This window comes from Phascolarctos cinereus, unplaced genomic scaffold, assembly GCF_003287225.1.
Source record: "Phascolarctos cinereus isolate Bilbo 61053 unplaced genomic scaffold, phaCin_HiC Scaffold_4;HRSCAF=312, whole genome shotgun sequence".
NCBI classification, from domain to species: domain Eukaryota; kingdom Metazoa; phylum Chordata; class Mammalia; order Diprotodontia; family Phascolarctidae; genus Phascolarctos; species Phascolarctos cinereus.
In genome coordinates, this window is record NW_027555847.1 from 269,875,841 (window position 1) to 269,947,929 (window position 72,089).

Genomic DNA, 72,089 nt, shown 5'->3' on the forward strand with positions numbered 1-72,089 from the left:
TATGTTGTTGTTCAGTCATTTTTCAGTTGTGTCTTACTCTCTGTGACCGCTTTTAGGGTTTCTTGGTTGGTTGGGTTTTTTTTGTTTTGGGGTTTTTTTTGGCAAAGATACTAGAGTGGTCTGCCATTTCCTTTTCTACTTCATTTTACAGATGAGAAAACTGAGGCAAACAAGGTTAAGCAACTTGCCCAGGGTCAAATAGCTAATAAGTATCTGAGGCTGAATTTGAACTCAAGTCCTCCTGACTCCAGGGCCAGTGCTCTATCCATTGCAAAACCTAGCTGCCCTGTTTTCTTAGTGTTTCTTAAATGTACAAGTCTCACCATTTGCCTCTGCCCATGCCACCTTTTGTTTTGTTTTGGTTTGGTTTTGTTTGTTTTAGGCAATTGAGGTTACGTGACTTGCCCAGGGTCACACAGCTAGCAAGTGTCAAGCCGGATTTGAACTCAAGTCCTCCTGACTTCAGGGCCCGTGCTCTATCCACTGTGCCACCTAGCTGCCCCCCCCATACCTACTTCCAATCAACAAAATTACAAAAATTTAAAAGAGGGACCCCTTTACAAATACATTTATATACATATATGTATGTATGTGTGTTTTTACACACACACACACACACACACACACACATACACACACACACACACACACACACACACCCCTCTACATGGCACAGTGGGAAGACTGCTGAACTTGAAGTCGGTAAGACCTGAGTTCAAATCCTACCTCAGACGTTTATTTGGTTGTGTGATGCTGGGCAAGCTACCTAACCTGTCTCAGTCAGTAAGCAGTCATTAAGTGCCTGCTCTGTGCCAGGCCTGTGCTATGCACTGGGGATACAAAGAAAGAAAGACAAAAGGCAGTCCCTGCTCTCAAAGAACTCAGAGTCTGATGGAGAGATAGCATGAAAATAACCATATACAAATAAGCAAATAAGATATATACAGGATAAACTGCAGATAATCAATAGAAGAAAGGTATTAGCTTTAGAGGGAATCAGGAAACCATTTCTTGTAGAAGATGGGTATGCAGCTAGGACTTGAAGAAGCCAAGGGAGCCAGAAGATGGAGATGAGAAGAGAGAGCATTCCAGAAATAGGAGACAACCAGCAGTCAGGAGATGGTGTGTCTTGTTTGAGGAACAGCAAGCAGGCCGGTGGTCCTAGATCACAGAATGTGTGAAGGGGAGTAAGGTATAAAAAGACTGGAAAGTTAGGAAGATGCCAGGTTGTAAAGGGCTTTGAAGGCTAAACAGAGGATTTTATATTTGCTCCTTGTAGGGACAGATAGTCACTGGAGTTTGTTTCCTCAGCTGTTAAATGGAGATAATTATAGTACCTGTGTCACAGGGTTCTTGTAAGGATTAAATGAGATTACGTATAGACAAAGTCCTTCACCTATTTTAAAATGCTATACGTTGTTATTTAATCATTCCAGTAATGCCTGACTCTTCATGACCCCATTTGGGGTTTTCTTGGCAAAGATACTAGAATGGTTTGCCATTTCCTTCTCTAGCTCATTTTATAAGTAAGGAAACTGAGACAAACAGAGTTAAGTGACTTGCGTAGGGTCACACTGCGAGTAAGTGTCTAAGGCTGGATTTGAACTCAGGTCTTCCTGATTCCAAGCCTGACACTCTATTCATTTCACCCTCTAGCTGCCCAAAATGCTATATAAGCACTAACTATTGTCGTCGTCATCATTGTTGCTGTTATTATTTCATTTAATTGTCAATCGAATTTATCAAAATAAAACCCGGTATGGTGAGAACTACAAGAATTATTATCCTCATTTGAGAGACTAGGAAACAGAATCTTAGCGAGATTCAGTGATTTGTCCAAGGTTACACATTAGGATTTGAAACTAAGTCTTCTAGACTCCAGGTTACCACTCTATCTACTCCTTGAGATGTTGTCTCTCAACCACACTCCACGAATGGCCAGGATTCTTTGGTACTCCATCTTGATGCCCATGGACTCTAAACAAATCCTCTGCCTACACTGTAATCACCTTTCAAGTGAGCACTTAGTGCCCACTAAAAGAAGAAACAAAAGGTGTTATTAGTTTGTGCTCTTTTTTCCCCCTCTAAAAGACAAAGTTCCCTGTCATTTGTAAAATTACCCTGGGATTTACTAATCAACATTGAGTATGACAACTTCATGAAGTAGATGAGGAGAAGTAAATTGTGGGGTCAGAATGGGGAAAGGGGAAAGCTGATGCCCACCCACATGCCTGGAGTATAAAACCAATGAAAGAGGAAAGAGAATGATGAAAAGAATTGATGGGCATTATCTTCCCTGTGTTACTTTTATCTCACCATTTAATCAAAGCCTATAAATAACATAAGTATTTACCCTCTTATACACACTTCAGAAATTTTCATTAGTGTTGGTTTATGAGAAATTTTTTAAGCAACATTATCTCTAACTGGATGATGAAATCCACTTGACATTACATGTAAGCTGATGGATGGTTTTGTTAGCAGCAAGCATGGGGGGAAGGAGCTCAGCTCCTCCTCTGAACTAGATATAAATTACAGGGTGTTAGCAGAGAGTGAAATGTCAGAAAGCCTCAGCACTACAGTAAAGCATGAAGGACTCTATGAAAGCCCATCTTTTCACTGCAGTATTAAGCAGCTATACTACCTGTCAAAGTAATAAGACAGGACGGCAAACATCTATCATATACAAACCCTGGCCACCCTCCGGCACCACTGCTCCCATCCGTCGTGTCCCTTTTACCCAATAACATCATTGGCCCCACTCTAAAATTTGTCCATCATGTGATGTCACAGAAGCTCCCCTCCAGATCCTGTCCAATTAGGTGACATCATTCTATTGTTGCCACTTCCCTCAAGGCCTGTTCGCTCCATATTTTTAAACCAGTTCCCCCACACCCTACAGGTTTTTTGCCTCAGCTGAGTACTGAGTTAAGTTTCAACAAGGTAGGCCTGGTGTCAGTTTTCCTCTTACCCAGGTCAGCACCAGAGGTCAAGGAATGTTTGAGACCAATGGAAAAGATGCTAAGCCTCTCAAAGCAGTTTTAGATTCTCTCCCTGTGTCTTCCGGCAAACTTCAATAAATCTACACATCCATGCCCTGTCCTTTACCTCTATTGGCAGACTACTTTTCTAACACCCCTTCTGGCCTACCTACCCAACTCAGTTTGGTCTCCCAAGAGAAACTTCCATAGGTTCAAGATATTCTATCTGCCCCATACTCTTACAACTAGAGCTCATGGGTTCCCATCATGTGTTCTCCTGCACTTTAGTTAACCAGAGTTAACAAAAGATTAAGGCATTTCTTGAAATAACATATAAAAAAGTAACATTACAAAATATCTCTCCTATTTACCTAGGATGTGCCCTCTCACAAATACACGCAACGGCAGGAAGTGATCAAACACGTTAAGAACACTAGTAAATATAGGAGGCACAAACCTGGTGAAGGTACATGGCCAACCAAGACAAACTGGTACTTCTCTGGTACTTCTAGGCCTTCGTGGCTTTTCTTCTTCTCATGCTGCTCCCTCCGGATCCAGCATCCCTAGCAGGAAGGTCATCCACTTGAAACCTCCGTTCCTATTCCTCTCCACAAATCAACTTGACTCTACAGCTGGACTTTGAGGGCCCGCTGTTTGTCAGGTGCCCTGTCTCCTATGAATGGTTCCATTGGGTGACATCATTGCTAATCAGGGATCAGAGATAGACACCACCCCTCACCCCCAGCACTTTGGAAAAGGGACAAGGGAAAAGGCCTTAAAGAACAATTCTTTCTCAAGTGCTGGGCTCTTCCTCCTGAATCCCAACTGTGAAAGATAACTGACTCCTCAGAGCTTGCTCTTTTAAGACCACCAGGGGCATGATTAATACTTCAGCCAGCCAGTGACTAGCTACCCTATCATTCAATCAAGTTGATTGAGGACCTTCTTACACACCTGAAAAGAGCAAAGAACGGTATACACTTCTTTATAATGCCTTTGTGCTGGTCAAAGTCTAAAAGAGTAAACTCATTACAAGGCAAATGGGCTGATTCAAAGTTTGAGAGAAGTGAACCTTTACATTCATTGTCACTTTCACCATTCCTTTATATCACAGCTGTCAAACACCAGGTCTGCAATACTCCTGAGTATAGCCTGCACTAAATAAAATATTATTAAGGGGCAGCTAGGTGGCACAGAGCATCGGCCCTGGAGTTAGGAGGATGTGAGTTCAAATCTGGCCTCAGACACTTACTAGCTCTGTGGCTCTGGGCAAGTCGCTTAACTCTGCCTCAAAAAAAAAAAAAAGAAAGAAAGAAAGAAAAGAAAATGTAATTGGAAAATATTTAACTAAATAAATAAAAACGCAATTAAATATAGATAATGATACGTTTTAAAACTTGGTCCATATACAGCCCAAAGAGAGTCTTACATACAGATTAGTTAGCCCAATTCCATTTGAATCTGACACCATGCCTTACACCCTGCAGTTTCATTCTATGGGTTGAGGAAATTCAATTGACCAGGGGTTCTATGATCAACACCCCAGTGAAGATAGATTCAATCTCTCTTCAGAAAACCTTCATTTCCGCCATCCCTTCAGTTGAACTACTCAGCATCTGGACTCTTCCTGACCTTTCCTCCCAATGTATCTCAAAATAAGGCTGAAGCTGAAATGACAAGATTTGTTTAAACAAAGCAGTGATTTAAGAGGAAGTTTGAGCTCATAAAATTAACTTTGCATCTGATATGACCAGAGCTAAGGAATGAAAACTATACCCAATACAGGTAAACTACAAAGAAATTATTTCTTTTGGGAGGTTTTTTGTTATTAAAATTTTCTGCTAATAAAAATCTTTCATATAACCACACAGACATAGAATTGTAGATTTGGAGTTGGAAGGGACCTACTTCAGAGGTCATCTAGCTCAAACCCTCTTATTTTAGAGGCAAAGAAGCCAAAGTCTAGAAACAGCAAATGTCTCATCTAGAGTCACAAGGGAGGTAAGGGGCAGAGCAAGAATGCAAACTGAGGTCCTTTGATACCAAATCCATCTCTTTATAAGCACCATCATGCTCCTTTGGAGCTGTTTCCTTCAGTTGAATAAAGAATCAAAAAATTTACAATAACTTAAAAACTAAGTGTGAACATTCTACATATTGAAGTGGTGTTTAAGTTATGATCATCATTGGTCAATAGAGTGAAGAATAAAAGATTTGATTTGAGTTGGAATGGTGACTTTAAAACAAAGTATGGAAGATGGTCAAAATGAAGTGGTGTTTGTTATGGTAGAGAAAGGGTTGTTAACAGAAACCATTACAGCTGCAAGCAAATCTAGAAATAATAATTTGGGTCAGCCACACTCCTCATGCATCTAAACACAACTATAGGAAGTAAACTTCACCTGAACCTCAGGAAATTCTAATAACACCCCTTAAGGCTGAAGAAACCTACAAAAGACCTCAGAAGATGGAGCATTTACAATATTCATCTGACTGAAATACTATGTCCTGATCAAGACATAAATGTTATAAATGGAATTAAGAATCAGATCATTGTACAGACTGTTTACTGGATCATGTTCAGTCATTTCTGTCATGCCTGACTCTTTATGGCCCCATTTGGTGTTTTTTTGGCAAAGATACTGAAGTGGTTTGCCATGTCCTTCTCCAGCTCATTTTGTAGATAAGGAAACTGAGGCAAACAGGGTGAAGTGAATTGCCTAGGGTCACACAACTTGTAGGTGTCTGAAGCCAGATTTGAACTTGGGAAGAAGAGTCTTCCTGACTCCAGGCCTGGCACTGTATCCACTGTGCCACCTAGCTGCCCCATAAGGGATCATAAAGAATCCCCGAACAGGCCCTGTCTTCAAGGGCTCAATGTATTGGTTCTGGAGGTCCACATGATTCAGAAACTTAGTCACGTTAGGCTCTCTAGAAGAGACTGTGGAAGAGAATGAGTCTACAGAAGAAATTTTTTTAAATCTTTGCTCTGTGAGTTAGCCAAGGCTGTGAATGATTTACATGTATAAGCAGCTTTTCTCAAACCCTGTTGACTAATTCCACAACCACCTATGCAGGTGTGAGAGGTCTAGAATGACTTTTGGAATAGGCTACACACAGTTACAAGAAAGGATTTAACAACACATCTGATTTCCAGCATGCACTGTTGGCACTCACCAACTATACTGATTATTGGAGCTCTCCCTTTATAAATAATATTTTTAAAAGGTTTGTTTTAATATCCCTATCTTGATATATAGTGATCCTGACAATTCACAGATATGAAAGAATGGGAAATTTGACCTCCCTTTTCCCCCACTCCCCAGGCTCAAGTTGTAATCACAAGTTGATGAGATTTTAACACCTCAGGATTTAATCGGAGGTAAGGAGGAGTTAATTCTTTAACAAGTTATTAACACTTTAGAAAGTGTTAAGCTCTTTATTGAATTAGAAGGGTAGTTTCCCATTGGCTGGCAGAAAATGGGCTTACCCCAGGTAACCCTTAAAAGTTAGTGCATTTGAGAGTTGGAAAAATTGAGCTAGTTAAAAAAAGAACCAGAAGTTAAGGGAAAACTTGCACCACACTCCTCTGTGGGGGTTAAGGGGATTTTCTCGCCTCCTCTCTCACTCATCAGCCATGGCATAATTCATCTGCTTGCCCAGAAGACAAGACTCTATCTAATAAATGAAGTTTGAGAGAAAGTAAGGCACAGTTGAGGGAGTTTACACATACATACATACATACATACATACATACATACATACATACTCTGAGGTGACATGGATATACAAAAGCGATTATCCAAGGGCAGAAGCAGTTCCAAAGAGTGTACCCTCTTGTAGATAAGAAGAGAGACAGTAATCTACTCAAAACAGATTTAGCCCTGATAATAGAGAGTAGAAGAGCAAAACTGGGGGAATCCTGGTGAGCAACCCACTTAGCAGAGACACTACACAAGGGTCTTACTCTTTGTAAGAGAAAGGACATCAAAGTGCTGCTAATTCCAGAGTTGAGAATTACAATAGCCATATATGTTCCCTATATGAGTGTCTTTCTTCTATTATACTTTAAATTCTTGCCCACAATTCCCAGAGACATCGTATATTTTTGTGATAAGGTACTTCTCAGGATTATGGAGGAAATGTTTTATCACTGCTGTTCATACTATGCTTTCTTAGAAAATGACTTTATTAAAAGCTAACTATAACTACTGTCTAACTGTTTAAGGGGCAGTCCACCAGAGGGGCTTGTGAGCTCTAGTATTAGGAGTGGCCACACAGAGGTTACTCCTAACCTGAAGAATAGAAGCCATCCTCCTGGGTAGCCAACCTGTGAAAACTTGCTGGAGGGGGTGCTACAAAGTAGTTATGTCTGGGACAGATGCTCTGTTGAAGGAGATATATTATTCTCTGGGGATAGAAGATAAGCATGGTTATTTATCAATTACCCCTTTTTCAAAAGACCTTAAAGTGGGGTGAGGTGAAAGTGACCAGGGCAGGTTTTAGATTGACTGAGTGAAGAAGATGTTTACATTCAGAATTAGTTTCCAGAGGGACTAAAGAATATCATTCCAAATGTATATACTCAATAACAGCAGACCTATTGGGGATGAGTCAGTTTTCTGAGCATGATGGGACCCTGAGCTTCTGATTGATAAGATTTCACCATTTGAAGTCCAACCCAGACCATTTTCATGCCCAACTCCCACCCGAGCATCAACCTCCACCTAAAATCCAACATTCCTACTCCTACTCTGGGCTCCTGATTAGTGAAATTCTACCATATTGAGCCTGACCCTGACCCAGACCCACCACACTTCTGCTCCCTGGATTCATGCCATGTTGCTTTGCTTAATACCCTGGCCTCTCCTGAATTTCTGGATATGAGTCTTGAAACAGTAATCAAATCAACAGTGGAAATCCTAAAAAGAACATGCCAATCAGTTGTTCTGTTACTCCACTTAAGATCCCTTTGTTTCTTGATGAAAATACAGTTTCCTATTCACCATTGCCTATATGTTTTGTCTTTTCCTATGAGAATATAAGTTTCTTGAAGTCAAGGGCTGTATTTTTTTTTGTATTTGTGTCCCCAGGGCTTGGCACGGTTCCAGGCACAAAATAAGTTTCTAATATTTTTTTACTCATTTTTCTTTCTTTATAAGTTTATAAGTTAATATCAGTTGAAGTCATTTGAAAATATCATTTGATAAATCAGATCAGGAGGTATATTGTGCCTTTGAGTCAATGTTTTACTTAGGCAGTATATGTCAAAAGGTCCAGACAAACCATGGAAAATAATTTTTGAACATTTGCCAGGAAACTTTGAGAACTGGCCAATCATGGCCCCAAAGAAGAGATGGGAGAATGCACCTCCTTCCCATCTTCACAAAAGTAGGGGACTATAAGAATGGAACACTGAATATAATGTTGGATTTAGTTGATGTTTTAGTAAGTTTTGCTGAACTGATTTTTTTTCTTTTATTCTTTGTTGTAAGGGATAGCCTGTGTAAGGAAAAAGAGGATATGTTGGGAAAAGAAGGGAATATCAAAACAAATGTCAATAAAAATTTTAAGAGAAATTTTTTAAATGGCATAGCATTCACTATTTTCTTGTGGAGGTGGGGTAATTGAACATTTCAATTGTACATTGAAATAAAAAGGGGCATTGCTTTAGAGCTTGTAACACATTTCAACATATTAATATAATTAAGATCTTTTTAGGTAGTTAAACCTTTCCTACCTTTTGATGACACAAAAGCAACCTACAGGTTCCACTTCTGCACATTCTTCAGAGGTTTCAAAAACTACAGTGGAATTCTCAAAAGAAAAATCAGTAATTCTGTCTATGCAAAAGGTGACCACATGAGGGTGTCTAAGATAAAGGGGAAATTTGGACAGGGATATAAGCAGACTTTCACAAGTGAGATTTTTATAGTGCCAGATGTGATGACTAGCGGATAACTGCCTGTTTATAAGTTGACAGGCTATGATAGGGAACAGATCATACATACTTTTTAAACAGAGGAATTACAGAAAATAAATCCAGGTAAAGACACTATTTACAGAATAGAAAAAAATTCTCCAGATCAAGGGTCAGGGTAGAACAAGAGAGTTTGTTTTCTTGGTCAGGAGGGAAGGGGCCTGAAAAATTTAATAGCTAGATGAAAACATCAAATCTCTAGGATTTCTAGTGATGGGGTCATTCTATTCTGAGATGAATAAATGAACATTTTTATCTGTGTATATATGAAGATATATCTATATATAGGCACACATATATATATATATATATATATATATATAGGGAGAGAGAGAGAGAGAGAGAGAGAGAGAAATCTTTTTATCTTCCCTAATCAACTCACTATTCCACTCGCTATAATGGCATTCGATCCCTCCTCAAATTCCCCAAGGCTCCTTATCTCCCCACCCTCTCAGCTGAAGACCTCACCTCATACTTCCCTGAAATATCAAAGTCATTCGCCAGGAGCTCCTTCTTCATCTGACCTCTTCATATCACATCACTCAGATATCTTCCCTACTACCTCCTTCACCATAAAGAGGTGGCCCTTCTTGCCAAGGTAAACTGCTCTACTTGTACCCTTGATCCTATTCCATCCTGTTTCCAACAGACTGCTTTCTGTATCATACCCACTCACCAATCTTCACCCTTTCAGCTGCTTCCTTGATGCCTACAAGCATACCTATGTAAATTTCCTCCATTCAAAAAAAATCTCTCTTGATCTGACCATCCCTGCTAGCTATCATCCCATGTCTCTCCTCCGTTTCATGGCTAAACTTCTTAAAGAAAGCTTTCTATGATCAGTGCCCACACTTCATCTCTTCTTACTTTCTTCTAAATTCTCTGCAATATGGCTTCATTATTCAATTGAAACTATTCTCTCTGAAGTTATCAATGATCTCTTACTTCTCAAATCTAATGGCCTTTTCTCAATCATCCTTCTTGACTTCTCTGCAGCTTTTGACACTAATAATCACCCTCTCCTCCCTGACACTCTTTTTTCTCTAGGGTTTTTTTTACTCTGCTCTCTCTCAATTCTTCTATCCGTCTGACCACTCTTTCTCAGTCACCTTTGCTGAATTTTCATCCAGGTCATGCTCACTAAACATAGGTGTCCCTTAACAATCTATAATGTCCTCTCTCCTCTCCTCTCCTGAACACTCATTACTAAATGATATACTGGTGATAGTTTTTGCCTGGGTTGGGGAGGGATGTTTTACTAGGACATGCCAGGATATCATAAAGTAATAAAAATAGAGGGAGATAATGAGGCTTTTTGTAAGCCAAGAATGTCTGACAGAAGGTAGCAAAAGAAAATGTATCTGTATGATGACTCGTCTTTTCAAGAAAAGTTACCGCTAAATGGAATGGACATAGAAATCAAGTTAAAAAGCAAGAAGAACACCTTCTGTCTAATGATTGTTGAAGCAACCCAATGGTCTAAGTTGTATATGTGGTCTAAATTGTATATCCTTTAGCAGCTTTTCTTAAACTTTTTCTTAAACTTGACCCCATATGGGGTCAAGAAAATTTTGGCATCAGTAAAAGGTTTCTGAACACACAATGACCAAAAATTAATTCAAAATCAAATACATAATGAATCTGAGGTGTTTGTGGCAGGATTTGCCCATGTTGCATTGCACAACTTCACTGGGGCCTTGGCTCTGAACACACAGCATGTGCACTTTGCACTGTGCATGCCCCCAGGCCACAGCTAAGGTTGCCAAAAGGGGAAAAGGGGTCAGAAGTGGAGACGGTTTAAGAAGCCCTGCTTTAGAGCACTGGAGATAGTGTGAGTTTCTGGAGATGCAGTATTGAAGGACAGCGATGTTTCCCTGTTACCCCAGGAGAGGCTATATATTAAGACCGATACACGAACTGGGACAAATCGTTGGAAAAAGACAAAAAATGTGTAATTTGATTGGGATCTGGATAGGTAAGAGTGGGCTTAGAACAGGACTGGAGACAGGGGCTGGGGTGAGAGAGGTAGTTGTGGTAGCTAGTATGTATGGTGTTGAGAGCAACAGGGCTTTGTCATTGCCACTGCCTTCACTCATTATGTTCAGATGGAATAGTTGAGGCAAGTGTGAGAGGCATATTTTATCTTTCCATTGGAGAGAACTGTTACAGCAGTGAATGATTTTTTCTTTTGCTTGCCCGTACATCACTTTCTTGCACTTGGAGAATATAGTAAATACAAAGGTGATCTTTTCTTAACAAGTTGCTTAATTAATTCGAACACCTGAAAGTTTTGGTGTGTGTCCTTCATTATTCATGAATGGAGATTTGCAAAATAAAGAGGGACAATAGTAGTAAGAAGATAAAGGATAAAAAGGATGAAGGTTTGAACCCATTTTTTGCTTAAGAAATCATCAGGACTCTTCTGAATAGAGTCTCCTGAGCTAAACAAGAAAGAATCTTATTGATGCTTTTATCTTTTCTATTATTTTGTGTAAATGTCTCAAAGCAGGGTACAAGGTGTATCCAGGTTTGTTTTCCTCTTTGGGTGAAAAGTGAACCTGTTGGCATTGCTGTCTGCTGGGAAGGTATGGAGTCACGCTGCCTTTTCCATTGCTATCTCCGTCCTGGCCTCATGCACAGAGGGCTTGTGGGGGTGGGGCTAAAAGCAATGGCTTCAGAGCTGTTGTTGTGCACTAGTTCCAGTCCAGTCTGTTTCTTTGTGATGCCATTTAGGGTTTTCTTGGCAGAGATACTAGAGTGGTTTGCTATTTCCTTCTCCAGTTGATGGGATGAGGAAACTGAGGCCTACAAGGTTAGGTGACTTGCCCAGGGTCACAAACTTCTATTTTAAGAAGTATCCAAGGTCAGATTTGAACCCAGGAAGATGAGTCTCCCTGACCCCAGACCCAGCACTGTATCTACTAAGCCATCTAGTAGGTTCTGTCTAATTGGAGGGGAAAGGGCATGGTTAGAAAAGTGTAATGATATCCACATTCCAAGAGTGTGGGCCATCAAAAAGAGAGTAATCTTCTTCCTTTTACACAGACATCTGGATAAACTCTCATCTTCTGTCTTTTTCAAGAGTCTGAACATCTCTGGGGTATGATGAAGCCTTGCTTATATCCAATTCTAAGTATCCTGTGGACTACATGTGGATTAAAGTACTCAGCATCCTGAAGGGCAGCCAGATCTGTAATCAAGAGCATCTTTTCCCAGGGCAGCTACCAAGAAGGGCATTCTAAGGTTTATGGATAATGATGTCTTTAGTGGGAATGGCGTTCCTGAAAAGCCTATCCAACTTCAAACATTATGACGTTAATTACATGGCTCTGTATGTCAGTAGTCAATGGGCTCCCAATAAGCCTTTACTCTTGATTTTGAGGCCAGAAACTATTTTAGAAAGTATATAAACCTGGTACAGACCTCTGGGAAGCACATGAATGATTGAGAATTCCTAGTGAACCATGCAGAATCCTGCCAATGTTATATTTTTTCTCCCTTTCAATTTGTTTTCTGGACAAGGATGCTTAAGCCTGAAGGCAGAGACACACTTTGCCAAAGCCCTCACTTAACAGTGTTAGCATGATTATATAGGGAGTATTTGACAGTGTTGTAGAGATTAATCTAAGATGCACCATGCACCTAACCATGGACATGTAACAACTTCTAATCTTTTTATTGAAGCAATCCTACACATGAAGCAGGTTCTTGTATGTTTCTCTCTGTGACCATATCCATCTGGCTCTGGGCATTTTTACTAACTATATACCTCCCATGTGAAATGCTCTCCCTTTTCATCTCTGCCTCTTGGCTTCTTTCGAGTCCCAGCTAAGATCTGACCTTCTACAGGAAGCCTTTCTCAATCCCTCTTAATTGTGTTACCTTTATATCCTTAGTGCTAAGCACGGTGCCTGGTATATAGTAGGCACTTACTGCTTATTGACTGAATGACTTCTGTCTTCCTAGAAGACAGTTATTATGGAGACCCTTGGGGATAGTGATCAAAGCCTTTGTAATACCAAAACTAGAGAGCATTGGCTGACCATCTACCTAGTTGAAAACAGAAAGGGGGAGGTTCTTTTTTTACATCTATGAACATTCAGTAGAAAACCCATGCTTTCTTAAATCTCTCATGATCTTCTTGAGAAAAATTCTAAAATTATTGTGTTTCAGAATAGACGATTCTAAGAGTGTTTGACTTGTTACCTGTGATCACTATTATGTTTTACCTATTCCACTGTTTCACAGTTATCCTTTAACTGAGTTGTAAACATAAATCCTGAAGAGGTTGGTCAAAGTGGCAAGATGGATTTTGAGAATTGTAAAAGATGAATGTGTGCTAGACTAACAGGTCAGCAGCCTTAAGCCCTTTGTAAACCCATCTTTTGGCAAGAACCTCATTTGTAGTAATAATAAAGTACTTCCAACAACTAGAAATGAATTGTGTCTTGGCAAATTTTTTCTTTCTGGATGATATATGCTCTAAATCATTATTGATTAGAGAGATGCAGATTAGAACAATCTTGAGGTATCATTTTATGCCTACTAGGTTATTGGCTAAAATGATAAAAGGGGAAAGTGCTAAATGTTAGAGGGGGATATGGAAAAATTCATTGTTGGTGGAATTGTGAACTGATCCAGCTGTTTTGGAAAGCAATACAGAATTATGCGCAAAGAACTATCAAACTACCTACATCCTTTGACCTAGCAATACCACTACTTGGTCTATTTCTGAAGACAATTAGGGGAAAAGGGAAAGAACCTATATATTCTAAAGTGTTTCTAGCAACTCTCTTTGTGGTGGCAAAGAACTAGAAATTACAGGGATGCCCATTGATTGGGGAATGGCTGAACAAGTTGTGGTATACGATTGTGATGGAATCCTACCATGCTATAAGAAATGATGATTTTGTTGATTTTTGAAAAAAAGCATGGATAGACTGCATGAAATAATAAAGAGTGAAATGAGCAAAACCAAGAAAAGGCTGTATAGAGTAACAGCAATATTGTTTTAAGAATGACTTTGAGCAACTAAGCTTTTTTGTCTATTATAAATACCCAAATTAACTATAAAGAATAGATGAAGAAAGATGCTAGCTGCATCCAGAGAAAGAACAGATAAATAGAAGTATGTCTAGAAAAATTTTACGTATATGTATACCTATTTGTGTCTGGTGGTAGCCATCTTTGGGGAGGGGAGAGGGAAGAAAAAAAGAAAATTACCTGATAATTTTGTAGTATATTTGAAAGGAATAGCAAGCCGTGCACAAAAATTTGCAGTTTCATGTGGAATCATCTTTTATTGTACTATGCTGTGGAAATGCTTGTTTTATTCCATAAATTAAAAATAATTTTAATGAAATCCAAAATCATACTGTCACCCTCATCCTATACCTCCTGCATCCATTCTCCCAACACCCAGATCATGAGCTTTACATGAAGAAAAGGAATTTATAGTGTGAGCCAATATTTTCTCTCAAATTTTGTTCAGAGGTTAGCCGTAGTCACCACCTACCTTCTCTTCAGGGATGCTGTGAAAGACACTTGGTGATAATGATTTACCACAATTATAACTTTGGATATGACTTAAATGTGTCCTATGAGTAGGGCTCCCAAGAACAACAACAACAACAAAAAAGACACAAGTGCAGCTCTACTAGCATCCTCATAAAAACTAGCCAGGCTTTACCAATCTATGCAGCAAGTTACACAAGGTAAACTATGTTAGAACCCTATATAACAATCACCTGTATACCAATGTCTCCTAATATGCTCGTGATGATATACTATTGGACTGTCACAGTTTGCTCAAAAGCAATTTTGTGGGGCGGGGGGGGAGGTTCTATAGTAGTGGTTCACGCTATCCAAGACTTTCTGGCTAACAGTGTCCCATCCAGGGCATCTTTCTACATACAGCAAGCCGGTTTGGTGATGCCAGCATTCCACACTCGGGTAGAAACCATTTTGTAGCATCTCTTTCTTCTTTACCTTTGCAGGCATAAGACTAGCATCTGTGAAATATAGAGGCTTATCTTCTCAGCATCACCCAGATCTAACCATAGTATTATATCTTTAATGCCAACAACCATATTTTCCTTACCAGTAATAGGTTCATTCCTAAGTTGCTCCATTTGGAGGTATGACACCTGGTACAGTCTCACTGAATATTTCATTAGAGTTGATTGAAATTTAGCAACCAGAAGGAGAGCTACACTTAGCAGAGGTCCCAGAGAACCGTATCATTTTTCAATGAGTTTTAAGGGTGATACACTTATTACCCAAACTTTTTATAAGCCTCAGCCTACTTTGAAAACAATTTCTACAGCAGTGATGGTAGGTTGAAAGCAATGGCTGAAAGTAACTCATCAGAATTACTGGGCAAGATGGCTTTTTTTGGTTGAGGGGGCAATTACACCAGGAGTTCAGCTTTCATCGTATTCACTGAGATAAGTTTACCGCAATGCTGACTTGTGTGAGAACAATGAAATAGACCTAGCTCTTGGACCTTGAGAGGTCGACTTGACATTCCCTGGAAACTGACACAGCTGGTCAGTTTGGTGCAAATGTGCCAGTTCCTAAACAGTGTTCCTCAATTATGGATGAATTTAAATGTACCAACAGCTATAGAGTTTCTTTGTGGCATTTTGGAAACCTTCCAGAAAGAAATGTGACCAAATGGAATACATTTGTTGGACCAGTGTCTCAATTTGTCATTTGTCATGGAAATCTTTAAAAAGAACCAAGTGTCTGATGTTCAGGATAAGGCTTCAGCTCCTCTTACTCTGGAAGAATATGAGATGATGATGATGATGATATGATGATAATGAGGAAACTAGATAGATGATAAATGAAAACATTGATTGATTATAGATAGATAGATATCTTTTTTCAGAGTAGAATTATTCAATTTATTAACAAAATTCATAATAATTATAAAGTTCACATGCAAATAAAACTCCTTCAGTTACTATCATTTTTACATGATGTCACAAAGAATTATTTTAAATTGGTTCTGATAAACATATTGCAGCTCTGCATCCAAACTGAATAGCACCTTTCAAGGTGGCATATGGTGGTGCCAATTCTGCATCATGGTCAAGCCCCGTGTCATGGTGTTCCAGCTCCTCACCCCAAAATTTTTTAATTATCTGAAGGAGCTCTTCATACTTTTCTGGATCTTCTTCCATTAATGTCCTAGTCTGGTTGTTATAATGGTGTGCTATTGACTCTTCTATTGCCACAGTGCAAGCCATTGCCCCTTCCTTCCCAAGTAAGGCTGTTCCAGCACCCAATACAAATCCCATTACATTCCAAAAGGGCATCAGAATAGTTGGTCGGACTCTAAATGTAACCATCAGCTCATTAAACTTTTTCAAATAGGCCTTTTCTTGATCCCGCATTTTCTGAATAACTGGTCCAACATTCATTCTACCTAGTACAGCCTTTTGTCTAGCATATATGCAGTTTGCTCCTTATTCCCCTGAATGATCCACCCGGATGATACTATCTATAGTGGCATAGTTGATCTTTTCATAGGTCTTTCCTGTACTGCAAAATCTGATACTGGCACCTCTTGCATAACCTGGTGGGAACCTCCAAGCTCCAGAACACAGCCTCCAGAACAGAGAAGCTTCAGTGCCCCTGTGCAGCCCACCATCGTCCTGACCCCAGCCAGCTCTCTACTGAGAAACAGAGGAAAGTTGGATAGATAGATATCTTAATGCCTCCTTTTGCTCTGGCAAAATAGGAGATAGATAGATAGATAGATAGATGATAGATAGATAGATAGATAGATAGATAGATAGATAGATAGATAGATAGATAGAGATAGAGATAGATATTCTATATGATAAATATTACATATGAGATATATGGTTGATTTATAAACAATGCTGAGATTTGAAATTCTGGTGGTACATATATTTGGTGAAAACTTTTCTTGAGGTTATCATTATTACAGGCCTCATACATTACATCATCTACAATCATCACAGTGATGTGATTGATGGGGGGGAAAGCTCATTGTCCTTAAATGTCAAGACCATAAAAATTATGTTTGGAAATTAGCAATGCAGGCCAAATTTTGGCACACAGTGTCTGCCAACAGCTATAGCACCAAATAATGTTTTCAGGAACCCAGGACTCAGGAGCATCATTGCCAAATTCTAACGATTTTCTTCCAAAAGAAAATGGCATTGCTCCTAATCAGATACATGCCAATAGGCAAATGAAAAACGGATGTTGCCACTCCTTGCCCATCCAAAGGGTTCAGCAGCCATAAAGGAATGCTTTGAAAGTCACAGTGATGATCCATTTTCCATAGATCACATGTTGAATCTTTTTCAACAGCTTTTTTCTGTCAGGCAATGTCTCTTATCATTCACATTGCCATTCTGCTATGTGATTATTTGTACAAGCTCACTCTGTCTGTATAATAGTAAAGCATATTTGCAAAATTCACTTTAATCTCCCTGACCTTCAGAACAGTCTTTCCATCCCAAGTCTTAAAACTATATGAGTTGGAGCCAGCTAATGCCATCCATGTTCTCTTGCTGGTAATTAACTGGTCAGCTAGCTCATTTAGTTAATAATCCCTACCTAATGAAAATCACAGAATTGATACTGTAGTGCTCCTGTAAATGATCAAAGAGCCTATTAAAAAAAAAAGCTTCACTCATGAGTAGGCAGTAGTTAAGCAAGCTATGAAGATGTTCAGGGTCCTCTATATCATGTATTGATCCTTATTCTATTTCCATCAACACCCAGCTCTGTCACCTTCTACAAAATCATGATACGAGACCTTATAGGAAGGTGAAAAGACATTCTCGAAAGGTGCTAAAAGTTTCCTCTTGATGATGGTATTGAGGGGTGGATGGATGGATGATCTATTAACTAAACTTATTCCATGATGAATTCAAACTTTTCAGTCCTCTTCCTGGCAGGGTTTGCACAGCTGCATTTGAGGCCAAGCTGTATATGTTCTTTGCTATGGTCATCCTCTTTATATGGTGCTTCCTAGCTGGCTGTCTTACACAATGGGGAAACCTGGCATTTTCTTGATTCTAGTGAAAGCATATATAGATAAAGTCAATGGATATTTGTGCAAATTTGTAGGAAATGTCCAGCTTCACACATTTTGGTAATTCTATGCCCCCTTTTCAGAGTTACAGTCAATTCCCCAGTGCACTAGGTCCCTATTACAGCTTGCTCCTCACCACCATGACTGCAGTGTTCATGCTAACGTCTCTCCCCATATTTTCTCGAGCAACAGCTGCCAAAGCATAAAAGTATACATCATAAGATTTTAAATTATGTGCAATGAATGTGAACTTTTAAAATCTGGCAGTTATGAATTTTTTCACAAACTGTTCTATGCAGCCCACACTCTTAAATTCTCACTGCTAGTGATACTTATGTATGTGTACTGCATAAATATCATTTGTGATATGCACTCTTTTCTCTTGAATGCACTCAGAGTAGCTACATAATATACTTTTCAGTGGGATCGGATTCTTTGATGGGACCCAGATAACATAAATGTCTGCCGTCTTTTTCAACATGCATGGGACAGGTTCCACACCAGACATTCCTTACACTTGAAGGGTTTAGAAGACACATCCATTTAACAGCTGTCCCAAAGTTTCTCATTTTTGCACCCGGTCTTTCTCCTGTAGCTGCCATAGCCACATGCTATGTGGATGAGGGTAAGGCATCAGGATGAAAAAAGATTCTATAGTGAGGGAGCTTTACCTTTAGGCAAGTGGGTGACAGATAACTCTGGAAGAAATCTGGACAGCCGTGGCTGTACTTATGCCCCTGTGCTATGTGCACCAATCACAGAGGTAGTTTGTACCAATAAATGCCTTTCTATTTAACAGTCCATTATAATAGTCATCCACATCAGTCAGCAAGTGTTTATTAAGTGCCTACTATGTCCCAGATGTTGTGATAAGCGCTGAGGATACAAAGAAAGGCAAAAGACAGTCCCTGTCCTTAAGAAGTTTACAGTCTAATAATCCAAACTTCCCAGAACAAATCCCCTTAATAAAAGGATTTGTTCTGTTAAACTTGGACTCAGTCAAAAGGCCATACTCAAGGACCTAGAAGGCCACATGTGGCCTCGAGACAACAGGTTCCCCACCCTTGAAGAGTGTCTTATTCAAGGAACAGCAAGGAGGCCATTGTCACTGGATCACAAAGTGTGTATGTGTGTGTGTGTGTGTGTGTGTGTGTGTGTGTGTGTGTGTGTGTGTGTTGGGGCAAGAGTGCTTAGGTGGACAGAGAGGGAGGGATAAGAAAGAGTAAGGGGTAAGAAGACTGGTAAGGTATGAAAAGGTCAAAAAATACAGGACTGTAAAAGCTAAGGGGGCACCTAGGTGGTACAGTAGATGGAGGCATGGAGGCAGGAAGACCTAAGTTCAAATCTGACTTCTGACACTTACTAGCTGCATGACCCTGATCAAGTCACTTAATCCTGTTGGCCTCAGTTTCCTCACCTGTAAAATGATCTAGAGAAGGAAATGGCAAAGCACTCCAGTATCTCTGCCAAGAAAACAATAAATGGAGTCACAAGGAGTTGGATACAACTAAAAACGCCCAAACAACAACATCATAAAAGCCAAATAGAGGATTTTTTATTTGATTCTGGTGGCAATAAGTAGCCACTGTAGTGGGTTTGAATGGTGGTAAGGAAGAGGGAAGGAGGGAAGGGTTGAGTGGGATATGGTTGAACTAACACTTTAGGAAGAACTTTTTGAAATCTGAATGAATGCCTGGGTCCAAAGCCTGCTTCAGATATGTTCTAGTTGTGTGATCATGGAGAAGTCAAATTTGGCCTCAGACCCTTCCTAACTGTGTCCTTGGGCAAACCTCTGTTTGTCTTAATCCACTAGAGGAAGAAATGGCAAACCACTATAGTATCTTTGCCAAGAAAACCCCATGGACAGTGTTGTCCACAGGGTCACAAAGAGTCAGATACAACTGAACAATTTAACAATGGCTTAGCTTTACAGTTATTCGTGTGTGTGTGTGTGTGTGTGTGTGTGTGTGTTATTAAATGTGTGCATACTTATTTATGTAATACAGATGTTAGTATGTTAGTACTATCCTTTAGAGAAGAAGTTCTCATTGTAGTTGTGTATAGGGTGTGCAGGAGGCCTAGCACCTGTGGTATGAGGGCTTACTGAGCCCTTTTCAGGGCTGTTCATACACTTCTGATAATCTACCTGGTACTCAACTCTCACCTATGGCTCCAAGAAGCTGTAGCATATACAGCAGCCATATCCAGTAAACCATCTCTGCAGATGGGCTAAACCAGATTAAAGGCAACCAAAAGGCCTCAAACCCATTGGTGAGTGTCTACCCCAAGCATGTGAAGACTTACCCCAGCAGAATAGGTGGATGAGAACAATTTGTTCCAACAGCCATGCAGGAGCATTTAGAGCTTGGTCAGAAATGGAAGACACCAAAGAACCACTGCATTCTGGGCCATTACAAGTTGTCTTGACTTTTTTTTTACCAATGGACTTTGATGACTCTGGAAGAGAGAGTGAGCCTGATGACTTTGTGCAACTCTGTCTCACTTCACTCCAATTCATGCACAACTCAAGATATCACCCCATGATATCATTGGTCCTCTCCAAAAGTCAAGTCCAAACAATTCTACACCATTCATAGAATGATGCTTCACTTACTTAAAGTAGGAAAAGTTAGTACCACACAATGCACACTCAGTTAACATCATGTTACTACAAAGCTCGAGAGTTCTGGGACTTGGCAATAGACCAAGTTCGTCTCATAGAGTCATAGCATCTTAAGAGTTGAAAGAGATTCCAGCTCAGCCAACACCAGTGCCTGAAGAAAAATCTCCTGCAGAAACCTCCTTTTGAAGACCCTTAGTAATCAGAAACTCACTACTTAACAAGGCACTATTTTTTAAACAGTTTTGGTTGATAGGAAATTTTTCCTAACATTAAACCTAAATTGGCTTCTCCTCCATCATTGCTCCTTGTCCTTCTCCCTGGGACCACACAGAACTAGTCTAATTGCTCTTCCATGTGACTGAACCTTCAAATATTTAAAGATTGGTCTCATGTCTTCACTTCTTTTCTCTCCTTCGAACTAAACAGCCCCAGCTCCTTCAACTAATTCACCCATGGAATGGTTTCAAGTCTCCTCACCACCTTGGTCATTAATGCCTATGAATTTTCCAGCTTGTCAAGGCTTCCTAAAATGTGGCCCTTAGAAATGAACCAAAATTCTCCAGGTGTGGTCTGCCCAGAGAAAAGCATTGCACGACTATAATCTCTCTCCTGCAAGATTCTATGCTGCTATAAATGAAGCCTTTTATGGTTTTTTTTAAAAAATCTCATAAAATTCTAGATGCAAAGTTAATAGAGGATCATCTACATCAGATTTTATACAGTATTGCACCTTTCCAAGTAGGTAAGAGTCAGCTCATTTTAGAGAGGTGCCCTGGCATAATGGAATGACTGGTGCACTTCTAGCTTCATGTATAAGTAAGTCAGTATTATTCTTTACTCAAAAATAAGGAACATGAGAACCAGAGAGGTAAACCAACTTTCCTAGGCTCATTAGAACACAGGTCTCATTAGTGTGTTGTTCACTCTATTACACAAAGCAGATAGAAACCTATTGAAAACAGAGTTCCTTGATTTCTTCATAGACTCAGGGAGGGCTAAACATTTATAGCTACTTAGTTACTGATAGAAACAGAGACAAATTCCTCATCACTTGAGATAACAATTCAGGTCTGGTTGCTAAGGGTTCAATGTACGTTGAAGACCTCCAAAGTTCTCATGAAAAAGTATAACTATTCATGTTTATAAATTCAAAAAGTGCTTTCCTCACAAATTCTTCAAGGTAGGCACAACAAGTATTCAGTCCATCCTTCACTCAGCTATCAAATTAATCTTCAGAAAAGCACAGATCCAGACATGTCACCCCTCCCCATTCCATAAACTCCAATCCTGGAGTCACCTCTACAATCAAATATGAAAGCCTCTGTTGGGCCTTTGAAACCTGGACCTCTCTTAACTTTCCATTCTTCTCATACCTCCTTCTTCCTTCTACTGCCCCATCCCCACACTCTGCAATTCAATGACAATGACTTCGTTGCTGTTCCTTGAATAAGATACTCCATCTCCAGACTCAGCGCCTTTTTACCAGCTGTCCCCTGTGCCTGGAATATTCTCCCTCCTCTTGCCTGCCTCCTGGTTTCCCTGGTTTCCTTTGAATCCCAATAAAATCCCACCTTCTACAAGAAGCCTTTACTGATTCTCCCTTAAGGCTTTTCTCCTACTGATTATTTCCGATTTATCTTGCATATATCTCTTTGTACTTAGCTATCTCTACGCTGTCTCTCGCTTTAGACTATGAGCTTCTCAAGATCACTGTCTTCTGCTTTTCTCTATATCTTCAGTGCTTAGCACAATTCCTGGCACATAGTGCTTAATAAATGTTTATTGACTGACTATTTTACAGATGAGGAAACTAAGGCTCAGAACAACTAAGTAACATACCTAAAGTTACAGAGGTGGTTTCAGAGCTGAGATTTTAACTTAACATCTACTGAATCAAAGTGTACCAGTCTTTCTGTTACCCTAGGATACCTGTCTAAAATGGGCTGATTTTTACTCACTTGGAAGGGTTCAATACTCTATAAAAACTGTCGTTCACCTATTGCTGTTTACAAAATATATTTACAGGTGAGTAAACAGACTGAGTCTGGAGTCAGGAAGACACTTACTTAGCTGTGTGATCTTGGTCAGGTCACTTAATGTGGTTTGCCTCAGTTTCCTCATTTGTAAAATGTGTTGGAGAAGGAAATGGCAAACCACTCCAGTGGTTTACCAAGAAAACCCCAAAAGGGCTCACAAAGAATCAGATAAGACCAAAAAATGACTAAACAACAAACAGACTAAGAAGGGAAAGTGACTTTGGAGTTAGGAAGTGGAAGTTAGTAAAAGGCAGAACTGGAACTTGAACCCAGATGTCCCGATTCCAATTCTAGTGCTTTTTGTACTAAGATAGTAGCAGCAAGTATGGCTCACTTCCCTATGCTTTATTTGCTATAGACATTAACAAAGAAAGGATAGTTGGGATTGGCTGAGAAATATTCATTCCAATTTCAAAATATCATGGGATTTAGAACTGAGAGAAATTTAGAGCTCATTTCATTCAACACCCTTATTTTACAGATGAGGAAACTGAGGTACAGAAGGGTTAAGTGACACGCCTATAGTCACACAGTTAATACATAGAAGAGCCAGAATTCAAACCACCTAGCCAAAATGGTTCATCAGAAAGACCACTGGATCTGGAGTCAGAGGACTTGTGTTTTAATTCTGTCTTTGCCACCTACTACTTCTGTGACTTTGGCCAAGTGACTACACTTCTTTGGGCATTCATTTGCTCATCTGCATAATGAGAGCATTGGACAATTGCCTCTAAGGTACCTTTCTATCCCACTCAAGGATACTGTGATCCCATGATTAGAATGCTCTCTCTCTCTCTACATCAGGATTACTTCACCTTCTTTTGGGTCATGGACCCCACTGACAATGTGGTGAAGCCGACAGAACCCTTCCCAGAATATGTTTTAACATGCATAAAACAAAATGCTTAGGATTATAAAGGAAACACATTTTATTGAAATACAGTTACCCAAAAAGAAAATTTTTAAACACGTTCATGAGACCCAGGTTAGGAACCCCTGCCATTCACCAAAGTGGTTGACTCCAGATGTTGTAGCCCTAGGTAGGAATGCCCAGGACCAGATGTGATACTCTGGAGAGAATGGGGCATCTTGAAGCAAACAACTGTAGATTATGAGGTCATCGGCACAAAATAGTGAGATGGAAGCATTCACTGGGGGAGCATGAGGGGAAAATATTGTCACTTTTTCTTTTTTCTTGTTTGAAGTCACTAAGCTTCAGGGTTAAGCGGGAATTTTATTTGCTTTGATTTTATTCTTTTTGGAGGCAAGTGGCTGCTTGCCAGTGGCAGCTGCATATGGGATCATTTGCATTGTGTGCAGTCTCTGGTTTTCAAGGGAACCTCTTCCTTTCCTTAGATCATGTGCTTCTTTGGACTCAGGGCCATTGCTTCACACCGATTATATTCCTCCTTTAATCTTCCCCCTCCACCCACCGCTTTCTATGATAACTTATTCCATACAGTTTAACAAGCAACCCAGGAACAGGGCCAAAGGACTCATCCTGATAGCTAGGAAAGCCAGCCCATGGACAAAAGAGGAATTATTCGATATTCTCACGGCTGGATGCTCAGAAAGAAGCTTTTGGGGATAACACATACACTGTCTCTCAGATTTCTTTATCTTGCCTCCATCGCCTAGGTATTAACTCCTCTTGCCCAGGAACCCAACAGGCATTGATACTTTCCTGAATATGATGAACATTGGCCTTTCAAACAAATCTCAGAGCACTGAAGGAGTAGAAAGCCTCTCCTAGGATGGCATAAATTCACTTTGTGTGGCACATTATAGACATAAAGGGGGAATTTTCTTATATTAATATGAAGGAATATAACAATTCAATCAAGTTACAAGCATTTATTAAGTGCCAACTATATGCTGGGCACTGTGCTGGGCACTGGGAATAGAAACAAAATACAAAACCAAAAGCTATTCTGCCCTCAAGGAGTATAAGTTCTGTTTGTGGAAACAACAGGTACACATGCAAATGAACACATAATCATTTCAGGGGGCCATTAGTATCTGAGATGGGGAGAAAATGTGGAAGGGGTCAGGAAAGGCCTCATGTAGATGGTGGCACTTGAGCTGAACTAAGGAGTTAGGGATTCTTCAAGACAGAGAAGAGAGTGTGTACTCCAGACATGGGAGACAGCCAATGAAAAGGCAAGAGATGAAATGTTATATACCAGAACCAAGTAGTCCAGTTCAGTTCAAATGCAGAGTCCGTGAAGAGGAACAATGTATAATTAGTCTGGAAGGGTAGGTAGAAAACAGAATGTCAGAGAAAGGCTTTAAAAGCCAAATCAAAGCATTTATATATGGTCCTGCAGAGTACAGGGAGCCATGTGGAGTTTAATAAGTAGGGGAGTGATACTGTCATACCTATGCTTTAGGAAAATCACTTTGGCAGCTGTGTGGAAGAAAAATTGTATTGAGGAGAGGATTAAGGAAGAGAGAACAATTAGCTGGCTATGGTAATAGTCCAGATGAAAGGTGATGATGACCTAGACTAGGGTAGTCCTCATAGGAGTGGAAAGGAATCCGATGTAAGAGACATGAAGGTAGAACTGATGAGGCCTGGCCACTAATTGGGTGTGTGGAGTGAGTAAGAGTCAAGACTCAGGGATTAGAACTTGGGTAGCTTGAAGGATGGCAGTGCCCTCAAAAGAAAGAGGGAAGTTGGGAAAAGGAATGGGTTCAGAGGCAACGCTAACAAGTTCTGTTTTGACATGCTGAGTTTCATATGCCTAAAAGAAATATAATTGGAAATGATCAAGGGGCACTTGGTAATGTGACACTGGAGCTCCAGAGAGAAACAAGAAAATGAGGGAATAAGCATTTATATCACACCTATAAATATTATCTCATTTCATCCTCACAACAACTCTGGGAGGTCGGTGCTGTTATTATCACCATTCCACAGTTGAGGAAACTGAGGCAAACAGAGGTTAAGTGACTTGCCCAGGGTCATACAGCTAGTTAAAAAGCATCTAATCCATATTTATATATTCAGTTCCAGAGGCAGCTAGGTGGTACAGTGGATAGAGCGGTAGGCCTGGAGGCAGAAAGTTGTTGTTCAGTGGTTCAGTCATGTTCTTCAGTCACGTTCAACTTTTTGTGACCCAATATGGAGTTTTCTTGGCAAAGAGACTGGGGCGGTTTGCCATTTCCTTCTCCAGCTCATTTCACAGATAAGGACACTGAGGCAAACAGGGTTAAATGACAGCTAGTAAGTATGTGTGAGGCCGGATTTGAACCCTTCTAACTCCAGGCCCAGCACTATATCCACTGAGCCTCAAAATGGATAGACATACACACAGATCGATATAGACGCATATATAGATATGTGTGTATACATACTTATGTGTGTATGTATGTATGTGTATGTATATATATATATATATATACATATAAAAATAAAATATGTAATCATTTTTACTACTGATAATGATTAACTGTTAACCAAGTTTCTCCATTCCCTGAGAAGTTTAAAGAGCTGTGCTCGGCTTTAGTCACATAACCCAAGAGCTGGGAAAATTATTTTACCCTTTTGTATATAATCAGATGAACAAGCCCTCCACTAATATTCACAAAGCACCTACATACGTATAAGATGCTATGGTAGAAGCCATAGCCACTCCCCTCAGGGTGTTGAGCCTACTTGGAGAGACAAGACTTATTATACATGTAAAAATATAAACAATAGTACAAATGAGCTTTGAGAAAAAAAGTAAACAATAAATGCAATAAAAATTCAGAGGAGGGAGAAATTACTATGAATTGATGTCATTCAGAGAAAGCCTCTTGGAAATAGTGGATTAAGTGAGATAAAGTACTTTGCAAATCTTAAAGGGATTTATAAATACTAACTACTATTTTTGCTGTTCTTATCATTATTAATGGATAGAAATATATTTTGCATGATTTTACATGTAAAATTGATATATTACTTGCCTTCTTAATGGGTGGGGGGAGGAGATGAAGGGAGGGAGAGAATTTAGAAACTCAAAATTTTTAAAAATTAATGTTAAAAATAAATGACTTTTTAAAAGTATGATTATTAGTGGGATTTGGGTGACTGATAAAATTAACTAAGGTCATTCTCTACTTAGAGTCATCAAGTAAGGTCATTCCAGACATGAATAATGTAAGTAGTTCTGTTATGCTGGAATGGAAAGTTCACATTGAAACAAGCAATGAGATGGGACTTGAGAAATCAGTTGGGAGGAGACTAAGAGTGTGTATTTTCTGGTGTAGGCATAGGAAGCATTAAAGGTTTGAGCAGGGAAGTAAAGCTGTCTAGCAACAGGCTGCTGCCAGGTTGCACTACAGTTGCTGACAGCCAGGGTGAGAAGGGTATGATTCAACGGTTTTAAGACAGCTTTTTCAAACAGAATGTGTACGTCCAATTTTTTAAAATCATCTTAGGTGACTATACAGTTATTCTTGACATTTTTAAATTTCCTTTTTAGCAATTGCCTGCAGAGCCCCTCTCACATTCTGTTGGATATCTTTGGTGCTCATAAATCTCCATCTTTAAAAGTTGGATTTAATTTGGGGGAATGATGAGATGTCATTCTGACAAATAAGGTAAATGATCCATTCCAAAGAAGGAAGCCTTACTTAAAAGTCACACAATCTTACATTTATTCTTCCTCCTGACCACAACCTCCAGACCCCCTCCATCTTCTTGTTCTTAATTGGTCACCCCTTCTTTGGCCTCTTTCCCCACTTCCTTCATAGCCTTGACCCTATATTTAAGAGCTTCAACAGTTCACTGTTCTCTAATCTTGACTCCCTTGCCTCGTCATCCTTGCATCATTCATGCTCTGTCTATCCTCAGGCCTGGGTTATCTCCCGCCTCCCAATAATTTCCTTCTATGCTCCTTCCACTCCTATAGCACTGAGGGCCATTGGAGGAAGTTATGTAGCTATGCTACCTGAGTCCACTACAAATTCGTGTCATCCAACTTAACTAGGCCCTCACTGTTGCACAGAAATCTTTTTTTCCCTCTTTTCTGATTGACTATCTAACATATTCCTGCAAGTAGCTATTTCAAACTTTCCTTTCAAGCCCTTGATGCCACTTTTTATCCTCTCTGTCTGAAAAAAGACCTTATTTCCTACTTAACTGTGAAAATCAAGGTCATTCATCTGTTTTACTGCACACATCAAAGCATTTCTACATCTCCATCCATCCTCTCATCCTTTGCTCTAATCTTAGAAAATGAAGTAGTCCATCTCTTTGCCTCTCTAGCCATCCCTTCCAGAAGCTTTTCTCATTGAAAATGAAAAGAAAAAAAAGGAAAGAAAGGAAGAAAGGGAAGAAGGAAGAAAAGAGAAAGAGAAAAGAAGGGAGGAAAGAAAAGAAAGGAAACAAAGAAGGAATGAAACAAATATAGAAGAGGATACAAACAAGTTAGACACTTTTTTTACTATACAAAATTTAATAAACTATGTGTAATAGAAGTTCACAGTTCTTTTCCTATTCTTTTTACGCCAAAATGTTCATGCTTGTTGATATTTGCTAAGTACATAGTAATTTTTTTTAAATGAAAGGATTACAATCTGCACTGATGAAGGGAAAATCCATGCTGATTAAATAAATTATGAATCATTTGAAGTAAAAAAAAAAATTGTTTCTTGAGCTGAATACTGGTAAAATTAGCTCAAGGAATCATGAATAAATAATCCATAACAAATTGGGTTGATCTAAAAAGAAAGAAATAATCTGGGAATCAAATTTCTTAGATTCATTTCTTGGGACATATTCTATGTGACTGGCCAAATTACTTCAATTTCTCTGTGTCCCACTTGGAAAATGTATGTGAACTAGTGGTTTTGGCAGGTTCCTTTACTATTTCTTCCCCTATTACTCCCTAAGACTTTTCTCAGATGTTGGATTCTAGATACTCTGTTTGGCTCAGTTCCTACTCCCTGGAAACTATCCCTATGCATATGTACCCATTAAAATTCACTTAGAGTACATAGAATAACCAAAGGGAAATGATTTAATTAGATTAGGGTAAAGTATGACAATATGAAAAAGTATCAGACTTAGGCAGCATGAAATATAGTAAATCAGTCACCATCCCAATCATCATCAATCCCCCAAGTCTTGAAGGATCTAGGGATTTTGCTTCTTGCTCCCCAACTTTTCAAAGCAAAGACAATTCACATTGGCATAGTTAGTTGTCGTTGTTGTCTGTCCTTCGTCCAGGATGGAGACTTCAGGGAGGTGATGCCATGACGTGCAAATTAATCGGATTTAAGTGAGGGAGAGCTGTGCAGTTACTAGCCTCACTTTCTCCTCTGGAGCCGTCTGGGTCCAGTAGCGAGATATAGATCAGACCAACTGGGGATGACCCTGGATGCAGTGGGAGACCTTGGCCTTTTTAAGGTAAGGTCTTTAACAGTCTCAGTTTGACTGAGGCAGTGATTAAGGATAGGTATGAAAAGAGACAGAGAATGGCCTCTTTACCTAGTCAAAAAAAAAAAAAAGAATCAATCTGGGAGGGGAAGACCCTCAGGGTTTCTGGCCAAAACAGAAACAATTGCTATTTACACTGACTCTGAGCCAATCAGGGCCCAAACAAGTGGGACTTGGCCTGCACCCTATTGTTGGCCAATCAATAAGAGCCAGCGTGATTTAGGTTTAAGGGTTTATAGTCCTTAAGAAAAAAAGAAAAGGTTTCAGAGATCAAAATTTACATTACTTTGGACAAAGCACTGGCCAATTAGGGTTTGATATCCTATGTGTACAAAGAGAAGAGAAGGGAAGGGGGAGGGGAAGAGGGAAGGGAAGGGAAGGGAAAGGAAAGGAAGGGAAGTCCTACCTCAGAAATACTTACTGCCTCTATGATCCTGGACAAGTCATTCAACTACTTCTGGTCTCATTTCCCTCATTTATAAATAGGGATAATAATAGCACCTATCTCACAGAGTTATTGTAAGGATCAAAATGAGATAATAAATGTAAAGTGCTTTGAAAACGTGAAGCATTATATAAATATCCACTGGTATTACCATTTTTACCCACTGCCCTTTTCCACGCCCTCAGGGCCACATCCTTGAGCCTGGAGGTTTTGATTATGTACTAATCTGAGGATTTGCTTTTCCAGTTTCTTTTTCCAACTTTCCTGCCCTTCTGTTTCCTTGGACCAATCCAACCTGAATATTCCATGATTCTAGCATTCTACTAATTTGTAAACAGTGAAGTTGAGGAAGCAGATTGCTACAAGTCACATGGTTTCAGCTCCAGGAAGTGGACCAGTAATTTCTGATGTCCAGCTGACTGTTCTCTGGGAGGCACTTCCTGTACTTGAAACACGGATACTATTGTTTTAATAAAATGCTTGGTATATGCTAAATTTGGAGGTGTTGAAAGCATCAGGGCTAGCATAGGGCCAAGAACTGGACCTTCTTGGCACATGGTAGATGCTTAACAAATGCTAGTTGACTAAAAGACTGACTGGCATAGGGAGTTCCCAGGGAGGAACTCCCTCTACCAATGCAAGTCAGAACCTTAGCCTGGAGAATGACAGAAGTTTTCCAGGTCTGTTCACTTGTCTGGGATCTGAAGCACCATTATATTCTTTTGGCCAAAAGCAAATCCACTAAGCCTGGGTTCTGCAAAAATTTTCCAGGCGTCTCCCTTGGCTGGGCTTTGAAGTTTCTACCTCTCAGGCAGCATAAGCGACAAGGGGAAAGAGAACAACATAAACTTTCTCACCACCAGCAAATCTTTCCCTCCAATCAGCTGTGACCATGAGTAAATGTTTTCTTCCAATATACTCTTCCAGGCAGCAAATCACAATTTAGGTTCCGAACTTGTTATAACCCAGCTCTGAGGTCATTTCTTCTACCTAAATTGGAAGACTGTCCTCAGACACATTTGGAGATCTGGTCTTGACCAATATGGCTGCTATAAAGGAAAGTCTTTTGTGTAAAGTGATACACTTCTAATGTGCTAGGAAATAATATATTTTCTTTGTCAACCACACCATAAATAGGCAATGTAAAGTAGTCTCACAGTCACAAAACAGTTCAACAGCTAGTAAGTATCTGAAGTAGGATTTAAATTCATGTCTTCTTGACATCATTCTGTCCACTGTGCCACTTAGTTTGATGATGGAGTGTGTTGTATTTATTATCTTAATCCCCAGCACCCAACACAATAGATGGTACATAGTAGATGGTAAGTAAATGCTTATTAATGAATTGATTTTTTCATAATTAAAAGATCTTTATGGATAGATAGGATACAGCTCAGTATTATATGAGCCTTATCTCACAGGGCCTGAAGGTTTACATTCAGCATAATAATCAGAAATAGTCTGAAAGTAAGGCATCTTCTTGCAACAACCTGGCTAAACACCAAATATTTATATTGTTGATTTTTTAGTTTTAAAGAAATAACAAATAACAGCACTCCAGATTAGAATAATCTCCTCTTTCCTTCCTATAGGTAATGGCAGTTTTTAAAAGACCTACCAAACTTCCATGGGGAATGGTATCATGATAAGACTCTTCCCACCCCAGGCCCTATTTTATTTTTTGCTTATAATGCTGAATGAAAATCATTTCCTTCAAGTATTTCTCTATGGGAAACCCAAATTTCCTCCTATTCCAGAAACATCTTTAGCAGGTTCTGGCTAGCAACCTATGGCCAAAACTCTAATGGATGTGCAGTAAAGAAATGGAAGGGGAAAGATATGGTTTGCACAATAGCTTGAGTGTAATGATGTTTTTCTTAGAGATTCCAATTTCTCCCACATTATTCAGAAGTATATCTCTTGATGCCCTTCCATGTACCTCAGAATATACCTTGCTGCATGATAAACTTGATTTTCTTCTCCTCAGGAAATACTACTCCTCCCTGCCCTACTAAGTTTATTTGTCTTCTATTAGTGTTTTCTTCTGTCAGATTTTTTTTCTCTTCTAGGTCATTTTTCTCCCCCAGCTCACTTCCCTTTCTAATTAATTTTCCAGTTTTTCTACTTCTTTGAAGCCTTGTATCTGGTGGCAGCAGAATTTCCAATGGGGGGGTGGGGGAGGGAGAACAATCTGCCTGCCCGTTCTCTTTGCCAGGTGCAGCCCGCTGGGACTCTTGAGTGTTTGTGTGTGAAAGAGCACACAAGCTCTGCATTCTTTAAAATTTGACCCTTAAAGAAAACCACATTAGGTATTCTATATCTTTTAATGTGGTAGTGTCTTCAAAAAATAATAACAATTAGATAACAACATTAGAAATCCTAGACAAGAAGCTACTCATGAGCTTCCTTAAATCCAATTGTCTATGGGCATTTGATATGTTTAAAATGCCTTCTCTTACATAGATGTATTGGGAAGTCCAGATAGAAGATACTGTAGGAAGACAAAGTGTAGTTGGCAGTACCTTGGCTATTTTATATATTGTTTTCCATAACCCAAGGCTCAAGCCCATTTTCACAAGAATCTGTTCAATGGTGGAGAATGATTACTCAGTGCCTCAGGGAAGTAAAATGGGCTTAAACCCTAGGTTACATTCTTAATTCCTATTGGCCCAAGCCTTGATAACATCATCATCATCATCAACATCATCATCATCACTGCTAGTGTTTATAGTGTGTTTTAAGGTTTACAAAGCCCTTTACGTATGTAATTTCACTTGCTCCTCATAACAACCCTATGAGTAGATGTTTATAGATAAAGAGAAAAAGCGTGGGCACTAAGAGCCCTTATTCCATTACAGATTTCATAGAGGCATTTTTCTTTGACCTATATATTTGACATGAAGAGGACTTACAGTAAAGAAATTCTCAGAAATTATTGTTACTGAGTTTAGAGTCAGAGAACTCTGTTTGAGTCATGGTTCTTCTACTTACTAACATTCTGACCTTGAACAAGTCATTTAGTTTTTCTGTGTATCAGTTTCCGCACATGTAAAATATGGAATTGGATGATATGTTCTTTTTAATTTTAAATCTATAATTCTGTAAAGTTATCTCATATCTTCTTCAATCTATGATTCTATAAAGTTATCTCATATCTTCTTCAATCTGAGAGATGGGTATGAGTGTGAAGCATAACTTCAATATGATGGTCAATGTTATGTCAGGAACTCTGCAAGAATATAAGCATGAATGGTGATAAATAGATCTGCTTTAATTGGATTATATATTATTATGATTTTAGTTATTAATAAAAGCATCATTACTGCTCATCATACTTATTTATAGATTTTATATGTTGTTGTTGAATCAATTCAATCATGTCTGACTCTTTGTGACCCCATGGATTTTACTGTTCATTATACATTGGAGTGGTTAGCCATTTCCTTCTCCAGGGGATTAAGGCAAACAGAGGTTAAGTGACTAGCCCAGGGTCACACAGCTTGTAAATGTCTGAGGCCAGATTTGAACTCGGGTCTTCTTGATTCCAGGCCCAACATTCTATACACTGAGGCACCTAGCTGTCCATATTTTATATAGTTATGTATACTATATTTATATAATAATTATTAATAATGATAATAATAATTGCTGTCATTTATATAGTGCTATAAAGCTTGCAAAATAATTTACATATACAGGATGTCCCAAAAGTCTTAGTGCAGTTTTAAGCTGTTGGGGCACCCTGTATAATCTCATTTGAAGTTCACAACAACACTCTAAGTTACTGACATTATCTACTAGACTATTTCTCTTTTTTTTTCTTCTGCCGTTTGGTTCTCAGTTCAGATTTAGTTCAACCAGCTGAGTCACTATTGGGCTACTGCCATTTGTTAATCCTCTGATGAGTTTCTGCTATTTGCTAGTTCTCCATTGAATTGCAACCACTACATGGACTTCTCCCAGAAAGGGAGTGCTTATACCTTTTATTGAGAAGCTAGTCTACAGCCTCAGGAATAGTCTAGCTCTTTTGTGAATCACACCAACAGTTGTACTCAGCTGGCAAAATTGTTAAGTCGATTATGTCTTTTGGGTTGCTTTGTTTCCCTCCAACTGAAACTCTCCTTCCTGGTTAGGATGAGAAAATTCCTTTAATCCGCTATGACTTGTCTGGCTGGCAGCACCGTAACCACACAAATCATCATGGTGCTTCACTTCATATAACTAGAAGACTGGGGAAGAACTCGTAAGACTTGCCCTATAATCCTCCTCTGAGCACCACAATTGCTGTTTTCCCTGGTATCTCAGAGTACAGTGTTAACAGTGTTGATGAGGTTGTGGGTTTAATTCTGTGTATTCCCTTCTGTCTCCAATGTCTTTAGTCATCTAATAAATGGTCATTCCCCATCTCAAATCTCTCCTTTCTTTTTTCCCTTTTCCTTTCTTTCTTTTTTTTTTTTTGTTTAGGCAATTGGGGTTAAGTGACTTGCCCAGGGTCACACAGCCAGTAAGTGTCAAGTGTTTGGTCTGAGGCCTGATTTGAACTCAGGTCCTCCTGACTTCAGGGCTGGTGTTCTATCCACTGCGCCACCTAGCTGCCCCAAATCTTTCCTTTCTATAATGTATCCTCCACACGGCTGCCAAAAATGATTTTGGTAAAGAAGAGGTTTGAGCCTGTCACTCCCGTCAGTCACTCAGTAAGCTCTAGTGGCTTCCTGTTACTAGAATGAAATCCTAACACCTCTTCCTGGCCTTTAAAGTCCTTCTCAACCAGGCTCCAACCTACCTTTCTAGAACAACTATATATTATTACCCTTCATGCACGCCTAAGGTCCAGCTTAACTGGACTTCTTGTGATTCCTTACACATGATACTCCCTTTCTGTGCTTTTGCATAGACTATTTTTCATGCCTGGGATATAATCCACCCCTATCTTCAATTAGTAGAAGCCGTAAGTCACTTCAAAGACCACCTTAAATTCTATCTTCCATACGAGGCCTTTCTTGAACCCTGATGCATCTTTCCTCCCCCCATGTCACCTGGCATTTATCCTATCTAAAGTTTTTATATTATGTCATGGGGAGAAGGGATACACATATATTAAATTCCTTCTATGTGCCGGGAACTGTGCTTGTGCTTTACAAATAGTATCTCATTGGATTCTCACAACATCCCTGACAGGTAGGTGTTATTATGATCCCCATTTTGTAGTTAAGAAAACTGAGGTAGATAGAGGTTAAATGACTTACCCAGGACCACACAGCTAGTGAGTTTCTGAAGCCAGATTTTAACTCGGATTTTCCAATTCCAGGTCAGTATATATTATAGAATATATGTATATATTTATTAAATATATGATATATATAATATATTTATTACATATATGTGATACACATATTTTCATATATAATATATTTAATATATGTGATATACACATACCTGCATATATAACATATTTATTAAATATGTGTGATATGCATATATTTATACATATAATATATTTATTAAATATATGTGATATGCACATGTTTACATATATGCATATATTTGTGTGTATGCATATATTTGCATTTGTGTACAATGAAATATTATATAATGTATTACATGTGTATTACATAATTTATGCGTGTTGTCTTGCCAAATACATTGTAAGCTTCTTAAAGGTAGTTACTATTTCTTTTTTGTCTTTGTATCTCTAGGGTATACTGTTTGCTTGTTGATTGACTGACCGAATCAGAGGGTTTCTCAAAAGGCCGAGATGAATACAAATCCATCTGCATAGATGGAAAATAAAGTGGCAGCCTTTATATAATCAGGATATTGGGCGCATTGTTGAACAATGCTTTCATTTTGCAGTCATGGCCAAAAGATCTCCTGGTTTGTTTTGTTTCCTTGTTTAATATTTCTTTTCCTGCTTCTTTGCCCTCACTGTCTATATACACCAATGCAGTGCTTGACTCAGAGGAATCTATGGCTTGAGAGATTAGATTCTCTTTCAGGGGTGGCACATTTCACCGAATCATCGAAATAGAAGTTGAAGGTGATGTGATCTTAGATATCATCTTATCTAACCCCTGTCCTTTTACATATATAGAATGTGAGACCAGGAGAGGCAAAGCACCTTTACTGAATCACACAGCTGGGATGTGGGAGAGGTGGGATTCAAGTCCTGGTCTTCTGACCTCAAGTCTAAAACACTATTATGCCTGCCACTCTATCTTGAAACCTTACCCAGAAATCTGGAGGGGAAAAAAATCTCCCTGGTAGATAGCCCCAAAGGGTGCCCAGACTTCCTTCAAGTCTACAGAGTATAAATGGGACATAACCTCAAAGGAAAGGTGGAGGCGGTAGGTAGTGTGGCAGCAGAGAGGAAACTGGGAAAGGCCTCTGCAGAAGGTGGGATATAAGCTGAGTCCAGGTGATGGGCAGAGGTGAAGAGGGAGGGTATTCTAGTCCTAGAGAATGTCCAGTGAAGAGAGAGCATTGTAGGATGGAGTGTCATGTTCAACAAACAAAAGAAGGCTGGTGTATCCGGATCGTGGAGTGAGGTGTAAAAAGACCAGAAGCATAGGCAAGGGCCAGGTTGTGAAGGGCTTTAAAAAACAAATGGGACATTTGATATTTGACACTAGAAGTAATAGAAAGAAACTGGAGCTTATTGAGTTGAGGGGAGAGGGAGTGATATGGTCAGACCTGAATTTTAGGAGGACCATTTTGGTAGCTGAGTGGAAGCTAGATTAGAGTGAGGAGAGAATTGCATCAAGAAGACCAAACAGAAAACTCTTGCGATAGTCCATGCTTGATTAGGGTCTGCAACGGAGGGGCAGTCATGTGAGTAGAAAGAAGGGGACTTGCATGAAAATGTAGTGGGGATGGAACGATGAGACTTGGCAACAGATCGGTCATGTGGCGTGAGTGCAAGTGAGGGGTCAAGAATAACTCTGAGGTCATAAGCCTGGTGATTTGAAGGACCTTGTTGTCATTCAGTAGTTTTTCAGTTATGTCCGACTCCTCATGACCCCACTTGAGGTTTTCTTGGCAGACACTGGAGTGGTTTGACCTTTCCTTTTCCAGCTCATTTTACAGATGAGGAAACTGAGGCAAACAGGGTGAAGTGATTTGTCCAGGGTCACACAGTTAGTAAGTGTGTGAGGCCAGATTTGAATTCAGGAAGATGAATTTTCCTGACTCCAAGCCTTACACTGTATCCACTAAACCATCTAGCTGCCCCTGACTTGGAGTTTAGTGATGTCCAAAGACAGTAATAAGGAAATTTGGAAGAGGGAAAGGTTTTGGAGAAAAGAAAATGAGTTCCATTTTGGATATCTTGAGTTTGAGAAATCTACAGGACATTTGGCTCTATATGTCCAAAAAGTTTTTGGTGATGTGAGACTAGAAGTGAGACTAAGACTGGATAAATAGATATGAAAATCATCTTCATAGAGGGGATCATTGAACCCCTTCCTTTAAGTAAATAATTATTAATATGAGATCTCTGAATTTTTTAATTTTATTTTGATAACTATATTTTAATATCATTGATTTCCTTTGTAATCCCATGTATTTTATTTTATCCATTTAAAAGCATTCTAAGAAGGGGCCAATAGGCTTTATCAGACTGCTAAAGGAATCCATGACACAAAAAAAGAATCTCTGCTTTCCATGTATCAAAAGATTTCTGGAAACAGCTTTGTAACAGAAATAGTTCTTTTTTAATTCAACCTTTATTTTATTCTCTCCCTCCCATCTTCCTCCCTCCCACACTAAGAAGGCAAGAAAAACAAATCTTGTTATAAATATATGGCTTACATGTATATATGTGTGTATATTATATATATACATATATATACATACATATATATGTATATATATAATACATACACACATATATATATATGCATGTGTATGTGTGTGTATATATGTATATACATATACATACATATATACACACACACACACACACACACACAGAATTAAGCAAAACAAATTCCTGCATTAGTGAGGAGGGGAGGAGAGGGGGAGGGAGGGAGAGAGGGAGGAAGGAAGGAAAGAAGGAAAATGTGCTTCAATCTGTACTGAATCCATCAGTTCTCTGTCTGGAGGTGGGTAGCACACTTCATCAGAGGTCCTTTGCAATTGTGGTTGGTCATCAGGCTGATCAGTTACTACATCTTTACAATATTACTGTTGCTGTATAAATTGTCCTCCTGGTTCTGCTCACTTCGCTTTGCATCAGTTTGTACAAAGATTTCCAGGTTTTTCTGAAGCCATCCCTTTGTCTATTACCTTCCTATTGTACAACATACCTTGTTCAGCTATTCCCCAACTGATGAGCATGTTCTCAGTTTCCAGTTCTTTGTCAGCACAAATAGAGATGTTTTATTATATGTGTGTATGTATGTATGTATGTATGTACATTTGGGTCCTTTTCCTCTTTCTTTGATCTCTTGGGGGTAGACTTTGTATCAGTATTGCTGGTTTTGTACAGTTTAAAAGCTTTTTAGACATAGTTGCAAACTGTTTTCCAAAATGGCTAGATCAATTCATAGCTCCACCAATAATGCATCAAAAAATTAGTCTTCCCATAGCCTTTATAGCATTTATTGTTTTACTTTGCCGATCTGGTGGGTTTGATGTAGTACCTCAGAATTGTTTGGATTCTCATTTCTCTAGTTAATGATTTTTAAATTTCTGGCTATTGATAGTTTGTATTTCTTCCTCTGAAAACTATTTATTCATATCCTTTTACCATTTATCAATTAGGAAAGATCTCTTATTCTTGTAAATTTGACTAAGTTCCCTATATATCTTAGAAATGAGATACTGTATCAGAGAAACTCTGTTGCAAAGATATTTTCCCCAATTTCTTTCTTCTCTTCTAATTTTAGCTGCATTTGGTTTTGTTTGTGCAACAACTTTTAAATTTTATGTAATCAAAATTGTCCATTTTACCCTTATGTGATCATCTCTATCCCTTGTTTGGTCACAGACTCTCCCCATCCATAAATCTGACATGTAATTTCTTCCATGCTTCTCTAATTTGTTTATTATGGAGCTTTTCTTGGCGTAGTGAAGTGTTGGTCTGTACCTGGTTTCTGCCAGACTCTTTTCCAATTTTCCCAACAGTTTTCGTCAAATAGTGAGTTCTTGCCCCAGGAGTTGGAATCTTTGGGTTTATCAAATACTAGGTTACATGCTCTTTTGCTTCTATATATTGCATTCCTAACCTATTCCACTGATCAACTTCTCTGTTTCTTTTTTTTTAAGGCAATTTGGGTTAAGTGACTTGTCCAGGGTCACGCAGCTGGTAAGTGTCAAGTGTTTGGTCTGAGGCCGCATTTGAACTCAGGTTCTCCTGACTTCAGGGCCGGTAATCTATCCACTGTGCCACCTAGCTGTCCCTCATTCTCTATTTCTTACTCAGTATTACACTATTTTGACGACCACTACTTTGTAGTATACTTCAAGATCTGGTACTGCTAGGCTCCCTTCCTTCCTGTTTCCATTAATCTCCTTAATATTCTTGACCTTTTGTTCTTTGCAATGAACTTTGTCATTATTTTTTCTAGCTCTAAAATATAATCCTTTGGTAGTTTGATTGTTATGGCATTGAATAAATAAGTTCATTTAGGCAGTATTAGCACAGATAGCTCCTTAACAAAGAGCTTTTCTCCTCCGTTATTGATGCCACCTTATCAAATTCATCTTCACCTAAATCACTGAATGATGGAATAGCTACATGGTGCAGTGGATAGAGCACTGGGCCTGGAGTCTGGAAGACTCATCTTCCTGAGTTCAAATCCAGCCTCAGACACTCAGTAGCTGTGTGATGCTGGGCAAGTCCCTTAACCCTGTTTGCCTCAGTTCCTTCATCTGTAAAATGCGCTGGAGAAGGAAATGGCAAATCAATCTAGTATCTTTGCCAAGAAAATCCCCAATGGGGTCATGAAGAGTTGGACACAACTGAAAAAAAAATTGAATAATAGTCACCTAATGATCAGTGCTGCCTTGTATCTGATCAATGGCAAAGCTATAGGAGTCATGTTTTAAAGGCCAGTTCCCACTGGCTAAGAAAGGCTAATGTATTCTCCCTCTGTCTCCAGAAAGCCACTATAATAAAAGCTCCACGTAGGGGTTAGGCTTGTTGTCAGATCAAATCTGTTCATTGGCTTCCAAACAAAATTCAAATTCCTTGGCGTAGCATCCAAGGCCCTCTCCAATATGACTTCTGTTTACCTTTTCATAGTCGTAGGATTTATACTTGGTAAAGACCCTGTACATCATCTAATCCAATCACTCAATCATATCTTTATACTATGCATCTCTATGAGTACCACTCACCAGATTACTCATGTTATTTCATCAATTAGTCATGTCTGACTCTTCCTGACCCCATTTTGGGTTCTATTGGCAGAGATACTGGAGCAGTTTGCCATTTCTTTCTCCAGCTCATTTTACAGATGAGGAAACTGAAGCAAACAGGCTTACATGAGTTGCCCAGGATCACACAGCTAGTATCTGAGGCTGGATTTGAACTCAGGTCTTCCTGACTCCAGGGCCAGCACTCTATCCCCTGTTCTACCTAGGTGTATATAATGACATTTTCCTACCTCTGCATCTTTGTTCCTGCCATTTTCTTTGGGCAAATTCCCCTTACCTCACCCCCTTCATCCTGGGTTTTTTTTTTCCTTTTGAAATTTCATACCTTCTTTAAGGACCAGCTCAGATCCCACTTTCTTCCATGAAAACTTCCTTGATTTTCCTAACTGGTGATGATGTTTTGTTTCTCTGACTACTTTCTGGAGGTTTTCTGGAGACAGTGTGAGGAAACATTAGCCTTTCTTGGCCAGTGTGAATTGGCCTTTAAAATATAACTCCTATAACTTTGTTATTGATCAGACATAGGCAGAAATGATCATTAAGTGACTAGGGGAAGACAAACTTGATAAGGTGACACCACTAATGGAGGAGAAAAGCTCTTTGTTAAGAAACTACATATAAAACTTGGAATCCCTCTTAGATTCTTCAATGGAATTATGGCAAATGGAATTACTCCCTTCAAAAGTTCAGTTTGCAGCCTTCTCATGATGTGCTATGCCTACCCACGTATCAGAAATCTATTGAGGTTCTTCTCTCAAGCTTTTGACTATAACTAATTAATCATTGACCAGTAGGGGGCATGGGCCTTCATCAGTTATCGATGGTTCTGGCTACATCTTTTATAACAATTTTCTTTCATAGTTCTTGGCTGATAATATTTTTATGTTTTCTCATACCCACCATTCACCTCTCCATTGCTTTTGAGGTTTTCTTAAACTTTAATTTGTTGGAGACCACAGTATCCTACACCATTGCTAGAAGAATATTGTTTTGTTTACTTTTTCAGAAACTGGTATAGATAGAGCACTGGCCCTGGATTCAGGAGGACCTGAGTTCAAATCTGGCCTCAGACACATAACACATACTAGCTGTGTAACCCTGGGCAAGTCACTTAACCCCATTGCCTAGCTAAAAAAAAAAGAGAGAGAGAGAGATTGGCCTTATTTTTGAGGGTGGTATTTAAAGTCATTAACTGTGCAATTTAGATAAAGCTGCGATGAGAACCCAAGTTTCTAAAGTCTTAGTCCTATACTTATTATTTTATGTCCCACTGCTCCCAGCCCTGTTCTTAATAAAAAAATATATATATAAAAGAAATCTACCACAATCGTCTTTTGTTAGATTTTTCCCACTTTTACATTGTTATAGCAATATATCATCCTTAACTTTACCTTATCTTTCTGTCTCCCCTGAAACTCTTGTTGGGGTGAAGTTCTCATCTGAGGCCTACAGACTATCACTTAACCAAGCCGGGATTTACAGTTTTCCATTGTGTACTTTCCTGCATTCTCCTCACACAGAAGCCTACAAAATCCCACCTCCAGCATTACAGTCAATGTTTTCCCTGCTGCCAAACTCCCCATATTGAATTCTAGGTGGCAGGCACCGACCAGAACTGAATACCAATGAGTATGTGGAAAATGGTATTGAGTGAGGTGAAGAACAAAAGCATTCTGGCTTCAAAGGGAAAGCCCTAAGTGGAATCTACAGTTTCTGCACACAAGGGGCTTAACAGAGCCTGGGTTAACAACAGCCATGACAAAAAAAAAGAAAGAAAGAAAGAAAGAAAGAAAGAAAGAAAGAAAGAAAGAAAGAAAGAAAGAAAGAAAGAAAGAGAAGAAAAAAAGAGAAAAGAACTTGTTACAAAGAGCTGAAAAATAAGCAGTTATCAGCCCTTTCTGTAGCATTTGCAAAAGCTTTTCAAGCTTAAAATATGACCCAAAAAGTAGTTCATTGGTCACCATTTGGCCTATGATGGTCATGAGCAACACTGAAATCTTTCTAATACTTCTCAATAATTCACACAGAAAGGGGAACACTTTTGATTGCCGAATCCTTGCTAGATTGAGAGACACACATTCGTATGTAGGTGCTCTGGGAAAAACAGAAACACACACACACACACACACACACACACACACACACACACCCTCCAGCAAATCCGAATTGGTTGGCTAGAAGTGAGTTCTGGCTGACTTCCCAAAGATTAGAGGCCTTGCTGTGTTTTTTTTTTCTTGCTGATTTTCTCTTTTTACCCATTCTAGTCAGCCACTGATGTGTGCACCTCGAGCAATGGTGACCTCACAAATGCTCCATCCCATTTTTCATGCTTGTTCTAATGACCATGTTTTCAGGGGATAGAAGCTGAGGACTTGAAGGGATGGGAAGAGAAATGTTAGGATGGGGGTGGGAAGGAGGGAGAGAATCTTTGTCTGATCTTTTTCCCTCTCCCTAAAACCAGTGTGTTTTTGAGCAAAAGAAAATGGAGAAGACTATTATAAATACCTTCATCCTTGATATTGAAAATTGAAGTATTAGTTTTTCCATTGTTGAAATCCTAAATACTCTCTCTCTCCTTTTCCTCAGGTTTTCTCACATACATCTGTTCCCCTCCCCCCTTCCCATTTCTCCTTTCTTCCCTTCCTGTGTTCCTCCCTTTCTGCCTTTCTCCCACACTTCTTCCCCCTTCCCCTTTCCTGGAGAGAAGCCAGTCACTCAGGCCCCCATCCTTTGCCATATCACTTGCTTTGCCAGTTGTTGATGAAAATCTGGCAGCAGGAAGAGGGACCATCTGTGGCAAAGTTGAAACCTATTTAGCTCTCCAACAAGCTGGGGAGGGGTGGGGGTGGGGAGCATCTTTCTTTATATTCAACCAGGCTAAAGATGACAATTACAGTAGGATTAAAACCATGGAGTGAAATGGGGAGTAGGGGAGGGAGAAAACTCTTCTAAAACAGCAGAAATCATATTAGGAATTAGCTTTGAGAATCAGACATTCTCATATTTGTGTAATGTACACCTGAGACAAAATCAACTTTCTCCACAGCTAGCTATGTTAGAGCCTATTCTTGGATCTCAAAGCATATAAGGAAGCCTCTGACACTCTCAAATGAAGTGATATTTGCAAAGTGCTTAGCACAGAACCTAGCACATAGTAGACATTTAATAAATATTTGCTCCCTCCCTAGCCCCTTCCCTTGCTGAGTGATTTTAGGTAATAACTTCCCACATTTTCAACAAATGTATTAAGCACTTAATAGAAAGATATTGTGCTGGGCCCTGAAGATAAAAAGACAAAAGCAAAAATCACTTTCCTATTCTATTGGATGAGCATTTACATAAGCCCAGGCAGGCAAATACTAGGTACAGAGAGAATGAATGACATTAATAATGAATGTATTAAACATTTCCTATTTGGCAAGCACTGTGCTAAGTGCTAGGAATACAAATACAAAAACAAAGACAGTCCCTGCCCTCATGAAGCTTATATTCTAATAGGGAAGACATCCCATATAAGGGAGAGGTGGCTAAGGAAGGAGACTTTGATCCAGAGTAAAATGGTCTAGGTAGAGTTCAGATAGAGATCTCTAGGAAGAGTGAAAGAGGGAGAGAGAGGTCACTAAGAACTCAGGAATTCAAGTAGAGTTTCCTGGATAAGGATACAATATGATGTGATCAGAGATTTAAGGCTGGAATAGAATTTAGAGGCCAGTAAGTCAAACCCTTCATTTTACAGATGAGGAAACTGAGGACAGAAAGATTAAGTGACTGCCTAGGTTTACAGTGTCTGGGATAGAATTGGAACCCAGGTCTTCCTGATTCCTAGTCTAGTGCCCTATCTTTTTTGCCTCCATTGTCACCTAAGGTGGCAGCTAAGCTAATCCTTGAAGTAATATAAAGATTTGGAAGGGTGGAAGTGAGAAGAGAGTATATTTCAGGAATATGGGATGGCTTGTGTAATTATATGGAAGCAGGAGATGAACTATTGAGTTCTTTCTGATTTTAATTGGAGTGAAGAGTTCATGGAAGAGATAGAATGGGAATAAGGCTAGAAAGGTAAATGGAGCCAGATTATGGTGGGTTTTAAAATGCCAGGAGTTTATCTTTTATCCTAGAGATAATGAAGAGAAACTAAAGATTTTTAGTCAAGAAAGTTACATGGTCAGTCCTGCGCCTTTGGAAGTTTATTTTGGCAGCTATGTAAAGGATGGATTATAAAAAGAAGAGACGGAAGGTAGGGAAATTATTTAATGATCTATCACAATAATCCAGATGAGAGTGATGAGAGCTTGAACAGGGATAATTATCATGTGAGTAGAGAGGAGATGGGTGTGAGAGGTGATAGTGGAATGAATCTACCAAACTTCAAAACATAGAATATTGGGGTAAAGGAAGGAGTCGGAGTCAAGGATGACACTGCAGTTATTCCGTGAATCTCCATGACTGGGAGGATGGTAGTGACCAACAGAAATATGGCTTACAGAGTAATATGATGACTCCAATTTTGGATGTATTGAATTTAAGACACCAGTCAGATCAGATATCTGACAGGCAGTTGGCAATATGGAACTGGAATTTAGGAAAGAGGTTCATCTTCAAAAACATGGGAGCAAATGAGATAATGAAGGGAGGGTTTTTGTTGCATCATTTCAGTCACGTCCAACTCTTTGTGACCCAATTTGGGGTTTTCCTGGCAAAGATACTGGAGTGAGTTGCATTTCCTTCTCCAGCTCATTTTATAGATGAGAAATGAGGCAAACAAGGTTAAATAACTTGCCCAAGGTCACACAGATAGTAAGTGTTCAAGACTGGATTTGAATTCATGAAGATGTGTCTTTCTGATTCCAAGCCCAGCGCTCTACACACTGTGACACCTAGCTGCCCTCTTCATTTACATACTAGAACAGAAAAAGAGGAAACTGCAAATCTTTATTATATATAGCTTTCTTTTTAAAAGTATATATTAAATTTAAATCTTTGTATTATTTTGAAGGTGAGGTATTTTCTATCTTTTCATGCTGGATTTTGTTGATAATATAGAGAAAAGCTGATAATTTTATGAGCTTTTTTTTTACACCTTCCAAATAAAAACAAAACATAAGCTCTGGCAGTTTTCCTCCAGCATTCTACCATGTGGAAAGGCTTTACATACAACCTCAGTAACAGACTGAATCCATTTTCCAAGGACCATCCTAGTACCCCACCCAGTAATGAATTTTTTGGGCTGTGACAAACATAAAACCATGAAAGAGAAATTTTAAATGACTCTCAGGCCTTAAAGATCTCTCTTTCTCCTTTTACTGTGATGGAGGCAAAGTGATGGGAAAGAGAGTAAAAAGGCCAAGAATCACAAATGAGTATTCTTCACTTTGACTATTGGTATTCTAAACATGACATGCTTCTTTAATGACCAACAGGTATATTGCTGGAAAAGCTAAGTCATATCGACTCAGTAATTTTGCATAATCCAGCAAAATAAATGCCCACATTGTCCATGTCTGAAAACGGACATCTTTTTCTGCATTTTAAGATCATTGCATTTCTGGAAGGAGGTGAGTGCCAAGTTTCATCTGCAGGCTTTTGGAATCAGAACAGTCTTGATATTTTTCCTACAAGGATCAGGAGAAACGAGGACTTGCAGCTAAATGGAAGAATGGCTCACAAATTCTTCTTGGAGAGGCAAAGAAAAAAAATTGGCAGAGTGGGTTTTATTTTGTTCACCTACAGGCAGCAAGAAACATTATTTCATTTGGATATTTGGTCATGACAGATTGAAACATTAATGACAACTACTTGCAAAAAGAGCAACATGAAAATAATTGCAGCTTACACAGCAACATTAGTTGCTGAAGATAAAGAGGTAGAGGAGGATATGAAGAAGCTTCATAAGGCATCAAATCAACATATACTCACACTCTTGGTGACTTCAATGCTAAAGCAGGAAAAGGTGAGGATGGGAAGAAATATCAGTCACAAAGAAGGAATTTGAGAGGTCAAAGACTACAGCAAAGTCTCACACCTCTATACCTGGAATACTTTCTATGGAGAAAAGGGGGGAAAGGGAATAACTAGGTGCTAGGCAAGAAAGAAAGAAAGAAGGAAAGAAAGAAAGAAGGAAAGAAAGAAAGAAGAAAGAAAGAAAGAAAGAAAGAAAGAAAGAAAGAAAGAAAGAAAGAAAGAAAGAAAGAAAGAAAGAAAGAAAGAAAGAAAGAAAAGGAGGGAAGGAGGGAAGGAAAGGAAGGAAAGGAAGGAAGGAAAGCATCGTAAAGAACAAATTAGATTATATTTTTAGCATAAAGGGAAAAAACTCTTTTTTTTTAGGCAATGGGGTTAAGTGACTTGCCCAGGGTCACACAGCTAGTGAGTGTCAAGTGTTTGGTCTGAGGTCAAATTTGAACTCAGGTCCTCCTGACTTCAGGGCTGGTGCTCTATCCACTGCGCCACCTAGCTGCCCCAGAAAAATTCATTATTGATATGAGACATATCCCCAAGTCAGTTATTTTATTCAGTCAGACAGACCATTGATTCATCTATTGTAAGATCAGAATTAGCAAAACACAAAAAGAAAGACAAGAAAAAAATATGGTGTATAGTGGAAATTAGTTAAGTCTGAATTATTTAAACAAGTACCTGAAAATCTAAAAGGGAAAATGGGGAACAAAAATGACATAGGCACTAACTTTAATAATTTCATCTGGAACTTCAACCAATGTAAATTAATTACTAAAATAAAGAGACCAAAAGAGCCTAAAATGGGCCTCAGTCAGCAAATATCTGACTTATTTGCCAAATGGAAAGAGATGGCTCCCAAAGATGACATGTTAGGATAGAAATTTATTTGTAAATCTTACAAACAAGAGTGGCAGATTACCGTGAGTAGTATCATCCCATAAAGGGAAGAGTAGAGGATGAGAAACATAGAATGTTATACTAATGCAACATTATGACCTTTCTATTAGCCTTTCTCATAGCATGATGCCTAGACATCTGTTTGGGTTATCACATTTTCTCATATATCAGTTATTTGTGCACATACTTCCCCCCCGCCACCATTTAAATTGCAAACTCCTTAAGAGTCTATCTCATATCTGCCTCAAGAGGTAGTAGATTTCTCCCCTCACAGAAAATCTTCAGTTAGAGCTATGATGACCATTTGCTGGAGATACATTAAAAAGGGTTCTTGCTCAAGGCTGGTTTGAACTAGATGGCCTCTGGGGTCCCTTGAAATTGGGGCTCTGGGGTTCTGTATCTCTACGTGTTAGCCCAGTGCCTTGCACACAGTGAATAACATGTTTGCTGATTTGAATTTAACTCCCTAAAACACTTAAACATGATCATCAGGGGCTCTAGATGGCTTAGTCCTGTGCAATATTACTTTCTTCACTCCCCCAGAAGATTAGTTTTATATGTCAAAGATAGCAACCCGAAGGACTCATAGGTATCCCTCCATGGCACCTCACTCTTGAGAGTTCTAAGAACAAATGCCTTCCCCAAAATGGGTTTTCTGGAAACATCTTTTTGTTACCCTGACAGTCTTAAGCACCACTACGCTGACTGCATGTAGTTTATATTTTCTAATACTCAGCTTCTGAATTATCACCATATTTCCAATTAACTCCCCTGTATGGATAATAAGGAGCCCCTAAATGGCCCAGCTACTGGTAGAATTTTCTACTTCCTGGACCATAAAGTTTTCCAAACATGAAACAAGACCTTCTTTGATGATCCATGCTATTCACCCTTTGTTACCCAACAGATGTGGAAAAGAAAGTTTCCTGTGATTTCTAGCACCTCTATCACTGGCCCAGAAAAAAAGTGTGTGTGAGTTTGTTTGCTTAGCTCTCACTTTGCTGGTCTGGGGCAAAAGGTCGTTGAGGGTTTTTTTTAACTTATTGTTCTTTTCTAAAAATGCTATTTTAAACTTTTTTCATTGGTAGTCTCCACTTACTCAGAATGGAGCCATGTTATCACATCACTTTTAATGGTTATTGAATCCACTAGTCAGAGAAGAAGTGTTTATCGTCTATTCTAGTGGCATTTCTGGCTAAGTTAAGCAATGTAATCTTGCTTATCTCATTTTCATTTGAAATTCCCGTGACCTGCATCCGGTCTAAATGTTGACAAATTAATTTACAATTCCATTCCATTAAACAAACATTTATTAAGCATCTACTATGTGAAGCACAATGCTAGGTATCGGAAAACGAAAGATCGAAAGAGTAAATAAGAGCCAGTTTCTATCAGTACTGGCTGATATTCATTTGCAGATCTGCTTCACCTAAGTGGGTCTGACTTGAAAAGCTATCTGGGTTCAATGTTCTGTGAAGATTCAAAGCATTTCTCCACTGTGCACAACCTCTTCAAAACTCATTCTTGCTCTTCTGATTCCTAATGCTTACTAGGCCTTCATCGGGCTAATAGGTTCTTTGTCTCTTCCATCTTAGCCCTTTTCACCCCTATTCCCTTCTTCTTGCATTAGAGACTAATTTCCTTGTGCAAGACTGACATAGAATACTTGAGGTTTCTCTCAGCCCATCCTTTGGAAGCAATGATTCAGCTCAGCCAGGCTCTGACAAATCAGTCAGTAAGCATTTATTAAGAGCCTAGTGTGTGGCAAGTACAGCACTAAATGTTGGGGATACAAAGAAAGACAAAAGACAGTCAAGACAACTGGCAATGGCCTAGGATGCAGTGGATGACTTTAGGATCTTTGATATCTGACCAAGCTCTAGTATGTGCTTCAGTCACCTTCATGGATATTGAAACAAATTGTTCTCATCCTCCCATTCCACCAGGGGAAGTCTTCACAGGCTTGGCGGAAACATTCCAACTCACCAACAGGTTGGAGGCCTGTTGGTTACTCTCAACCTGGTTTAGCCTATCTGGTGGGGTGTGGCCACTGTGCCTGATACAGTTTCTTGGAGCTACAGGTGAGAGTTGGGTGACAGGTAGACATCAAAGGTGGATGAGCAGCCCTGAAAAGGGCCCAGCAAGCCTTCACCTCAAAGGTGCTACTCCTCCTTGAATGCCCCTACACCCCTATAATTACTATAGCAAGGTCCTAAGGAAGCACAGAGGGTTTGGGATCAAAATTTTAGTTAGAAGTATTAGCCATGATAAATTAATAGAAATTCTTCTCCTTCCATGACAGGAGTTAAGAGAGAAGGCTGCTGGTAAATAGGTGGAGAAATTGGGAAAGTGGGGAGTAGAGCAGGGACTGAAGGGAAGGGATTTAAATTCAGGCCCTCTTATTCCAGAGGCAGAACTTTTTCCACCATTCCAAGCCAATCCAGGTCAACTGCAGATCTTTGAACAGAGGCTGAATGACCATTTGTCAGGCACACTAGCATGGGTTTCCTTTCCTGTTCTCAAATTCCACAATTTCATTATTCTGTGATTCTGAAATTGAATAAACTTAGTATTTAATTGTTTTTAGGGACTGGAGATACAAAGCTTCTAAAAACAACAGTGCATTCCGTTGTCTTCAAGGATCTTGTAACATTTTGAGGGAGAGAGAAATGAGAATGATACCCATCTACCTGTGTACTCCCAAACTTCTATAGGATGTGACTGATAGAACTTTAAGAAAAGGATGAAACTTGAGATCAGTTAGATAGACAGCTACAGCATTAATTACCATTTATTATTTTTTATAATTTGTATTTATTTATAATTCATATTTATTATAATTGCCATTTATTATTTTATTAGTGTTTGTTAGTGTTAACTATGTGCTAGGTGGAAGCTAGGTGGTTCAGTGGATAGAGTACCAGGACTGAAGTCAGGAAGACTCATCTTCCTGAGTTCTAATTTGGCTTCAGACACTAGCTATGTGATGCTGCGCAAGTCACTTCACCTGTTTGCCCCAGTTTCTTCATCTGTAAAATGAACTGGAGAAAGAAATGGGAAAACCATGCCAGTATCTTTGCCAAGAAATCCCAAATGGGGTGATGAAGAGACAAACACGACTGAAAAACTCTGAACAACAATATCAACAACTATTTGCTAGGTGCCGTGTTAAGTGCTGGGAATGTAAATATAGGCACGCAAGACATTCTGTCCCACCAAGGAGCTTCTGTTCTAATGGAGGAAAATAACACTTAAATGGAATCTGGGAACGCTAATAGGAGATCAGTACTGCTGCACAGCTTGGAGTAGTCCAGAAAGTAGTGCAGAGGCCTGCGCCCTGCAGAATAAATCAAAAGCCAAATTATCTGAGTGGACTGACCCACAAGTGACATTTAGGCCATAAGCAGTAAGGAGGTGGAGTTGATTGTCCCAGTAGAGAAGGCATGGATTGGATCAGTCTAGGAAGTGATGTGAAGGCCTGGCCCTGGCAAGATAAGGAGACTTTTATGTTTCTAAAACTGTCCCCAGCCTCAACCTCAGGAGCATAGTTGTCGGGGGGGGGGGTTAATAATATTTCATATTTTCTAAATTACATGTAAAGATGATTTTTAACATTCATTTTTTTAAAATTTTGAGTTCAAGGAGAAGATTCTGGGAAGATGGCAGAGTAGGTTAGTAAATTTTCAACTCTCCAAATTTCCTCCACAAAATAAGACAGAACAGTGCCTCAGAGGGAACATAGAGCAGAGGAAACAAACCAAAGTCGGAGTAAAGCAGCTGTCTTCCTAAGGCAATCTGAGAAGACCCCAGCAGAGACTTGACCTCCAGGGGCAGAGGTTCAGCCTGAGTGAAGGGCAAACCCCTCCAGGCTGACTCTGAGGAATCAAAGCCCTGGAGGTGACTGGATTGAGAGGCAGCCTCAGCCTTAGAAACTTTCATCTCACTGACCGTGTAGGGGTTTGACAACTGAGTAAAAGACTGAAGGACCTGCCACTGTTCAGGAACGCCGAGCACAGCTGGGCTAACCAGATATGTCCTAGGCTATGGCTGCAGGGAGGAGCTAGCACACACCTGGTGAGTGCAGTCACAGAGGGAGGGGACCCTGCTGGCTGTGGCCACTTGCAGGACAGCAGAGTCCCTGGTTTCAGTTCCAAGGCAGGGAGGACGGCTGTAGTTTGCAGCCACCAGAGGGACCTCAGGGAGTGAGGTCATTTGTGGGACGGCATGGCTGGGGGCCCTTGCCATTGCTTAGCAATGGAGTGGAGAGCCCAAGGTTGGGCCCTGAAAAAGACCTCAGAAAATAATAGTAAGAAGGGCCTGAGGCTTGGGCATCATTCCTCATACCTCAGGATAAAACCTGATTACACTAATAGCTGCTAAAAACAAAATAAAATAAAATAAAATAAAATAAAATAAAATAAAATAAAATAAAATAAAATAAAATAAAATAAAATTAGCAAGCAAAGGAGGAAGAACCCAACCTTAGATAGCTACTATAGGGATTGAGATTTGAGTTCATATTCAGAGGAAGATAATGGAATTTAGAAAGTCACTCCCTTTTCAATGAAAAATACCAAATGGTCCCCCCCACACACATACACAAAAGAGTTCTTGAAAGAACTTAAAAAGGACTTTAAAAATCAAATAAGAGAGATCAAGGAAAAATTAGGAAAAAAAAATAAGAGCAATCCAAGAAAATTATGAAAAGAAAGTCAACCAACTTGAAATAGAGAATAAAATACTTAAGAAAACAAATAATTCTTTGGAAACTAGAATTGGGCAAGGGGAAGTTAATGACATTGTAAGACACCAAAAATAATAAAACAAAATCAAAAGAATGAAAAAATGGAAGATGTGAAACATCTCATCAGAAGAACGGTGGATATGGAGAACAGATCGAGGAGAAATAATATAAAAATAGTTGAACTACCTGAAAATTACAATAAAAAAGAATCTTGATACAATATTATAAGAAATTATCAAGGAAAATTGCCCTGAAGTTCTAGAACAAGAAAGCAAAGCAGAAATAGAAAAGATCCACCAATCACCACCTGAAAGAGATCCTAGGAGGAAAACTTATAGGAGTATCATAGCCAAGTTTCAAAGCTCCCAGCTTAAGGAGAAATATTGGAAGCAACAAGAAAAAAACAATTTAAATATCATGGAGCTACAATAAGGATTACACAAGACCTAGCAGTTACTACATTGAAGGATAATATGTCTTGAAATACTATATTTCATAGACTAAAAGAGCTGGGGTTATGACCAAGGGTAACTTACCTGGCAAAGTTAAGCATAAGCCTAAATGGGAAAAAAATGGACATTTAACACACTGAAAGACTTTCAAGTATTTGTGACAAAAACAGCAGAACTTAAGGGAAAATTCAAGATATAATATCCAAGAGAAATATAAGGTAAACATTAAAGACCAATTATAAGGGACTCAATAAGATCAAATTGTTTACTTCTTACATGTGAAAATGCTATCAGTACTCTTATGACTGTCATTATTTGTGTAGTTTGAAAGAAAGGCTTGAGCTAAGTTGGGTATGATAAGGTGATTCTAAAAAAAATGAAACTATAGGGAGAGATAAAAGGAGTAATTATCTTGCACAAATAAGGCATAAAAGGAAAAATTATACATAAGAAGCTAGGAGTGGGGAGAGCAGGTAATGCTGGAACCTTACTCTCATCAGGAATGGGCTAAAGATGGAATAACGTGCATATATGTATACATATGTATGTGTGTATATGTGTATATGTACATACATACACATATGTATATATGCATAAAAATCTTCTAAATTCAGAAAGAAATAAGAGGGCAAGAGGATAGGATTGGGGGAGAGGATATTGGAGGGATAGACTCTTGGAGGGATGGGTAGGTAAAGGAATAGGAGGGCAAGTAGAAGATACAAGCAAAGCAGAGGAGTGAGAAGGGATAGGGTAAACAGGAGTGAGAAGGATAGTGAAAAATAGGAAGGAGGAAAATGCACAAGTAATTAAAACTTAGAATGTGAATGGGATGAATTTATCCATAAAACAGAAATGGATAGCGGATTAAAAATCTGAATCCAGCAATATGTTGCTTTCAGGAAAAACTGTCAAAATGAGAGATACACACAAAGATAAAATAAAGGGCAGGAGTAGAATTCATTATGTAAAAAAAGCAGGAGTAGCAATCATGATCTCAGACAAAGTTAAAGTGAAAATAAATTTAATCAAAAGAGAAAAATAAGGCAATCACATTATGTGATAGCAATATTATTCTATGTTGTTTTAGATCATTTAAAGTAACAAGACAGTATAAAATGCCCAAGAGTATACCTGCCAAAACAGACACAGGAACTATATGAACATAAATATAAAACACTTTGTATACAAAGTCAGATCTAAATAATTGAAATAATATTTATTATTCAAGGGTAGGTAAAACCAATATTTAATAAAAATAACAATTTTACCTAACTAATCTATGTATTCAATGCTATTACAATTAAATTAGTAAAAAAAAATCTTGCTGAGTTAGAAAAAATAATAACAAAGTTCATTTGGAAGCACAAAAGGTCAGGAACTTAAAAGAAACCAGGGGAAAAAGATGTAAAGGAAGCAGATTCAGATAGTATGTTCCATCATGAGTATTAGGTCTTAAACTATATTATAAAGTGAGAACAATGTTGAAGTGAAAAATGGATAATTTTGATTATTTTAAATTAAAATTTTCTTGTATAAATAAAACCTATGTAGCTAAGAATAGAAGACATGCAGAAAATTTGGGGAAAGACTTTTATAGACAATCTCTCAGATAGAATGTGATTGTGTTGAAATATTGCTGTAGTGTAGGAAATGATGAGCTGGTTGATTTAAAAAAAACATGGAAAGACTTGAACTTGTGAAGGAAGATGATATACATGTTCAGAGAAACAGTGGAAATAAGCATAGTATGGTCTTACATATATGTGTATGAGTGTATATGTGTGACATAGATATCTGTGTATGGATCCATGGTTAATTGTAGCCTTCTTTAGTGTGGGGGAAGAGGGGAGGGACAGGGAAAAATAAAAAATGCACAGCAGAGAGCAAAATGAAACATAAAAGGAAGCAAAGAAAAGCTGGTCAGCTTTGAAAACAATATGTAGTATTTATTATATAGGTTTTCTTGAAATGGAAATTTATTTTTTATATTGTATCCTCTCCTACGTTCTTCTGTGTACGTGGCAATGTTTATTTTTTTTTCCTTTCTAATTTTGTATTTAAGTTTAAAATAAATTTTTTAAATTGCCAAAAAAAAAACCCCAAAACTTTGAGTTCCATATTTTCTCCCTTTCTCTCTCAACTCCCCCTCCCTGAGGTGGTAAGCAATTTTATTTAACTTGTACATGTGCAATCATGCAAAACATATTTCCACATTAATTACAGTGTAAAAGAAGACACAAACCCAAAGAAAACAATATGAAAAAAATAAAATGAAAAACAGTGTGCTTCAAATTGCATTCAGACTCCTTCAGTTCTTTCTCTGGAGGTGGATAGCATTTTCTGCTGAGTCCTTTGGAATTGTCTTGGATCATTGTATTGTTAAGAATAGCTAAGTCATTCACAGTTGATCATCATGAGTGTAGTGGTTTTTCCTTTATTTTTCATATATTTTTGTATCTACTTATCTGTGCACCTATTGTTTTTCCCCAGGAAATGTAAACTTCTTGAAGATAAGAACTGTTCCTCCTGCCTAGCCCAGGATCTGACACCTAATAGAAATTTAATAAATATGTGTTGAGTTGAATTGAATTAGAAATGAGAAGGGATCTTTGATGCCACTGGTTGTCAAGGTCATAGTCATCTATGGTCAGATGCTTACATTTCCCTTTCTGCAAGGGTTGTGCCCAGTCCAGAGATCATAGCTTCAGAAAATGCATAAAACAATTCTAAGACCATGAGCACCACTGAGGTACTCTTTCCATGCTCTTAAGGAATAGGGTTGTTGTGAGGATCAAATAAGATATTATGTATAAAGCACTAAAAACAGTCTCTGGCACATAATAGACACTATCTCATTCCCTTCCTCCCCTAGCCAGTGTGAGACAATAGGGAGGTGGAGCTTGTAAACATGAAGTTGGAAAAGGAATTTAAAGACCTTTTAGTACAATCATCTTATTTTATGGATGAGAAAACCAAGGCTCAGGGAGATCGAGTGACTTGCCTAAAATTATATAGTTAGTGGACACCAGAAAGATAGATGGATAGATAGATGGATGGATGGATGGATGGATGGATGGATAGATGGAGGTGGATGGGGGGGAGAGAGAGAGACAGAGAGACAGAGAGAGACAGAGAGAGAGAGAGAGAGAGAGAGAGAGAGAGAGAGAGAGAGAGAGAGAGAGAGAGAGAGAGAGAGAGAGAGAGAGAAAGAGAGAGAGAGAGAGAGAGAGAGAGAGAGAGAGAGAGAGAGAGAGAGAGAGAGAGAGAGAGAGAGAGAGAGAGAGAGAGAACATTTACTAACTATATGCCAGGCAAATAGTTCTGGAGCTCAATGAAACATGGAGGGGATTGGAAGGAGGTCAAGTCCAATATTCAGGCATCAATCTATAATGATATGTAGTCACAAACATATGATATGAAAAGATCCAATCTGTCATCTAACTGCATACACATGACACCAGGCAATAGAACTTTTGACCTTTGGCTCCCAAAAGATGTGCTACCTAGATTTTTAAAATATGGATTCGTAGCACAAATTCTAGTTTGCTAATATGAGGCAAATAGTAGGTAGAAATGAATCATACGACGATTAGATTTTTCTCTCTTTGATCTAGGAGGTGATGCCATGACATGAAAGTGAATTGGATTTAAGTAAGGGAGGGTTGTGCGAAGTCACTAGCTTCACTTTCTCCTCTGGAGCCATCTGGGTTCCTGGCAAGATAAGGATCAGGACGACTGGAGATGGCCCCAGATGACTGGAGAGATAGCAACTGGTAAAGTGACGCTGGGGAACACAGACAATGAAGCTCATGAGCAATATTATTAAGGGAAAAAAACTCAGGCTTTAAGGGTTATACCCAGAACCCCAAAGAGAGAAGTAGCTCTCACTGGGAACTCAACTTGGAAGTTGAGTAAGTCCACAGAGCCTGTGCTATATAAAATGTCATGATCAACAAAAGTGGATAACTTAAAGAGATCAATCTTGGAAAAAGAAATTATACAGTTTATTAAAAGCTATCTTTAAAAGCCACCAAATTTTAAAGAACAGTTAATTTCTGTATTATCTAGACTGTTTTTTAAACATAGAAAAAAAATTGGAGAAGTATGGGACGCTACCAGATTCCTTTATGTTTTAGAGGCCGCTGGTGACACAGTGTATGGAACACGCCCTTGAGTTAGGAAAATCTGAGTTCAAATATAGCCTCTGACACTTACTAGCTTTCTAACCCTGGGCAAGTTGCTTAACCTCTATCTGTCTCAGTTTCCTCAACTATAAAATGGGGATAATAATAGTACCTACCTCACAAAGTGGCTGGGAGAATCAAATGTGACAGTATTTGTAAAACTCTTAACACAATGATTGGGACATAGGAGGTGCTTAATAAATCTTGGGGTTTTTTTTGCTTCTGAGATAAATATGGCTTCAATTGCTAACTCTAACAAAAATAAAACCAAAAGAAAAAGAAAATTAAAGGTCAACATCACTAATGAAATATCTGTACAAAACTATTAAATTAAATTTTCACTAATATAATATCATAATACATTCAAATGATGAAATTACTTCTGCATTTTTGTCTTTCTAAAACAAATACCTAAGGATAAACCATTTTCAAAAGAAGAAGTACAATTTATCATATGATAGAATTCTTCAAATCTCTAATTATAAGAGAAATGTAAATTCAAAAGACTGAGTCTTTACCTCACATCTCTCAAAGTGACAAAGACATTTAAAATTAGAAATAGTAAATGTTGGAAAGGTTGTTGAAAGACAGATGGAGTTGTGAATTATTTCAACCATTCTGGGAAACAATTTGGAATTATGGGACAAAAGTCATTAAGCTACTACTGACCTTTGACCTAATAGCATATGCCCCAAGGTGGTCAAAGAAGTCCTCATAACATGCCAAAATATTCATAGTAGAACTTTTTATGGAAGCAAAAAACTGAAAATAAAGTAGGTGACCTTTAGTCAAGGGATGTCCAAATAAATTGTGAAATTAATATTATTATGCCTGAAGAAATTATGAATATGAGGAATTCAGTGTAACATGAGAAAATCTGTATGAAGTGATAAGAAATGAAGCATGTAGGGCCAGAAGGACAACAACACAATGACTGCAATAATGTAAATGAATACAACACTAAAAGCCAATCAGATTCTGGATGATTATAATGATCTTTTTTTAGTCCCAGAGAAATGATGATGAAACACATTTCACTTTTCTCAGTGCTGAGGCAATTGATTACAGATATAGAAGATGGAGTACACTTATTTTATCAGGCAAGATCACTAAGTTGAGTGGTTTGGCTTAAATAATTTTTCTTTTATTGCAAAGGAAAGTTCATAGATGACCTAGCTTCTTTTGAATTTCATCTCAAGCTGTACCTCCTACATAGGTCCTTTCCTCACTTCAACAGTTCCTAGGGACTTCCACCCCAAAATTATCTTACATTTACTTTTACTTGTATGTATTCACCATATGCATATTCATATACATGCGTGCATATGCACATGTACATACATAAATATGCATGCAATACACATTCGTGCATATGAATATGCACACACATACAGCACGCATGTATATACATATATTCGCATTCATGTAAATATATAATGTATATATGCATATATGTATGTATAAATATATACACATGCATATACATGCATTCATACACATGCATACACTTATAAATATACTACATATACATGTTAACTCTCCTGACAAAATATAAGCTTTTTGAGATCAGAGATTGTTGCTTTTTTTGTTTTTGTATTAAGTGCCTGGCATTTAATAAATGTTTCTAGATTGACTAACTGAAGTAGTTTAAGGGAAAATAATTGAGGTGTCAAAATAAAAGGCTTCAATAAAACTTACTCAAAATGGAATGGAGGCAAAATAATCTTATTTGTCATCATCATCACATTTGAGAGGATTAGTAAGCAGTCCACTCTATCAATAAAGCCAAACCAACACCACCATTCAACTATGCTGAAGAAATTCTAATAATTGAATTAAAAGTTCCTCACATGATGAATAATTGAAAGTCTCCCAGTGCACAAAATTAGTCTTCTCTAGCCCTGAAAAGTAGGATTTTTTTTTTCATCTGCAATGGATGGAACTGTTTGCACAAGGAACTGCAGCATTAGGCTTGTCGAGACACTGGCACAAGCTTTCTTTCCGGCTGTGCTGTGCTGTTATGCTATTGGAAAGGTATGTGCCTGTGATTTCTTAATTATCAGCATCTGCTTGTTTGGTCCTGCACTTAATCAAGTACAGTTAAAGCTAAACGTGACCCAAATCAATGAGGACATATAGAATGGGGGGGAAAAGAAATGTATGGGGGGACACAAGCCATGTGTGTGCAAGCAGAGGCAAAGCAGATCCCACATGGGCAAGTAGGGATGGTATGCAATCAGAAAAGCCAGAGGGAAGCAGAAAAAGACATTCAAAATGTGGGAGCCGAACAAAGTGCTAGGTGAGGTCTGAGGAGAAAGGGAGCTACCATCAGGTAGGATCAGGGGAGACTTCATGGATGAGGTATTTTTTCAACTGTGAAGAATCCAGCAGGTTAATAGAGGGCAGGAAGGGCATTTGAAGCACAAGGAATACCATGAACAAAGGCATAGAGGTGGGAAAGCCAGTGGAAAGGCAGCCAGAAGTCTCATTGTAGAGAACGCCAGGCTAAGAAATATGAATTGTCAAAGCAATGATTAAAAATCAGGGGAAGATATTTGACCTTTGAGACAGCCATTTCACCTTTTAAGTTCACACCTTAGTCACTCATCATGCCAATCAATTAACTAAGAAGCATTTATTAAACACCTGCTATGGGCCAGACCCTGTGCTAGGAGCTAGGGATAAAAAGAAATGAATGAAACAATCCCTGCCCTCAAAGAGCTTACACTCTGCAGAATGAGTCATGTCCACATAAGCCCATACAAACTATGGGCAAAATAAATGCAAGACAATTGGGGATAGGAGACACACGTCACTCATGGTCTCATGTAGAAGGCTGCTTTTTAGCTGAGCTTTGAAGGAGACTAGAGATTCCAAGAGGCAGAGGTAAGAAGGAATGATACTGAAGGTTTGGGGGACAACCTTTGCAAAGGTCTGGAGATGGGAAATGGAACATTGTGTGTGAGGAACAGCAAGAAGGCCATTTTGGCTAGACCATAACACACATGTGGTGAAAAAAAAAAAGGCCTTGGGGTTGGCTACAGAGCAAGGGCATACGAAAGATAGCCACAGGGTAACGCCAATCTCTCTCCTACCTGGTGGTGATCAATGCAAGAACTGCTTTAAGAGTCGGCATGAGAAGAGAGGTAGCGGAAGTGGAAGTGGCAGTAGCCTCCTGCTGCCAGCTGCTTACCTCTCACCCTCTACCTGGGGGCTGTGAACTCAGTGCCTCTGTTTCTTCGCCTCTTGGTTAGCAAGTGCTGGAGACGGAAAAGATTAGGATTTGGCCTTGTGAGATCTCAAAAGGTCCAGGAACTGGAATCCACACCAGAGTTGCCGGAAGCCAAACTCAGTGAGGAGCAACCTTTTTGACCACAGTCACTAATCCATTGACTGTAGCATATTCGAAACTGAACTTGATGGGGGTGAACACTTTGTAGCAACCACTTAAGTTTGAGCTCACTCTCCCTAGGACCAAGGTGATATAGAGGACAGCGTGGTCCTGGTTCAGGAGAATATATTTATTCTATTCTTGCTATATATTCTCAGTAAAAATCCTTTTGCAAAAGCTAGTTGTTGATTAGTTAAATGATACTGAGATACAATCACTGTGTAATATCAATGATATGAGGGAAATATTAACTATACCTGTGAATTCATATTAGAAAGAACATACAGTTATCCCTTCCACATCATGACTTTGCCCATGACAGTTTTAATACATCATGGGACAGCATAAGGAATTAAATGAGAATTTTGGAGGCGTTTTGTGGAAGCCACAGATGACATGCAGAAGCCAGGAAATGAAACAGAAACAGTTTTGAAACTCAGAAACGTATAAAATGTATGTATAGTACTATATAATATCAACATATTTTATCTCTTAACATCATAAATATACAATTGCTTTTTAAAAGTTAAAATAAGTAAAAAGCTAAAGTTGTTTATTTCATATTTTTATTTCTTTCTCATGCTGTATTTTTACTTAACATTTACCTACATATAGCCTATGACCAAATACTTAACCCAAATTTTACAATAAGGTACTATAAACTCCCCGTAAAAGAAAAAAATCAGACTTCTTCTCTGGTAGGAAGGGAAGGCCAAAAAATTTTATGTGGATTTTCTAGATCATGGGGGGGGGTGCCTCACCCCTATCCCCTGCATGTGGAAGGCATAACTGTAGTGTCTTGAGCCAATAGCATTAGAAAGACACTCCCAGTCCCTTAGAGGTTGAATACTGAGCAGAAGACAGAATCTTAGTCTGGGAATCCAACTTCTTAGTGAGTGTGGAAATTTGGATAGGATCCCCAGAGGCTAGAGCTAGTTGCCCTCTGGGGAATCAACTTGAAAATGAGACTGAGTAAAGAATGTCCAGAATTTATACAGGAAAATCCAAAAGTCTAAACCTTAAAACTACACTAAGACTTTTGGGATATCCTGTGTAAGCTACAAGAGTAATACATAAGGCTAGAAAGGTAGATTAGAGTCAGGTCATTAAGGACTTTGAATGTCAAAGGAAAGAATTTGCATTTTACTTTAGAGGCAATAGGGAGTCACTGAAGGTTATCGAGCCAAGGAGTATTGTGATCAGCCTTTGCTTTGGCATCTATGTGGAAGATGTAGAAGAGAAGGGAGAGATCTGAGGCAGGGAGACCACTTAGGAAACTGTTACGACAGTCCAGGTAAGTGGTAATGAGGGCCTGAACTAGTGTTATGAATGTATGAGTGAAAATATGGGGCCAAATGTGAGAGAGGCACCATAAAGGCAGAATCAGCAGGATTTGACAACTGATTAGACATATAAGAACTAAAGAAGACTCAGAAATTGTGAATATTGTGCTGTACGGTACAAAGAACAGAGCTTGCTGTAACAATTGGCTAAGAGATTCAAGGATTTATATAAGATATGAGGAGTTATCCCCACGGCCACAGGAAACCAAGGTGTCAGAGAGAACATCACAAAATCAGGGCAACAGACCAGAAACCCAGGGAGAAACAACAAGGGAGGCCAAATATAGAAATAACGGCTCAAAGAGGGACGAGGTAGCCTCCGAAGGTCCTTCCAACTCCAAAATCTTGGAAATAGTGAATAAAAATAAGATGGAGGGAAATTCAAAAATAGTCATCCTAACTTTGAATGTGAATAGGATGTTTCTAGCAGCTCTTTCTGTGGTGGCAAAGAACTAGAAACTGCAAGGAAGTTGTGGTGTATGGTTTTGTTGGAATACTACTGTGTTATAAGAAATGATAAGCTCAATGATCTTTGAAAGGCATGGAAACATTTGCATGAAATAATGAAGAGCAAAATGAGCAGAACCAAGAGAATGCTGTATATAGTAACAGCAGTATTATTTTAAGAATGACTTTGAGCAAATAAATTGTTTTCACTATTGCAAATATACAATTTAAAATAAAGGACACATGCAAAAAAATGCCACCAGCATCCAAAGAAAAAACCGACAAATAGAAGTATGTGTAGAATAAATTTACACACACACACACACACGCACATATTATGTGCGTGTGTGTGTGTGTGTGTGTGTATATATATATGTACACACACACACACCTATTTGTGTGTAATGGTAGCCATCTCTAGGGCAGAGGGGCAGGAAAGAAAAGGAGAAAAAAAGAAATTTATGTGACAATTTTGTTGCATATTTGGATGTAATAGCAAGTTGTACATGGTAGATTTGCCATTTCATGTACAATCATCTCTTTTATTGTATTGTTTTATGGAAATGCTTGTTTTGTTCTGTGAGTTGAAAAAAAAATAAATTTGTAATACAAAAAAAATGTAAACTAATAAAAAAGAATTCAAATATTTACTGACAAAAGAACCTCCCTTAGCTCCTTGAATTTTATAGTCCTCACTGTGAGCAGGAGCATGGGTGTGGGAGGAAGGAGGAGTTCAGTTTTTTGTTTTGGTTTGGTTTTGTCAAAAAGTTAGCTGTGCCTCTGCTAGGCTCCTGTGATTTACATTAAAGTTAATTATGCACCTGTTATATCTGTCTCCCATTAGGTTCTCAAGGGTAGGAATGGGCACGATTTCATTTTCGTTGCTCTTGCAACTAGCAAAAGGCTCTGTCTATGCTTTACTTCATTTCTTCAAGAATCCACAGTTTCATCTAGATATCTTCCAGAGTTGTAATGAGGAATTTTTATACCAAGAACAAGTAATACAAACCATATCTAGGGGAAAATGGCAAAAAATAGGGCTCTGGAGAAAGCTTGATATTCTCCTACCCTCAGCAGATGTCCAAAGACCTCCTTCTCTGTCCCTCAGGGATCACCTAACTCCTTGTATGGGACTGCCCTGGGGTCTGCCCTTCTCCTTGCCCCAGTCCCCCTTTCAGTCTTGCTATTGCTGTGCAGCCTGTAGAACTACATAGCCTATCCACCAACTGCCATTGTTGGTAAGTATCGATGCACTACTAATCAAGTTTCTGCAAAGACTTCTGGGAGTTGTCCATTCCTGAGAGAATCCAGTTAAACTGACCAAATGGGTAATAAGTCAAGCTGGGAGCATGATTACTTCCCTTCAGTTTCTGAGTCCCTGACCAGAGCTGAGACTAAGATTCCCAGCTGCTCTGTCTTCAGAGACAGAGACAGGCAGTCCCACTTCTACTCCTGTCCATCCCAAAGAGGACACAGACTGGGTCTCTGAACCATGGGCACCATTGCACCTCCCTCCCATCCCTAAGCTCATGAACCGTAGTCCGAAAAAGGGGTTACTGAGTCACGCAGTTGCCCTGATATCCTGATGAGCATGGTGCAATGATTCAGGACTCAAAACCCAAGGACTTGGCTTAGAAACCTTGTGGTTCCCTGCCAGATCTAAACATTTCTGACCAAAGCTGAGACTAGGACCCTCGGCAGTCATCCCAATATCCTAATGAACATGGACTGTGATTCAGGACTCAGCGGCAAAGACCAAGGATCTTAACCCTATGCTTTGGCAATAGGAAACTCCTTTTTCCCCTTTAAATTCATTAGTAGTGGCCAAGACTGCAACTAGGGTCCCCAGCAGTGACATCTTCACAGGTAGGAGTTCTTGCTTTCACTGAAGAGGGCAAGCACTAGAGTCAGAACCAAGTGCTTCAGAAAAAAAAGAAAAAAGATCTTTCTCCTCCCTCATGGCTAAAGCAAAAGCAAATCCTGTGCCCTCCTGGTAATGCAAATGGTTAAAACATGAGTCACAACATAAGGAAAGTAGGATTTTATTTTATTTTAATTTAATTAGGTATTGTATTTTTTTTTAATTTCATAACCACAGTTGTCTTATTGAACTTTATGGTCCATGGGTACTTCATTGCATTCTAATTTCAAGCTTAGACTTGCCTGAGCTAGGTCTGGCCCAGAATAGCAGCGAGGGGGGTGGGTGGAGTTATAAAAGAGAACTCTTAGGGTGTGACTGCTACAGGAAGGAAGCTCCTAGAGTTTTCTATTCTTAGTAATTATCACTGCCACTGAGGTGCTGAGCTCTATTGTATCTGTACCACAGAAGTGCTGTCAGCATCCTCTAAATGTCAGCACCTTGCATCAAAATCCCAGCAATCCCTCCACTCCCATCTTCAACATCTTCTGACCCCAAGAACTCTACATGGACTACAGAACCACTGTTCCATCCCTCCATGGCTTTTGGTGTCACATTCTGGCAAATATGTGTCCAACCTCTATCGCAAACTCTATGTCAAGAGTTTTGATCAAATGCTCCTCTGCCCATTTATTTTCCCATCATTAAAAGAAAGTCGATGGTGCCAGCTCCTTGTAATGCAAGAGAGTTGTAAGTCTTAATGAGCCTATGTCTATAAAAGAATGAAGCTGGAGAAATTCATGATGTCATTTGGTATGTTTTAAATGGCTTGTGGCCTATGAATATAATGAATTAGTATAATGAATGTGAGCTCCTTGAGGGCAGGCACTACCTTTTGCCTTTCTTTGCATCCTCAGCACTTAGGACAGTGTTTGGCACATGGTAGATGCCTAATACATGTTTACTGATTGATTGAATTGTAGTATGTGAACACAATAGAACGTTATTGCCCCACAAGAAACAATGAATACAAAGAGTTCAGAGAAACTAGGGAAAACTTATGCCAACGGACACAGAGTGAAGTAAGCAGAACCAACGAACCCATTTATGAAATGGCCAGAAAAGCATAAAGGAAAAAGAAACACTTTCAAAAGATAAGAACTTAGTTCAATGCCAAGACCAGTCTTAGAAGCAGAAGTCATGAACTGCAGGTGTGGAACCAGACATACACGAACGTAGTTAAGCTGTTGGTTTCATTTGCTCAGCTATACTTTTTACATGTTTAAAAAGAGCAATGAAACAAGAAATTAAAAAAAGCAAAATTACAATAAGTCCATTTGGCCAAGCTAGGTATTCATAGATATAGTCAGAAGCCTTCAGGCACTAGGAGAAGCATCCAGTTAGAAAAAGCCTAGCCCAGGAATATGGTACCCAGAAACCTTCCAACTCAAAGAACAGAGGCAATCCTGAGAAGCCTATAGACTCTAACCGTGTGCTGGGAGGTAAAGAGATGAGGCCTCGGACCAAGGTCTAGCTAAGAAAATCTGAAGAACTTATATCACGCAAACTTGAGTCAGAAACCTACAAGGCAATGATGAAGATATAGCTTGGATCACAGCACCCTAGCACAGATTTCCCCGCCTCCTACCCTGAAGACCATCTCAGCTCCTGCATTGACTAGACCTACTCCAGAGGTCCATAAAGAACATATTCTCATGTCTTAGACCCCAGACAATATATATTAGTGCCACCCCCTTCCCCAAAAAGACCTTGTTATTCCATCTAGAAATATACAGAGCAACTTCCTAGATATAACATATCAATTCAGGAAATAAAGCTGAAAAATGAATAAACACAAGAAAATACTAGCAATAAGGAGATATTATGGAGCCAGGAATGCTCAAAACACAATTCTAGAAGAAGAGAACAACACCTCACCAACTACAAGCAAATTCTCAAAAAAAAAATACAGATTCACCATAAGTTCTATTGGAATTCTTAGAAGAAATGAGGTAAATGTTTTTAAATGATCATATAAATTAAATGCGAACTCTAGAGGAAAGAATAAGGAAGGAAATGAGAGCAATAAAAGAATTGAAAAGAGAATAAATAACTTAGTATAGGAAATCTTTTTTAAAATCTTACTCAAATAGACTTTTGAAAATTAGATTAGACCACATAGATATCAATGACTTTAACAGACAATAATAAATACTGGAAAAATATCAAAAGACTGGAAAGAAAAAAGATTAGAAAATGTATGGTATATCGTATAAGAAAGAACTTAGGTAGAAAACAGGTCAAGAAGAGTTCATCTAAGAATCACTAGATAATCTGAAATCTTCAATCATAAAAAAGCTTAAATATGTCAAGAAGTCAAGAATGAAAACTACCCAGACCAATGAGAACCAGAGGGTAAAGTTAAAATAGAAATAATTTACCAGCAATTTCTTGAAAGACACCTCTAAATTAAAACTCCCAAGAACATCAGAGCCAAAATGCAAAGATACCAAGTCAAAGAAAGAAATAGTGCAAGTAGCCAGAAAGAAAGAATTCAAATATCAAGGAACTGTGGTCAGGATCATACAAAGACCTGCCAGTTAACACTTAAAGAAGAAGAGAGCTTGGAATCTGATATTGCAGAAAGTAAAAGAGAAAAGATTGCAATTGAGAATAAACTACCCAGCAAAGCAGAGAATAATCCTACAAGGGGAAAATGGAATTTTAGTGAAATTGAGATTTTCCAAGTATTCCTAGTGAAAGTAGACACTTTGAATGAAAATACAAAAACTAAGAGAAACCTAGAAAGGTAAGTACATTTGAGCAATTGGAAGGGAAAATACAATCGTAAAGTGTTTATATTCTCAGGAGAAAAGAAGAATGATCCCTCAGAACACTAATGTGCTTTAGGCTCATAAAGGGAATAAATAGGAAGAGCTGGAAAAAGTTTTGTTATATTTGGATGATCTTAAGAGAAAAGAAAAATAAAGGGAAAAAAAGAAATATACAAGGGAAGAAAGAAGGAAGGGTGTAGAGTTTACTATCTCAAATAATCCAGCTGCATAAGAAAATTACATAAACATAGAGGAAGAGAATGGTAAGAGCAGGTTACAAATTAACCTCACTTCTGAACTAGAAATATGAAGGTTGAAAGTGCACATAAACACATGCACATGTGCATACATAGTTCAATGTAGAAATACTTTAAACTCAAGAAGGCATTAGTCATGAATAAGGAAGACAGGTAAATTGACCAGAAGAGATTAGTTACAATAAGGGACTAGAGCAGACTCTGCCATGTTTCCAGTGAAGTGAAAAAGGTAAGGGGAGCAATCATGATATCAGAGAAGGCAACAATAAAAATAGACTAATTTAAAAGGATAAACAAAGAAACTACACATTATGCTTAAAGGCACCATAGACAGTGAATTACTCTCAATATTATACATACATTTACACACACACACATATGTTGTTGTCATTGTTCAGTTATGTCCAACTCTTCATGACCTCCTGGACCACGTATATGTACCAAATGGAATAGTATTTAAATACTTGAATTAAAAAGTTAATAGAGGTGACAGCTAGATGGCTCAGTGGATAGAGTACCAGCCCTGGAGTCAGGAGCACCTGAGTTTAAATCTGGTCTCAGACCAGACACTTGACACTTACTAGCTGTGTGACCCTGGGCAAGTCTCACACACATACACACAGAAGTCCATCACACTATAGATAATAAAAACTATAAGAGTATTGGACTTTGATATACACTTCTCAAACTAAGACAAATCTAACCAAAAGATAAATAAGAAGGAAATTAAGGACCTGAATAGAATTTTGGAAAGTTAGGTGTGATAGACCTCTGGTGATTACTGAATGGAAATAGGAGGGAATGTACTTATTTCTCAACTGTGTGGCGCCTTTACAAAAATTTAACATGTATTATCATAAAAATCTCATAAACAAGTGTAAAAAAGCACAAATAGCAAACAGATCCTTTTCCAACTAAATATAGTAAAAATGATATTCAATAAAAGTTCTTTAAGGAAAAGATTGAAGATAAATTAAAGACCAAATACTTAATTACAAAGAATCTGGAGGTCAAAGAACAAATCATAGAAATTATAGCTAAATTCATCAACAAATATGACAATAATGAGACAACAAACCAAAACTTTGGGATACAGCCAAAGCAGCTATGAGGGAAATTTATATTGCTTAATATTTGCATCAACAAAAGAGGAAGAATAGATCGATGCAACTAAAAAAAAATCTAAATACCAAAATAGAAATTCTAAAAAATAAGAGATTAATAAAGCTAAAAGCTCCAAACCATTGAATTGATAAGTAAAACAGGAAGCTATTTTTTTTAATAATAAAATAGCCAAACCATTGTCTAGTCTGGATTTTTAAAAGAGAAAGGAAAATCAAATTGTCAGCATCAAAAATTAAAAAGGAGGACTCACAATACATGAAGAAGAAATCAAGGAAATTATTATTCTTTTGGTCAACTATACTCCAACATAACTGGCAAATTAAATTAAATGGATGAATATCTATAAAACTAAGAAATCCCTGGATTAATACAACAAAAAGAGAATTTTTTTTAAAAATCATCTCAGTAAAAAGAAGTTTAACAAGCTACAAATGAGCTTTGAAAGAAAAAAAATCTCAAAACTAGATACACTTATAAGTTAACTTTATCAAACATTCAAAGAATAATAAATTCTAATATTACATAATTTTTGGCAAAAATAAGTAAAGATGAAATCCAAATTCCTTCTATGACGCATATACGGTCTTGATACTTAAAACAAGGAGATACAAATCAAAGAAAGAAAACTATGAACCAGCATCACTATTGAATGTTAATACAGAAATTTTGAAATAAAATGTTAGCAAAGAGGCTACAGGTATACATGATGCATTATGATCAAGAAGATTTATGCCAACAATGTAAGGTCGGTTCAATATTAGGGAAATTTTTAATATAATAGACCATATCAGCAATAAAAACAATAAAAATCACATTGATCAAACAATCAATAAATATTAAGAACCTGCTATGTGCCAGATACTGTGCTAAGTGTTGGAGATACAAAAAAAGAGGTAAAAGAGTATTAATAGATGTAGGAAACACTTTTGATAAAATATAGCATCTATTTTGGCATGAGTGAGGAGTCAAACACAATAAAAGCCTAAGAATAAATGGACTTTTCCTTATTATGATAAATAGTATCTCTTTAAATCCCAAAGCTAGTATTACATGTAGTGGAGTTATTTAGAGGCCTTTCCAATAAGATCAGAGGTAAAGCAAAGGATGTCCATTATCATGACTACTATTTAAGATAGTACTAGAAATGCTAGTGATTGAAAAAAGAAAAGGAAATGAAATTGAGGAAATAAACACAGTCAAAAAGGAAACTATCACTTTCTACAAATGATAGAATTGCTTACTTAAAGAGCCCTAGAGAGTCAACTAAAAGTCAGTAGGAAGAATTAGCAATTTTAACAAAGTGGAAGGAATCAGCAGCCAGAAGAAATAGAAAGAGAAAGTCCATTCAGGAAATTAGAATATTTAAATAGGAATGACAGAATATTATATCTACCAAGCTACACACAAAAATGATATGACTACTGTTCTACATGATGTGACATAATGATATGTTAACTGTTCTGTGTTCTTTCTCTCTATGAGAAAGAAGTGTGATTGGGACTTGAATGATTTTTTAAAAAATTTTTTTTAAAAAAAAGAAAAGAAGTATCTTATTAAATACTTTATTTTCTTTTCCTTTGTCTCTGGTGCCATACTGTCTCCTGGTTTAAGTGTGTAATATCTATATATAGATAAATAGATAGATAGATAGATAGATAGAAAGAAAGACACAGATAGATATAGATATAGATATAGATATAGATATAGATATAGATATAGATATAGATATAGATATAGATATAGATATAGATATAGATATAGATATAGATATAGATATAGATATAGATATAGATATAGATATATTGCTGACTTTGTGAAAGTGAGTAAATCCATGGCCTGGGCTTCTGCAAACTGAATGTGCAGAATCTGGCCAGAATTAGCTACCAAGACAATTGACTCAGCTGGTTAGAATCAAGGCAGCTTACCTTCCTGCAATAGAATAAGGATTTTATTTTATTTCTCTTTTTTTATTTTCTATTTTAGTTTCTCTTTTCTTCTCTTCTTTTCTTTTGCTCTCTCTCCTTTTCCCATTCTCCCCTCACCCCAAAGTAGCAACATACTATATCAAAGAAACTCTAGCTGGTGCAGTTCTCCAAATGGCTGGAGAGAAAACATCCTGGTGCTAATTAAAAACATAGAATTTAGCTACAAGAAAAAGTAAACATTACCTAATGAAGTTCTTTGTCTTCTGCCAAAACACTTAACTTCTTGCTTCATTCATTTGGTTAATTGCTCCCTCACTGCTGATCTGCTCCTGTCAGCTAGGCCAATTACCATTAAGACATATATGCAAACCACATAGCCCACTCAGTCCTAGACCTTATCCTTTGAAAGAAAAGTGTGAAAGACTATCGCATCTCCCACCAGTCCCTTGCAAAGGGAAAAACTTCATTTTTATTGGATTAGGTGCCAAGAGCTTTCTTCAATCACCCAATGGCACTTTCTTTTTTATTTGGTAAACTTTAAAATGAGGCTTATTATCCTCTACTTCCTGCAGACCAAAGGAGCCCTGCCTCGTTTTTGTTGTTTTTTTTTTCACTCCCCTTTTTATTGCTGTTTGCCCTTACTTCCACTTTTTCCCCCGCTGAAAAATTTGTGCTCTCCCTGCCCCCCACCCCCAAGCACCATAAATTAACAGCCTCCTTGCCTTGTGGTAACTTTTATTCTTTCAGAGTAGTGACAAATTAAAGCTTCCCTTTCAAAAAAATACCCATGACAAAAGCACTTTTAAGCTGAAAGTTGCATTAGTATAACCTCTCCTATAGTTCTTCAGGAAGCTTGTGACCTGGGATAATTTTACAAGTCCAGTTATGAACCAGCTTATAAACACACACACACACACACACACACACACACACACACACACACATGTGCACATGCACACACACAAGCACACATATACACACACACCTACTTATGTGCACAAACACACTCCTCTAGTTTGGCGATGTATGAACGAGCAGGTCTGGAGTTTTATTACAAGCCTGAAAGACTACTTCGTAGGCTTTTAATTTATCGTTTAAAAAAATGAAAGCTGGATAAATGAGAGTTTTGTTGTTGCTGGTAGTTTAATGACTTCCCTTTTCAGAGGCTCTCTGACTGCCTTCCAGTAGCTCCCCTCCTGGGTCCATTTTTGTGCCACACTAAAGCTTGGCCCCATGCCAGTGTGACAATCACTGCCTGAGAAGCCTCCTCTGTAAGAGATTATTTCTCAGGTTTCTTTGTTTTATTGGTAGTTGGGGGAAAGGGGGAGAAGAGGGTGGAGACGGAAAGAGAGAGAAGGGAAATGGGACAGAGGGGGTAGGGGGTGATTTCTAAACTCAAACAGGATGTCCTGCTGGCGTCTCAGGCTGGGAAAGCTTCAGTTTCACCAAAAGGGCAGTGTAGGATGGCTTAAGTTAATCCAGGGTGTCTAGGCTGGTGAATTTTGCTTTGGGCTTTTTCTCTTTGAGAGACTCTAAACCTCAGAGGGGACTCCACCCACCCTGGCAACACAGAGAAGGTAGTTTCTAAAAACAATGAACTCCGAAAAAGGAAAGGAGGGTAAAAAGGAAAAAATCGTGTTAAAACATGTGCCTTTGAACATATAAAGGCTAGACATCAAACTAGTCTTTAGAGAGTGTGTGTGTGTGTGTGTGTGTGTGTGTGTGTGTGTGTGTGTGTGTTGTCTCCATAAGATAAGTAATCAAAGTAAGGGACAAGTAAAAAAATAAAATGATGGCAAATGACCTCATATCAACACATGTCCACCTTAATATAGGTGCAGAGAGGAGAGAGCACACTCACCAAATCTGAGCTCTTTAACATTCACTTGAGTAAGGAATGGAAAAGGGAGCAGATGGCCCTTACCCTTATGCCAGCTCCCGCCTTCATACAAAGTATATGCAGATCACATATCCTGCCAAATTTACACCCTTCCTTCATAAGTTTTGAAAGGGTGGCACCATTACTAAGTGTCCTTGAACATCAATTTGGGCTCCAAAATTTTAAAAAGTATCTCTCTCTCCATAATTAAATGTGAGTCCTACAAAAATCTCACCCCTTATGTTCAAAAGGGAAATCTATATCCCCACTAACTCTTAAATGCCTGATCTGAAAGAAAAGAAGGAATTGTATTGGAGGACAGGAGAGAGAGAGAGAGAGAGAGAGAGAGAGAGAGAGAGAGAGAGAGAGAGAGAGAGAGAGAGAGAGAGAGAGAGAGAGAGAGAGAGAGAGAGAGAGAGAGAGAGAGAGAGAGAGACAGAGACAGAGAGAGAGACAGAGAGAGAGACAGAGAGAGAGAGAGAGAACAAAATAAAATAATCATGCTTAGGGAAATTTTCCTTAAAAGAGAAATACTTTTTCTTTGCTTAGAAATCTGAGGCCAAAGAAATGTTATATGCTTTTCAACAAGGTGACACAGCAAAGGTGTGCCTCTCTTTACAATGTATGTTCATAAAGAGTTGTGCTATCATCATCACAGACATTAGCTAATCTCTACTTCAACAGGTCCTATAGACAAGGTAGCACTTCAATAAGGTACAGGCTCAGGCTATTTCTGCTCCAAATTTTACTGTCAGCATAATCATAATAGTTCACATTCAAAAGGTGACTTGAGGTTTGCAAAGTAGATAGGTAGGTAGATAGACAGACAGATAGATAGATAGATAGATAGATA

General features: G+C 38.5%; 1 pseudogene; it reads right to left on the minus strand.

The window, feature by feature from the left end:
* Window positions 1-15,962: 15,962 nt before the first annotated feature.
* On the minus strand, window positions 15,963-51,042 carry LOC110220528 (NADPH-dependent 3-demethoxyubiquinone 3-hydroxylase, mitochondrial pseudogene; annotated as a pseudogene).
* Between the last annotated feature and the right edge of the window lie 21,047 nt (window positions 51,043-72,089).